Here is a 71,580-nt window from a genome sequence, read left to right on the forward strand (position 1 = left end):
CTGGGATTTGTCACTCCGTGTGACGGAGAGGTATCTCGGGGCCCACTCGGTAATACAACATCACACACAAGCCTTGCAAGCAATGTGACTTAGTGTAAGTTGCGGGATCTTGTATTACGGAACGAGTAAAGAGACTTGCCGGTAAACGAGATTGAAATAGGTATGCGGATACTGACGATCGAATCTCGGGCAAGTAACATACCGAAGGACAAAGGGAATGACATACGGGATTATATGAATCCTTGGCACTGAGGTTCAAATGATAAGATCTTCGTAGAATATGTAGGATCCAATATGGGCATCCAGGTCCCGCTATTGGATATTGACCGAGGAGTCTCTCGGGTCATGTCTACATAGTTCTCGAACCCGCAGGGTCTGCACACTTAAGGTTCGACGTTGTTTTATGCGTATTTGAGTTATATGGTTGGTTACCGAATGTTGTTCGGAGTCCCGGATGAGATCACGGACATCACGAGGGTTTCCGGAATGGACCGGAAACGAGGATTGATATATAGGATGACCTCATTTGATTACCGGAAGGTTTTCGGAGTTACCGGGAATGTACCGGGAATGACGAATGGGTTCCGGGAGTTCACCGGGGGGAAACCCACCCCGGGGAAGCCGATAGGCCTTGGGGGTGGCACACCAGCCCTTAGTGGGCTGGTGGGATAGCCCAAGAAGGCCCTATGCACCATAGGAAGAAAATCAAAGAGAAAAGAAAAAAAGGAGGAGGTGGGAAAGGAAAGAAGGACTCCACCCACCAAACCAAGTAGGACTCGGTTTGGGGGGGAAACCTTCCCCCCTTGGCTCGGCCGACCCCCTTGGGGCTCCTTGAGCCCCAAGGCAAGGCCCCCCTCTCCCACCTATATATACGGACGTTTTAGGGCTGATTTGAGACGACTTTTCCACGGCAGCCCGACCACATACCTCCACGGTTTTTCCTCTAGATCGCGTTTCTGCGGAGCTCGGGCGGAGCCCTGCTGAGACAAGATCATCACCAACCTCCGGAGCACTGTCGCGCTGCCGGAGAACTCTTCTACCTCTCCGTCTCTCTTGCTGGATCAAGAAGGCCGAGATCATCGTCGAGTTGTACGTGTGCTGAACGCGGAGGTGCCGTCCGTTCGGTACTAGATCGTGGGACTGATCGCGGGATTGTTCGCGGGGCGGATCGAGGGACGTGAGGACGTTCCACTACATCAACCGCGTTCACTAACGCTTCTGCTGTACGGTCTACAAGGGTACGTAGATCACTCATCCCCTCTCGTAGATGGACATCACCATGATAGGTCTTCGTGCGCGTAGGAAAATTTTTGTTTCCCATGCGACGTTCCCCAACAGCTACCGCCTGTGTCGTAGGTGTCCTCTCTGCCTTTTTGGTGTCCTCATGCCGAAGGGGGAGAGAGTGTAGGGATTTGTTGTTGGTTTATCGCTGTTTTCTGTGTCTTTCTTTGCTAAACTTGGCTGGTTTTATCTTGTTGGATGGTTTATTATGTGTGTGAGACTTTTAGTCATATGGTGTGAGACATATGCTATCCCTATATTATCTTTATTGTCTCTCTATATGTTAGCCTATGAGTTCATTTATCTTGTGCCCTTATCTTTATGCTCACATGCTATACCTTGCTTCCTTACTTAGTGTTGTACCACGTCGTTGCAAGGAGTATCCGTCTATGATTTCTAGGGGGAGTACTTTTCCTTGGATTGTGTGCTTTGCTGTTCATAGCACTACTCTAAACATGCACATATTCAGGGGGGGGGGGGGCAGTCTCTAGTTTATAGACTTTGGGTTTGCATATGTCTTCATTATATTCTCTTTTGTGCAAATCTGGTATTGTCATCAATTCACCAAAAAGGGGGAGATTGTTAGGGCATATTTCTTCCTAAGTGATTTTGGTGATTGATGACAGTACCTCTGTGGACTAATTGTGTGCATTGAGCATTTCAGATAATACATGGCAAGGCACAAGACGATTCGACGCTCCTCTGTGTTTTTTAAGCACGGTGGCTTCTAAGGTTCTCTTTGGTGGTTTTGAGTCGTAGGAAAGCCGTACTATTAAGAGGGGGTCCGCGTTGGAAAGGTTTGGGTGGAATCAACACACACACGCACACACTTTTTCTTTCCACTACATTTCCCTTGCAACAATGGAGCTCCAACCTGTTGTCTCCCTGCCTGTGCAGAAAGTCCAGCGGTAGTACCGCTTGCTGAGCGGTAGTACCGCTCCAGGGGGCGGTAGTACCGCTTCACGGGCGATAGTACCTCTCTCTGGGTGGCTGTAATCTGCTGTCGCTTCGTCAGACTTTTTGCGAATACTTTCTCAGCGGTGGTAGGCCCGGTAGTAATATCTTTACTACCGTGGCTATGTTCCTACCAAGCGGTAGTACCACTCCTCACCTAGCGGCAGTACCGCTAGGTCAAGCGGTAGTACCGCTCCTCGCCAGCGGTAGTACCGCTCCTCGCGAGCGGTAGTATCGCTAGGGGCAGCGGTAGTACCACTACTCTCTAGCGGTAGTACCGCGCCGCGGGTGCTGTAAGTGGGGGGTAACTGTTGGATTTGTTCCCCCACTATATAAAGGGTTCTTCCACTCCAATAACCCTACATTTGACCAATTGACACTCCATTGTTGCTCCTAAGCTCATTCGTGCCCGATCTCTCTCCCTAGCCAATCAAACTTGTTGATTTCCTAGGGATTGGTTGAGAAGGCAAGATCTACACTTCCATCAAGAGATATTTGATTCCCCCACTGATCCCTTGCGGATCTTATTACTCTTGCGTTTTTAGCACCATAGACGATTGAGGTCACCCCGGAGCCACATTCCATTGCGGTGAAGCTTTGTGTGGAGATAGTCCCAACCTTGTTTGTAAAAGGTTCGGTCGCCGCCTTCAAAGGCACCAATAGTGGAATCATGGCACCTCGCATTGTGTGAGGGCGTGAGGAGAATATGGTGGCCCTAGTGGCTTATTGGATAGCATTGTGCCTCCACACTGCTCGAACGGAGACATACTTCCTATCAAAGGGAAGGAACTTCAGTAACACATCCTCGCCTTCACCGGTTCCACTTTGCGGTTATCTGTTGCCTTTACTTTGTGTATATTATTGTTGTAGTGTATTTCTTGCTTGCACTAGTTGTCATGGTACTTAGCATCATATAGGTTGTTCACCTAGTTGTTAATTTAGAGAACCTTTATGTTGCTATCTCTAACTTGTTAAGAAAAGCTAAAAATTGATAGTTGCCTATTGACCCCCCCCTCTAGTCAACCATATCGATCCTTTCGCGCGTGATCGTGTGTGGTTTTGTTGGTGGTGGTGCGACGTTGGGTGCAGATTCTCCGAACGAAAGTCTTCGATGCAGGTGATGACATCTGTGGATGTTGTTTTCCTTCTTGAAGGCATCACCGAGGAGATTTGTCACCCTTTTGCCATCTCGGATCCATTCTCCGGGTGAAAACCTTGATCCACTTCGTTGGATTGGCAATGGGGCGGCCGTGTCGGCCTTACTTGGTTGGAAGCATTGTTTTGGAGAGGTTCTCGGTCGATTGGTGGTGGTGATGGAGTCTACATTGTCGCGTCCATTCATGGTTTGTCGTTGCACGGTGGTGGTGGGTAGCAAAAGCCCGATGACATGCGGGGAGCGTCAGACAAGTCGTGTTTGTCCTTCTCTTGGGGTCGGAGTGGCACATCTCCACTTCTCTTTGAAAATGTATTCTCTCTCTAATGTCGATGAGGTTGATGGACATGGTTGTGGCGGGCATGCTCGATGAAGGTGTGCTACCGTTTTGTTCCAGCAAAGTCGAAGTCGGTAGGTCGTGTGTGCGATGGATGAAGTACGATGACACTGTAATGGAGCTACAATGTGCTCGAGTCATGTTTAGTTTTCCCGTCATCTTCGTATGTCTCGTGGTGTTGTTAACCTTAGTATAGCTAGGCAGGGTTGCCTGATGTACATGTTTTCGCCTGATTTTTCTTTAATAAACCGAGCGGTTCTCGCCATCAGCTTCTGAATGAAATTTTAGGAGTTCTCCTGCTAACTTTTTCTTTTAAATTAGTTTTGGTTTCATAGCTGTACGATGGATTCTTTCTACCAAGTACTCCCGCCGTCCCAAAATAAGTGACTCAAAAATGACTCAACTTTACACTAAAGTTAGTACAAAGTTAAGTCATTTTTGAGTCACTTATTTTGGGACGGAGGGAGTAGTATATATGGAATTTAGAAGTAGAAAGAAAATGAGGGGAGCAAAGTTACTTATGACTGCCTAATGGCAACTCCTGAGCAGCTCAGCCATAAGCAAATCCAATTTAAGTATTCGTATGATGTTAATCTTGGATATTTAATGCACTAATCACGACGGATGGTCTGTGTCGGTGGATCACGAGCATGGCCTACATCGTCAACCATGGTGAAGTTGAAAGCGTAGGAAGAAATAAATAAATCAACTATAATTATTTAGAAACGGAGGGAGTATAACAAAGCATACTAGTGTCAAGGGCGATCACGACTCACGAGCATGGTGAAAGCATGGTGAAAGCAAAGAGGGATAGTTCCTTGGAAAAAGTCTATTCTAAACCCTGAACTGGTAGCGCTCCGGCTAAATGGACCCTCATGTCCAAATCCCTGTCGATTGTACCCTAAACTTCTTAATCCTGGTCTAAATCGAACCTTGAAGTGGTTTGAGGCTAACACGCGCTGATGTGGCAAAAGTCAACCGGTATTCTGACTTGTGGGGCCGTTGCGCTGACCGTTGTCGTCTTTTAACCGCACCGCACGCAGGCTCTAACGGGCAGATCGAGCAATTGGGGAACGAAATTAGGGTTCATCCCGCCGGTGAGAAAAGCAGAGCAGGGCGGGAGGACAAATCAGAGTGGGGCGGCGATGGCTGACGCTAGCGGCAGAGAGGGAGATGTCGTGGTCGTCGAGTACGTACTTCTGTCGCGCCCGGCTTCCGTCGAGCTTCAGGAAGGAGTGGGCGGATGTGCGCTCGCCGATCCGCTACCGCGAAGACGCCATGGCGTATGAGCCTGCTAAGTACTACAGGTGCGACCCTCATAGGAAGGCGCTGTGTTGGATCTCGTGGAGCCGTCAGAATCCATGCAGGCGATACTACGCTTGCGTGGATGCACTGGTGAGATTCCATCCGATTTCTCCCCTTTTGATTGTTGGACCGTTTCTTTCTTCTCTGATTGCCTCTCTTCTCATTGCTCTCCTCAAACAACATGGTGGTTGCGGTTATGTTGAGTGGCACGATGGTGAGTTGCCCAAGTTTGTCAGTGACCTCATCGGTGATCTGCGTGATGAGGTGTGGAGGCTTAAAGGGCAAGGCAATGTGGGTCAGGATCATCAGCAAGATGCAATGGTGGCTCTGAATGAAGATGCTACATCACTGATGCTTGTTGTTGATGTCAAGATCCTTGATGAGTAAACCAATAAACCATTTCCAAGTTTCATTTGTTTCCTGCTCAACTGCAGCCCAAGCAACTGGATACATCTGATTGTTAGCATCCCTACCTATGGCACACTATAGCTCACCCTTCACTGCCCCTTTGAAAAAGCATCCATCAAGTCCTATCACTTTCCTGCATCCAGCCTTGAACCCTTGCTTCAATGCATTGAAGCAAACATAGAAGCTCTGAAATATACTTTGGTGAGTTGTTGTTGGATCAAGACACACAGCAACAGTGCTTCCTGGATTGCTCCTAAGCAGCTCCAATTGGTAGTCAAACACCCTAGTGTACTCATTTTGCATACCACTCATCAGCCTATCCATCACAATTGCCTTTGCATGTTTGCACTTGGAGGTTGAAACATCAGCAAACATGTCTTGCAGTACGGTTGCTTTCATGCTCTCTATTTTCCACATAGGATTAGCTAGTATGAAATGCCCATACCTGTGTGCAACCAACTTTGTAGTCACAAGCTTGTTGACTCTGTTTTGTGCACATTCATGATGATCATTGAAAGTGATAACTTGAAATCTTGATGTTCTTGACCTTTTTGCTGCATATATGAGCCCGAGGCAACCATCCCATCCACACTTGGCCCTCACTCTATCACTCTCTGATTTAATGAATCTGATACTCCTCTTAGTAACCAGGCCATATCTTCTCAAAGCTTTGCAGAATTGGTTCTTGCTTCTAAAAACCATGCTCAATGCAAAATGTGGTATCTCAGTGTCATTGTTATACCTGATGAATTGGCTCTTTCTCTTCACTAACTCCCCATCTGAATCTTCATCATAGCTACAGTCCTCATCAGAAGAATCATACTTCCAGTCATCTTGTTATGCTGCTATTTGTTGCTCCATGTTGGCAATAAGGTCAATTGGTACTGCACTTGTTGCATCACTTCCAATCCAGCTCTTGCTATCTCTCATTCTTTTCTTGAACTTTCTGACATGTCTCCTTAGCTCCACAACCTCTGAATCTTCTCCATTGTCATCACTTTGTGGAATGTACACAAAGTCACTGTCTGAATCAGAAGCAGAATCATGCTCTGCTGCAGCAACATTATGCCCTGTAGCAACTATGTGTTGAGTTGGATCAAGCACTTGAGAAAGAGGTCCTTGACTGACATTGTCATGCCCTGCTGCAGCAACATCATGCCCTGCAGCAACATTGTCATGTCGTGCAGCAACTGTATGCTTATGTGGCTTTCCACTTCTTGTTCTATGCTTCTGTGGGCTGCTAATAACTTCTCTGACCACACCTGTTTCATCAGTGATAAGCAAATAAGTGTCAGATTCAGCAGGCTCTCTAGCTGTGACCACAACATCAGGTTCACAATCTGTCAATGAAACTATCTCATCCTCAAAGTCACTGCCACTGCTACTGTCAGCACTATCTTCTTCTCCATGTTACTCTACATATACATCTGCAACAACACCAACATCCACATAATCTGCCATCTGAACACATTTGCTGTCATCATTCAGAAAAATCAAGCCATTCACAAGTTCTTCACCAGGAATCAAGAAATAAAACTTCATAGACTCCTTCAGTGCAATGTGATCCTTCAAAAATCCCTTCACTTCCTGCAGAGATAGTTTGTCCATTTCTATGTCTGACATAACATCATCTCCTCCAACATATTGCAGATTAGGGCCAATACGAAGGAAATCCCCACCCAGATGGAAGCAGACATGCAAAATCTCACTCGGATCCATCATATCACTGTAGTAAACAAAAAAAAGCAAACAAAATTAACCTATATGTGCGTTTGAACATCTAAATCTACGGCTAAATCAAAGAAAAATCGCAAATTTTTGCTCGCAAAAAGCCTCCCCCTAAATCTTGACAAACCCTAACAATTCTGCCGCAATCAGACCCTAAACTACGAGCATCGGAGGAGGAGGGCATCGAGATGTTTACCTCGAGTTGTTTGCGCCGCCCCGCCGTCACGATCATCGTCGTGGAGCTGGTCACCTGCCGGTCGCCATTGCTGCCGCGCAAGAGAGAGAGGTGGAAGCCGGGAAGACATGGAGCGGTCGAGGTCATAAATGCCTCCTCTGCCTCACGGGCCTGTCCACCCGCAGATGTGAAACATTGGGCCGGCCCAGTCCATCTGCGCAAATTAGGGTCCAATACGTCCGCAACGCAAGCATTTTCGGGCATAAGTTGCCACATCACCAATCCCTGTTTGACAGTGCACTCCAAGGTTCGATTTAGACCGAGATTTGGAAGTTTAGGGTGCAATCGACAAGGATTTAGACATCAGGGTCCATTTCGCCGGAGCGCTACCAGTTCAGGATTTAAAATAGACTTTTTTCTAGTTCCTTTGTACGAGTACATCTCATACTGTAACGGTTCAATCAAGAAGGGAAAGTGCCACCTAATAGAAAAAAATGAGAGTCTTTGACGAGTTTATAAGCTCGAAGAAAGTGAAGCGTCGTCCAACAAATGCACCTAAAACTTTCTTCCTGCCTTTCTGGTGACTCCAAAATGATGAAAGTGATTTGAGCCCGGTCCAGCGTAGCAGATCTGAACAAGACGGCTCCTCTGTCGGTCGGTGGGGTTTCCTTTCCATTTTGAAATTTTGCTACACACGACACACGCACACGTAATCCTCCTCCCCATCTCATCGCGTCGACGAATCACGGCCGTTCGCTGGCCTGTTGCACTTGCACCCTCCCTCCCCGCAGGCCGCCGTAGCTCGGGCCTCCCCACCACCAGCACCAAGGCAGGCACCACCTCCGTATTTCTTTCTCTTCTCGGCACGCGCACACTACTCCCCCACTTCTCCCCCGCCTCGCCTCCCCCGACATGGCGATCACCGGCGGCCCGCGCGGCCGCCTCCTCCTCCCCCTCTTCCTCGCCGCCGCCTGCCTCGTCTGCACCCCCGCCCGCGCCTTCTACCTCCCCGGCGTCGCCCCACGCGACTTCCAGAAGGTGAGCAATCCACACCCCACTCGCCATCTCCTCGTCGGATCTAAGCTCTAGGTGGCCTCCCGGCCGTCCGCGCCGGTGGATCTAGCCGTGCCGGGACGCGCGGCCTCAGATCTGGCTCGCCAGGCCTCGTTTCCCTGTGTTCGGAACGGAAGGTCTCCGCGCATTTGGAAGATTGTTAGTAGTAGGGGCGCGTCTGTGGTTCAGGGTTTAGTGACCTGAGCAATGGAGGTGGAGAGCGGAATGTCGGTCTGGATTTTATGCTGGCTTGCGTGTGCGTTTTCGGCGTACCTGCGGATAGGGTGAAAGCTGTACGTGGCAGCGCCCGCTTGTCCTTGATTGCGTGTGATTAATTTTGTCGACCATGGTGCATTGGGGTCAGGCTCCTCGTTCCATTGGCCGACTCCTGATGTTGTTTTTAGCTGTCGTTAGCATGAATCGCCATGGTATTGGCCGACTCCAGTATAGGTATTAGTTTGTAATGGGTGGGGGTCACTCATTAGAAAGTGTTGATAAGCAGCGGATTTTGGTTTCTGCTTGTTTGAGCCCATCTAGAGGTGTAGAGTGTAGACACATCATCACTTCCTCTCTTGTTTTGGTTGCTGTTTAATTTACTCTCCTTTGTACTGTTGGAGAACATGTACTTACTGGGTGGTAAACTATTTGCGTGTTTTGGGTAGAAAATTCAGTTAGGTACCTATTCTTGTGTATGTTGGCGGGTTTCATGGAGATTGCAACACTGCAATCAAAAACCTTGTGGAAGTGGCATGAACGGAAGTGTTGTCTTCGTCTAACTTGCTAGGGCCTAATGTCTTCATATGATGGCTGCAAACCACAACAAACTGACCATTCTTCAATTAAAATGTTCGAAACGTCAACATACCTTTTATGTGGTATGCTTGTAGTTGTAGATAAAAAACACCATGCATATCCAGAGGTTCCTTTCCGTTAGACCATCATAAAATAGTTTGATATAGACAAATAGTCTCTTTACCTTGGTTGAATGGTATCCTGGTAAGAATCAAACGTGTAGAAGTATATTCTGCAACAGTAACGTTTATGCCGAAGCCTACATGTGTTGCCTATGTGTTTGGCGGTCTACTTGAAGAGGCCCCACCTTTAGTCAAGTGCATGGTTGTTGTTTCTTGTTGCCTCCTAACACAATTGCAATTTCAGGAGAACAGGATACATTCTGTATAACTTAATTAACACCTGTTAGCACTTGCATGTTGTTCTCCAATGCCATTAAATTGATGTGTTATTGATTTCATCATTTACAAGTTGTTGCTCTTGTTTATGGAGCTCCAGTTGTTGTGTTGCATTGGTGACTATCATTTATTCGGAGAATCAGTTACCAACTTACCATACAATTATTAAGGCAGTTACAGTTGAATAACCAAACTTCTAACATTAATTGTTTGGAAGTTTCATCCATTGATTCCTGTCTATATTCTTTGTTTGCTCATTGGTTTTCAAAGGTTGACTAACCGCTCATATTGCAGGATGATGATCTCCAGGTGAAGGTCAACAAGCTGTCATCTATAAAGACACAACTTCCATATGACTATTATTTCCTGGACTACTGCAAACCTGAGGCGATTAAGAACAGTGCTGAGAACTTAGGGGAAGTCCTTCGTGGGGACCGCATTGAAAATTCTGTCTATAATGTAAGTATACTGCCCATGTATTTTAATACTGTACAAATGATTTTGCCTTTTTTTCAAGGGTGCAGAGAGCACGACAACATAATATGATAAATTGTGCACTCTCTAACTTAAGTTTACTTCTCCAACTCTTACAGTTCAAGATGAGGAGGGACGAGAGCTGCAAAGTTGTTTGTCGAACAAAACTTTCTGCAGAAGCTGCAAAGAATTTCAGAGAGAAGATCGATGATGAATATCGAGTCAACATGTATGTTATGATTTTGAAGTTCTTGTTGTGTTGCCAGTTGATTAACATGACCGTTCCCAGCAAAAAAAAAGAGCTTAACATGACTGTCTGGCTATCTTACATATGATACTGGTCCAAGTTGTAGACTTGTGGTGTATGTTCAGCATATCCTATATATAATACGGTGCCTGACAATTTACATTTTTTCGATCAGGATTTTGGATAATCTCCCAGTTGTGGTCCCTAGACAGGCACGGGAAGGAAGCCCAACACCGAACTTTGACCATGGTTACCGCGTTGGCTATAAGGTGAGTATCTCACCAAGTCGATTGCTACTCATTCAAACATGAAACATTTATCAAGGAGCTTGTTTAATTTAAGCACAATTCTGGCAGCTCAAGGATGACAAGTACTATATTAATAATCACTTGAGCTTTAAAGTCTTGTACCATGAAGACCTGAACTCCCCAGAGGCTCGTATTGTTGGCTTCCATGTGATTCCTAGCAGGTATGTGTACTTAGTCATGTCTAACTTAGCATGCCTCATGGTTGAACTGATCTTGTTTTGTTATGGGTGTGCATAGCTGACTAGTCTGAAACCAATTGCAATTCATGCTCATCAAATGTTTTTATCATTTTATAAATAGTTTAATCTCCGTAGTAAGTGTTCAATGTAGCCAATATTTAGTAGAAATTATTGATTGGCTTTTTATAAATTTATATCTTATGTGAAGGTATATGTGCCTATCATAACTTGCCTATTCACTGTCTACCTGTATACAGCATTAAGCATGAATATGGTGCCTGGGATGACAAGAATCCTACAGTACAAACTTGCAATGCTAACACTAAGATAACTCCTGGTAGTCACACACCTCAAGAGGTGGCCCCTGATGCCTATGTTGTATTCTCTTACGACGTTACCTTTGAGGTATATTTCCTTTTTCAGTATCCTCTGTTGCTGGTATTCATGTTCCTGCCTTGCCGATTAATTTACAATTGATCTACCGCAGGCTAGTGAGATCATATGGGCATCTCGCTGGGACGTCTACCTTCTCTCTAGCGACAGCCAAATCCACTGGTTTTCTATCATTAACTCCTTGATGATTGTCCTTTTCCTTTCTGGCATGATAGCCATGATTATGATGAGGACCCTTTACAAGGACATAGCAAACTATAATCAGCTTGACAATCAGGAGGAAGCCCAAGAAGAAACTGGATGGAAGTTAGTGCATGGTGATGCCTTCAGGCCTCCTGTTCATTCAGGCCTTCTTTGCGTTTATGTTGGAACTGGTGTGCAGTTCTTTGGCATGACAGTGGTAACCATGATGTTTGCGCTACTTGGATTCTTATCCCCCGCGAACCGTGGAGGACTCATGACGGCTATGGTCCTTCTGTGGGTTTTCATGGGTGTATTGGCGGGTTACACGTCGTCTCGCCTCTACAAGATGTTCAAGGGCACTGAATGGAAGAAGATTACCCTCAAAACTGCCTTCATGTTTCCTGGTATAATCTTTGGGGTCTTTTTCGTCCTGAATGCCCTTATCTGGGGTGAGAAATCATCTGGTGCAGTTCCTTTTGGGACAATGTTTGCTCTGGTCCTTCTCTGGTTTGGCATCTCCGTGCCACTGGTCTTTGTTGGAAGTTTCTTGGGATTCAAGCAGCCAGCCATTGAGGACCCAGTCAAGACAAACAAGATTCCCAGGCAAATTCCCGAGCAAGCATGGTACCTGCAGCCAGCTTTCTCGATACTTGCGGGTGGCATATTGCCATTTGGTGCTGTCTTTATTGAGCTCTTCTTCATCCTCACATCTATCTGGCTGAACCAGTTCTACTACATCTTCGGGTTCCTCTTCATAGTCTTCGTCATTCTGCTGGTAACCTGTGCTGAGATCACAATTGTGCTCTGCTACTTCCAGCTGTGCAGTGAGGACTACCACTGGTGGTGGAGGGCATACCTGACCGCAGGCTCCTCAGCTCTATATCTATTCGCTTATGCTATCTTCTACTTCTTCAACAAGCTGGAGATCACAAAGCTTGTTTCAGGCATTCTCTACTTTGGTTACATGCTGATCATTTCTTATGCCTTCTTCGTCCTGACTGGCACCATTGGCTTCTATGCTTGCTTCTGGTTTGTGAGGAAGATCTATGCTTCTGTGAAGATCGACTGATATAGCAACTTTCAAGATAAGTTTCCCGTCTGCTTCTAGAGCATATCCCGTACAAGGTTTTCTTGCGATATCATACATGGTGCTGAGAACTGGGATTTGAGATGGGATTCCATGGTTTTGGTAGAATATGTGTAGCCTGGTAGGAGTAAGAATCACCGGATGTTCACGGATGTTGAAGAGAGAATTTGATACTCGTCGCAGATTAGCATGTCTTGTGTAATTCTAAAAGTATCGAGTGCTCCTGTACTGTTTGGGATCTTGATTGACCATGTCTGTTCCATTTGTTTTATGTCTTACACGCAATACGCTGGACATGGCACTGTTTCTTGCTGCATAACTTTCTCGTTGTTGGAATTAGTTCATGCGATAGTACCTTGATGCTGAACTAAAAGGCTTACTGTCTGTTACTCCGTGAGTGGGTTTTTTAAAACTTAGGCCAACTCCACCGCGCGATCCCATCCTGTCCGTGCGTGTCCGTTTGGGGCAAAATAGACGTTTGGGGCAAAATAGACGAAACAGACAGCCCAACGCGCGGGACGAAACAGATGGCCTAGCGCGCGGGAGCAAATAGACATTTGCCCGTTTTGAGTCTGCTTTCGACCCATCCCGGGCCCAACTTTGCATCGATTTTGGGGTGAAACGGACAGTGTGTAGACGGGCGGGGCGCGCGCTCATCCGCCCCTGGCCTGCCTGTCGGTGGCACAAAGCAAAACACACACCCGCCCCTTTTGGCGCCATTTCCCCCCAAACCCTCCCACTTCCCGCCGTCTCCCTCTCTCTCCCCCGTCCATGGCCGACGTCCACCCGAATTCTGGCGGCCCGACCGTCGATCAGCCCAGAACGACCAAGAAGAAGAAGAAGGCCAAGGCGCCAAGGAAGCCGCAGGCGGAGTGCACGTCGGAGGATATCGCCAAGTTGGACGCGGAATCAGCGAAGAGGAGGAACCGGAGTGCGGTCGTGAAGGACAACGCCGCCGCGCGCAAGTTCGCTGCCGAGCGCGATGCGATGGAGGCCGCGCGGCGCAAGGCCGAGGTCGAGGAGAAGGAGGCCATCGTCAACAAAGCGCACGCCCTCCTCATGCTTGGCATTTGTCGTCCGCCGGTTTCTCTGCAGCGGCCGTCGGCCCGACGAGCACAGGCTCGTCGGTCGCCCGGTCTCCGCACTGCCAGTCGCCGACGTCGCGAACCACGGCTGTGTCGCCCGGCTTCCCCCTGCCAAGGCACGACACCCACACCCGTTTCTCGGGGTCGCCGGACGTGAGCGTGATCGCGCCTTCCACCCCACGCCCCTCGGTCTGCATCGACCTCAACGTCACACCTGGGTCCAGCAGCGGCGACCGTCCGTCCATCGAGATGCAAAGAAAGCAAGCACGGCCGCCGTTTGCGGGCACCATGCCGCCCCCCCTCCCGCGTCCTGTTCGACGAAATGGCAGCACCAGTGACATCGGTCAACGACACCTACTGCGCCCAGTTCATGGAGGATGTGATCTACAACGGTGGGCATGCCCCTGCCTACGATCCCGACGAGACCCAAAGTCAAGATGGCTGCTACTTCTCAAACAACAGCGCCAGAAATTGGCACGTTGATGGAGACTTGGCTTGCGTTGGTTTTTCCCTTGAAGAGGAAAGGGTGATGCAGCACAGGAGCAGTAAGTATTTCCCTCAGTTTGAGAACCAAGGTATCAATCGAGTAGGAGAATCTCGTCAAGTCCAGAGTACCTACGCAAACACAAAAGAGCTTGCACCCAACGCTATAAAGGGGTTGTCAATCCCTTCAAGATTGATTGCAAAGTGATATCTGAAGGCGGAAAATGCAACGAAGTAAAGGTGTAAGGCTGAAAATATGATGTGAAGTAGACCCGGAGGCCATAGTGTTCACTAGAGGCTTCTCTCAAAATAGCAAATATTACGGTGGGTGAACAAATTACCGTCGAGCAATTGATAGAACCGCGCAAAGTCATGACGATATCTAAGGCAATGATCATACATATAGGCATCACATCCAAGACAAGTAGACCGATACTTTCTTCATCTATTGTTATTACTCCACACATCGACCGCTATCCAGCATGTATCTAGTGTATTGAGTTCATGACGAACAGAGTAACGCCTTAAGCAAGATGACATGATGTCGAGGGATAAACTCAAAACAATGATGAAAACCCCATCTTTTTACCCTTGATGGCAACAACACGATGCGTGCCTCGCTACCCCTTCTGTCACTGGGTGAGGTCACCGCACGGTATGAACCCAAAACCAAACACTTCTTCCATTGCAAGAATCATAGATCAAGTTGGCCAAACAAAACCCACAACTCGAAGAGAATTACAAGGATATGAAATGATGCATATAAGAGATTAGAAGAAACTCAAATAAGATTCATAGATAATCTGATCATAAATCCACAATTCATCGAATCTCGACAAACACACCACAAAAGAAGATTAAATCGGATAGATCTCCATGAAGATCATGGAGAACTTTGTATTGAAGATCCAAGAGAGAGAAGAAGCCATCTAGCTACTAGCTATGGACCCGTAGGTCTATGGTGAACTATTCACGCATCATCGAGAGGTCATGGTGTTGATGAAGAAGCCCTCCGTATCCGAATCCCCCCTCCGGCAGGGCACCAGAACGTGCCCCAGATGGGATCTTGCGGAGGCAGAAGCTTGCGGCGGCGGAGAAGTGTTTTCGTGGCTCTCCTTATTTTTTCTGGGATTTTAGGGAATATATAGGCGAAAGACCTAGGGCAGAGGAGGCCCAGGGAGCCCACAAGCCTGGGAGGCGCGGCCCCCCTGGCCGCGGCTAGGGGGCTTGTGGGGTCCCTGGTGACCCTCTGCCTTGGTTCTCAAGTCTCCCGATCGTCTTTTGTTTCGGAAAAAATATTTTCGAAAGTTTTATTCCGTTTGGACTCCGTTTAAAATCCTTCCGTGAAAAAGGTCAAAAACACGGAAAAACAGGAACTGGCAATTGGCACTGAGTTAATAAGTTAGTCCCAAAAAAGATATAAAAGACATACAAAACATCCAAAGTTTGACAAGATAATAGCATGAAACCATAAAAAATTATAGATACGTTGGAGACGTATCAATGGCCACGCCCAGTTCGTTGCCGATGAAGAGGCCGACGACCGTGGTGACTACGACCATGGTGACTCGTGGCATGGAGACGATGACATCTTTAGCGAAGGTGATGGCGATGAAGATGAATCCAATGACATTGATATTAGTGGTGAGCCATTGTTCATCGACGAGCTCACCCAAAGAGCGGAAGCACAAAAGAAAAAGAAGAGCATTCACACGAGTTCATACACCCAAGATGAGGACAAGCTGATTTGCAACACTTGGATGGAGATTAGCCAAGATCCGAGGACGGGCGCGCAACAAAAGGGCCTAGTTTTTTGTTGGGGAACGTCGCATGGGAAACAAAAATTTTCCTACGCGCACGAAGACCTATCATGGTGATGTCCATCTACGAGAGGGGATGAGTGATCTACGTACCCTTGTAGACCGTACAGCAGAAGCGTTAGTGAACGTGGTTGATGTAGTGGAACATCCTCACGTCCCTCGATCCGCCCCGCGAAAATCCCGCGATCAGTCCCACGATCTAGTACCGAACGGACGGCACCTCCGCGTTCAGCACACGTACAGCTCGACGATGATCTCGGCCTTCTTGATCCAGCAAGAGAGACGGAGAGGTAGAAGAGTTCTCCGGCAGCGTGACGACGCTCCGGAGGTTGGTGATGACCTTGTCTCAGCAGGGCTCCGCCCGAGCTCCGCAGAAACGCGATCTAGAGGAAAAACCGTGGAGGTATGTGGTCGGGCTGCCGTGGAAAAGTCGTCTCAAATCAGCCCTAAAACCTCCGTATATATAGGTGGGAGGGAGGGGACCTTGCCTTGGGGCTCAAGGAGCCCCAAGGGGGTCGGCCGAGTCCAAGGGGGAAGGCTCCCCCCCCCCCCCAAACCGAGTTGGACTTGGTTTGGTGGGTGGGAGTCCTTCCTTCCCTTCCCACCTCCTCTTTTTTTCTCTTTGATTTTCTTTCCTAGGCGCATAGGGCCCTTTTAGGCTGCCCCACCAGCCCACTAAGGGCTGGTGCGCCACCCTCATGGCCTATGGGCTTCCCCGGGGTGGGTTGCCCCCCCGGTGAACTCCCGGAACCCATTCGTCATTCCCGGTACATTCCCGGTAACTCCGAAAACCTTCCGGTAATCAAATGAGGTTATCCTATATATCAATCTTCGTTTCCAGACCATTCCGGAAACCCTCGTGACGTCCGTGATCTCATCCGGGACTCCGAACAACATTCGGTAACCAACCATATAACTCAAATACGCATAAAACAACGTCGAACCTTAAGTGTGCAGACCCTGCGGGTTCGAGAACTATGTAGACATGACCCGAGAGACTCCTCGGTCAATATCCAATAGCGGGACCTGGATGCCCATATTGGATCCTACATATTCTATGAAGATCTTATCGTTTGAACCTCAGTGCCAAGGATTCATATAATCCCGTATGTCATTCCCTTTGTCCTTCGGTATGTTACTTGCCCGAGATTCAATCGTCAGTATCCGTATACCTATTTCAATCTCGTTTACCGGTAAGTCTCTTTACTCGTTCCGTAATACAAGATCCCGCAACTTACACTAAGTTACATTGCTTGCAAGGCTTGTGTGTGATGTTGTATTACCGAGTGGGCCCCGAGATACCTCTCCGTCACACGGAGTGACAAATCCCAGTCTTGATCCATACTAACTCAACTAACACCTTCGGAGATACCTGTAGAGCATCTTTATAGTCACCCAGTTACGTTGCAACGTTTGATAAACACAAAGCATTCCTCCGGTGTCAGTGAGTTATATGATTTCATGGTCATAGGAATAAATACTTGACACGCAGAGAACAGTAGCAACAAAATGACACGATCAACATGCTACGTCTATTAGTTTGGGTCTAGTCCATCACGTGATTCTCATAATGACGTGATCCAGTTATCAAGCAACAACACTTTGTTCATAATTAGAAGACACTGACTATCTTTGATCAACTGTCTAGCCAACTAGAGGCTTGCTAGGGACGGTGTTTTGTCTATGTATCCACACATGTAAATGAGTCTTCATTCTATACAATTATAGCATGGATAATAAACGTTTATTATCTTGATACAGGAATTATAATAATAACTATATTTATTATTGCCTCTAGGCATAATTCCAACAGTCTCCCACTTGCACTAGAGTCAATAATCTAGCCCTCACATCATCATGCGAATTACATTGTAATAAATCTAACACCCATACAGTTCTGGTGTTGATCATGCTTTGGCGGTGGAAGAGGTTTAGTCAGCGGGTCTGCTACATTCAGATCCGTGTGCACTTTGCATATATTTACGTCCTCTCCCTCGACGTAGTCGCGGATGAGGTTGAAGCGTCGTTTGATGTGTCCGGTCTTCTTGTGAAACCGTGGTTCCTTTGCTAAGGCAATGGCACCCGTGTTGTCACAGAACAAGGTTATTGGATTCAGTGCGCTTGGTACCACTCCAAGATCCGTCATGAACTGCTTCATCCAGACACCCTCCTTAGCCGCCTCCGAGGCAGCCATGTATTCCGCTTCACATGTAGAATCTGCTACGACGCTTTGCTTGGAACTGCACCAGCTTACCGCACCCCCATTAAGAATAAATACGTATCCGGTTTGCGACTTAGAGTCGTCCGGATCTGTGTCAAAGCTTGCATCGACGTAACCTTTTACGGCGAGCTCTTCGTCACCTCCATACACGAGAAACATCTCCTTAGTCCTTTTCAGGTACTTCAGGATAGTCTTGACCGCTGTCGAGTGATCCACTCCTGGATTACTCTGGAACCTACCCGCCATACTTATGGCCACGCTAACATCCGGTCTAGTGCACAGCATTGCATACATGATAGAACCTATGGCTGAAGCATAGGGGACGGACCGCATATGCTCTCTATCTTCATCAGTTGCTGGGCACTGAGTCTTACTCAATTTCGTACCTTGTAAAACTGGCAAGAACCCTTTCTTGGACTGTTCCATTTTGAACCTCTTCAAAACTTTATCAAGGTATGTGCTTTGTGAAAGTCCTATCAGGCGTTTTGATCTATCCCTATAGATCTTAATGCCTAGAATGTAAGCAGCTTCTCCTAGGTCCTTCATAGAGAAACTTTTATTCAAGTAATCCTTTATGCTCTCCAAAAACTCCACGTTGTTTCCAATCAGCAATATGTCATCCACATATAATATTAGAAACGCCACAAAGCTCCCACTCACTTTCTTGTAAATACAAGATTCTCCTGTTGGGGAACGTCGCATGGGAAACAAAAATTTTCCTACGCGCACGAAGACCTATCATGGTGATGTCCATCTACGAGAGGGGATGAGTGATCTACGTACCCTTGTAGATCACACAGCAGAAGCGTTAGAGAACGCGGTTGATGTAGTGGAACGTCCTCACGTCCCTCGATCCGCCCCGCGAACAATCCCGCGATCAGTCCCACGATCTAGTACCGAACGGACGGCACCTCCGCGTTCAGCACACGTACAGCTCGACGATGATCTCGGCCTTCTTGATCCAGCAAGAGAGACGGAGAGGTAGAAGAGTTCTCCGGCAGCGTGACGGCGCTCCGGAGGTTGGTGATGATCTTGTCTCAGCAGGGCTTCGCCCGAGCTCCGCAGAAACACGATCTAGAGGAAAAACTATGGAGGTATGTGGTCGGGCAGCCGTGAGAAAGTCGTATCAAATCTGCCCTAAAAGCCCCATATATATAGGAGGAGGGAGGGGGACCTTGCCTTGGGGTCCAAGGGATCCCCAAGGGGTCGGCCGAGCCAGGGGGGAGGACTCTCCCCCCCCAAACCGAGTCCTACTTGGTTTGGTGGGAGGGAGTCCTTCCCCCTTCCCACTTCTTCCTTTTTTTCCTTTCCTTTGATTTTTTATCTCTTGGCGCATAGGGGATTGGTGGGCTGTCCCACCAGCCCACTAAGGGCTGGTCTGACCCCCCCAAATGCCTATGGGCTTCCCCGGAGTGGGTTGCCCCCCTCCGGTGAACTCCCGGAACCCATTCGTCATTCCCGGTACATTCCCGGTAACTCCGAAAACCTTCCGGTAATCAAATGAGGTCATCCTATATATCAATCTTCGTTTCCGGACTATTCCGGAAACCCTCGTGACGTCCGTGATCTCATCCGGGACTTCGAACAACATTCGGTAACCAACCATATAACTCAAATACGCATAAAACAACGTCGAACCTTAAGTGTGCAGACCCTGCGGGTTCGAGAACTATGTAGACATGACCCGAGAGACTCCTCGGTCAATATCCAATAGCGGGACCTGGATGCCCATATTGGATCCTACATATTCTACGAAGATCTTATCGTTTGAACCTCAGTGCCAAGGATTCGTATAATCCCGTATGTCATTCCCTTTGTCCTTCGGTATGTTACTTGCCCGAGATTCGATCGTCAGTATCCGTATACCTATTTCAACCTCGTTTACCGGCAAGTCTCTTTACTCGTTCCGTAATACAAGATCCCGCAACTTACACTAAGTTACATTGCTTGCAAGGCTTGTGTGTGATGTTGTATTACCGAGTGGGCCCCGAGATACCTCTCCGTCACACGGAGTGACAAATCCTAGTCTTGATCCATACTAACTCAACTAACACCTTCGGAGATACCTGTAGAGCATCTTCATAGTCACCCAGTTACGTTGCGACGTTTGATACACACAAAGCATTCCTCCGGTGTCAGTGAGTTATATGATCTCATGGTCATAGGAATAAATACTTGACACGCAGAAAACAGTAGCAACAAAATGACACGATCAACATGCTACGTCTATTAGTTTGGGTCTAGTCCATCACGTGATTCTCCCAATGACGTGATCCAGTCATCAAGCAACAACACCTTGTTCATAATCAGAAGACACCGACTATCATCGATCAACTGGCTAGCCAACTAGAGGCATGCTAGGGACGGTGTTTTGTCTATGTATCCACACATGTAAATGAGTCTTCATTCAATACAATTATAGCATGGATAATAAACTTTTATCTTGATACAGGAATTATAATAATAACTATACATTTATTATTGCCTCTAGGGCATAATTCCAACATCTCCAACCACTTGTATAAACCCAAATGCTTTGATCACCTCATCAAAACGTTTGTTCCAACTCCGAGATGCTTGCACCAGTCCATAAATGGATCCTGGAGCTTGCACACCTTGTTAGCATTCTTACGATCGACAAAACCTTCAGGTTGTATCATATACAACTCTTCCTTAAGGAAACCGTTTAAGGAACGCCGTTTTGACATCCATCTGCCAGATTTCATAATCGAAAAATGCAGCTATTGCTAACGTGATTCTGACGGACTTAAGCATCGCTACGGGTGAGAATGTCTCATCGTAGTCAACTCCTTGAACTTGTGAAAAACCCTTTGCCACAAGTCGAGCTTTATAAACGGTCACATTGCCGTCAGCGTCTGTCTTCCTCTTAAAGATCCATTTGTTCTAAATAGCCTTGCGGCCCTCAGGTAGTACTTCCAAAGTCCACACTTTGTTCTCATACATGGATCCTATCTCGGACTTCATGGCTTCTAGCCATTTGTTGGAATCTGGGCCCACCATTGCTTCTTCATAATTTGCAGGTTCATTGTTGTCTAACAACATGATTGATAAGACGGGATTACCGTACCACTCTGGAGCAGTACGTGGTCTCGTCGACCTGCGTGGTTCGATAGAAACTTGAACCGGAGTTTCATGATCATCATCATTAACTTCCTCCTCAACCGGCGTCGCAATGACAGAGGTTTCCCCTTGCCCTGCGCCACCATCCAGAGGGATGAGAGGTTCGACAACCTCGTCAAGTTCTATCTTCCTCCCACTCAATTCTCTCGAGAGAAACTCCTTCTCGAGAAAAGCTCCGTTTTTAGCAACAAACATTTTGCCCTCGGATTTGAGATAGAAGGTGTACCCAACTGTCTTTTTTGGGTAACCTATGAAGACGCACCTTTCCGCTTTGGGTTCCAGCTTTTCAGGCTGAAACTTTTTGACATAAGCATCACATCCCCAAACTTTAAGAAACGACAACTTTGGCCCTTTGCCATACCATAGTTCGTATGGTGTCGTCTCAACGGATTTTGATGGTGCCCTATTTAAAGTGAATGCAGCTGTTTCTAATGCATAACCCCAAAATGATAACGGCAAATCGGTAAGAGACATCATAGATCGCACCATCTCTAATAAAGTACGATTACGACGTTCGAACACACCATTACGCTGTGGTGTTCCAGGCGGTGTTAACTGTGAAACAATTCCACATTGTCTTAAGTGAGCACCAAACTCGAAACTCAGATATTCACCCCCACGATCAGACCGTAGGAACTTGATCTTCTTGTTACGATGATTTTCCACTTCACTCTGAAATTGCTTGAACTTTTCAAATGTTTCAGACTTGTGCTTCATCAAGTAGACATAACCATATCTACTCAAATTGTCAGTGAAGTTGAGAAAATAACGATATCCGCCACGCGCCTCTACGCTCATCGGACCACACACATCGGTATGTATGATTTCCAACAAGTCACTTGCACACTCCATAGTTCCGGAGAACGGAGTCTTAGTCATTTTGCCCCCGAGGCATGGTTCGCACGTGTCAAGTGAATCAAAGTCAAGTGACTCCAAAAGTCCATCAGCATGGAGTTTCTTCATGCGCTTTACACCAATATGACCTAATCGGCAGTGCCACAAAAATATGGCGCTATCATTGTTAACTCTAACTCTTTTGGTCTCAATGTTATGTATATGCGTATCGCTATCAAGATTCAATATGAACAATCCTCTCACATTAGGTGCATGACCATAAAAGATGTTACTCATAGAAATAGAACAACCATTATTCTCTGACTTAAAAGAGTAACCGTCTCGCAATAAACAAGATCCAGATATAATGTTCATGCTCAACGCAGGCACTAAATAACAATGATTTAAGTTCATCACTAATCCTGATGGTAACTGAAGTGAAACTGTGCCGACGGCGATTGCATCAACCTTGGAACCATTTCCTACGTGCATCGTCATTTCATCTTTCGCCAGCCTTCGTCTATTTCGCAGTTCCTGTTTCGAGTTGCAAATATGAGCAACAGAACCGGTATCGAATACCCAGGCACTACTACGAGAGCCGGTTAAGTACACATCAATAACATGTATATCAAATATACCTGATTTTTCTTTGGCCGCCTTCTTATCTGCCAGATACTTGGGACAATTGCGCTTCCAGTGACCCATACCCTTGCAATAGTAACACTCCGTTTCAGGCTTAGGTCCAGCTTTGGGTTTCTTCGTCGGATTGGCAACAGGCTTGCCGCTCTTCTTCGAATTACCCTTCTTGCCTTTGCCGTTTCTCTTGAAACTAGTGGTCTTATTCACCATCAACACTTGATGTTCTTTACGGAGTTCAGACTCTGCGACTTTCAGCATCGCAAACAACTCGCCGGGTGACTTGTTCATCCCTTGCATGTTGTAGTTCAACACAAAGCCTTTATAGCTTGGCGGCAGTGATTGAAGGATTTTGTCAGTGATAGCCTCTTGCGGGAGTTTAATCCCCAGCTCAGCTAGACGGTTTGAGTACCCAGACATTTTGAGCACATGTTCACTGACAGACGAGTTCTCCTCCATCTTGCAAGCATAGAATTTATCGGAGGTCTCATACCTCTCGATCCGGGCGTTCTTCTGAAAGATAAACTTCAACTCCTGGAACATCTCAAATGCTCCATGACGCTCAAAGCGACGTTGAAGTCCCGGTTCTAAGCCATACAATACTGCACATTGAACTACTGAGTAGTCCTCCTTACGTGCTAACCAAGCGTTCTTAACATCCTGATCAGCCGTAGCGGGTGGTTCATCTCCTAGCGCAGCATTAAGGACATAATCCTTCTTCCCAGCTTATAAGATTAGCTTAAGATTACGAGCCCAGTCTACAAAGTTGCTTCCATCATCTTTCAACTTAGCTTTCTCTAGGAACGTATTAAAATTCAGGGTGACTGTCGCATGAGCCATGATCTACAACACAAATATATTCAAAGTGGACTTAGACTATGTTCAAGATAATTAGAGTTTAAATTAATCAAATTATTTGCTAAACTCCCACTCAAAAAGTACATCTCTCTAGTCATTTGAGTGGTTCATGATCCACTTACACTAGCTCAAGTCCGATCATCACGTGAGTTGAGTATAGTTTCAGTGGTAAGCATCCCTATGCTAATCATATCATCTATATGATTCATGATCGACATTTCGGTCTCATGTGTTCCGAGGCCATGTCTGCACATGCTAGGCTCGTCAAGCTTAACCCGAGTGTTCCGCGTGCGCAACTGTTTTGCACCCGTTGTATGTGAACGTTGAGTCTATCACACCCGATCATCACGTGGTGTCTCGAAACGACGAACTGTAGCAACGGTGCACAGTCGGGGAGAACACAATTTCGTCTTGAAATTTTAGTGAGAGATCACCTCATAATGCTACCGTCGTTCTAAGAAAAATAAGGTGCATAAAAGGATTAACATCACATGCAATTCATAAGTGACATGATATGGCCATCATCACGTGCTTCTTGATCTCCATCACCAAAGCACCGGCACGATCTTCTTGTCACCGGCGCCACACCATGATCTCCATCAACGTGTTGCCATCGGGGTTGTCGTGCTACTCATGCTATTACTACTAAAGCTACATCCTAGAAAAATAGTAAACGCATCTGCAAGCACAAACGTTAGTATAAAGACAACCCTATGGCTCGTGCCGGTTGCCGTACCATCGACGTGCAAGTCGATATTTTCTATTACAAGATGATCATCTCATACATCCAATATATCACATCACATCGTTGGCCATATCACATCACAAGCATACCCTGCAAAAACAAGTTAGACGTCCTCTAATTTTGTTGTTGCATGTTTTACGTGGTGACCATGGGTATCTAGTAGGATCGCATCTTACTTACGCAAACACCACAACGGAGATATATGAGTTGCTATTTAACCTCATCCAAGGACCTCCTCGGTCAAATTCGATTCAACTAAAGTTGGAGAAACCGACACTTGCCAGTCATCTTTGAGCAACGGGGTTACTCGTAGCGATGAAACCAGTCTCTCGTAAGCGTACGAGTAATGTCGGTCCAAGCCGCTTCAATCCAACAATGCCGCGGAATCAAGAAAAGACTATGGAGGGCAGCAAAACGCACATCACCGCCCACAAAAACTTTTGTGTTCTACTCGAGAAGACATCTACGCATGAACCTAGCTCATGATGCCACTGTTGGGGAACGTCGCATGGGAAACAAAATTTTTCCTACGCGCACGAAGACCTATCATGGTGATGTCCATCTACGAGAGGGGATGAGTGATCTACGTACCCTTGTAGACCGTACAGCAGAAGCGTTAGTGAACGCGGTTGATGTAGTGGAACGTCCTCACGTCCCTCGATCCGCCCCGCGAACAATCCCGCGATCAGTCCCATGATTTAGTACCGAACGGACGGCACCTCCGCGTTCAGCACACGTACAGCTCGACGATGATCTCGGCCTTCTTGATCCAGCAAGAGAGACGGAGAGGTAGAAGAGTTCTCCGGCAGCGTGATGGCGCTCCGGAGGTTGGTGATGACCTTGTCTCAGCAGGGCTCCGCCCGAGCTCCGCAGAAACGCGATCTAGAGGAAAAACCGTGGAGGTATGTGGTCGGGCTGCCGTGGAAAAGTCTTCTCAAATCAGCCCTAAAACCTCCGTATATATAGGTGGGAGGGAGAGGACCTTGCCTTGGGGCTCAAGGAGCCCCAAGGGGGTCGGCCGAGTCCAAGGGGGAAGGCTCCCCCCCCAAACCGAGTTGGACTTGGTTTGGTGGGTGGGAGTCCTTCCTTCCCTTCCCACCTCCTCTTTTTTTTTCTCTTTGATTTTCTTTCCTAGGCGCATAGGGCCCTTTTGGGCTGCCCCACCAGCCCACTAAGGGCTGGTGCGCCACCCTCATGGCCTATGGGCTTCCCCGGGGTGGGTTGCCCCCCCGGTGAACTCCCGGAACCCATTCGTCATTCCCGGTACATTCCCGGTAACTCCGAAAACCTTCCGGTAATCAAATGAGGTCATCCTATATATCAATCTTCGTTTCCGGACCATTCCGGAAACCCTCGTGACGTCCGTGATCTCATCCGGGACTCCGAACAACATTCGGTAACCAACCATATAACTCAAATACGCATAAAACTGTTGGAAATATGCCCTAGAGGCAATAATAAATTAGTTATTATTATATTTCTTTGTTCATGATAATCGTTTATTATCCATGCTATAATTGTATTGATTGGAAACACAATACTTGTGTGGATACATAGACAAAACACTGTCCCTAGTAAGCCTCTAGTTGACTAGCTCGTTGATCAAAGATGGCCAAGGTTTCCTGGCCATAGGCAAGTGTTGTTACTTGATAACGGGATCACATCATTAGGAGAATCATGTGATGGACTAGACCCAAACTAATAGACGTAGCATGTTGATCGTGTCATTTTGTTGCTACTGTTTTCTGCGTGTCAAGTATTTGTTCCTATGACCATGAGATCATATAACTCACTGACACCGGAGGAATGCTTTGTGTGTATCAAACGTCGCAACGTAACTGGGTGACTATAAAGATGCTCTACAGGTATCTCCGAAGGTGTTAGTTGAGTTAGTATGGATCGAGACTGGGATTTGTCACTCCGTGTGACGGAGAGGTATCTCGGGGCCCACTCGGTAATACAACATCACACACAAGCCTTGCAAGCAATGTGACTTAGTGTAAGTTGCGGGATCTTGTATTACGGAACGAGTAAAGAGACTTGCCGGTAAACGAGATTGAAATAGGTATGCGGATACTGACGATCGAATCTCGGGCAAGTAACATACCGAAGGACAAAGGGAATGACATACGGGATTATACGAATCCTTGGCACTGAGGTTCAAACGATAAGATCTTCGTAGAATATGTAGGATCCAATATGGGCATCCAGGTCCCGCTATTGGATATTGACCGAGGAGTCTCTCGGGTCATGTCTACATAGTTCTCGAACCCGCAGGGTCTGCACACTTAAGGTTCGACGTTGTTTTATGCGTATTTGAGTTATATGGTTGGTTACCGAATGTTGTTCGGAGTCCCGGATGAGATCACGGACGTCACGAGGGTTTCCGGAATGGTCCGGAAACGAAGATTGATATATAGGATGAGCTCATTTGGTTACCGGAAGGTTTTCGTGCATTACCGGAAAAGTTTCGGGCTCATCGGTAGTGTACCGGGAGTGCCGGGAGGGGTGCCGGGGACCATCGGGAGGGGTGTCACGCCCCAAGGGGTCTCATGGGCTATGGGAAGAGATAAACCAGCCCCTAGTGGGCTGGAATAAGTTCCCACTAAGGCCCATAAGGTTTGAGAAGAAAAAAACACAAGGTGGAAAGAGTTTCCAAGTGGGAAGGTGGAATCCTACTCCAACTAGGATTGGAGTAGGACTCCTCCACCTCCAATTTCGGCCAAACCTTTAGGTTTTGAGGCTGCCTCCTCCCCTCCCTCCCACCTATATATACGGAGGTTTTAGGGCTGATTTGAGACGACTTTCTCACGGCTGCCCGACCACATACCTCCATAGTTTTTCCTCTAGATCGCGTTTCTGCGGAGCTCGGGCGGAGCCCTGCTGAGACGAGATCATCACCAACCTCCGGAGCGTCGTCACGCTGCCGGAGAACTCTTCTACCTCTCCGTCTCTCTTGCTGGATCAAGAAGGCCGAGATCATCGTCGAGCTGTACGTGTGCTGAACGCGGAGGTGCCGTCCGTTCGGTACTAGATCGTGGGACTGATCGCGGGATTGTTCGCGGGGCGGATCGAGGGACGTGAGGACGTTCCACTACATCAACCGCGTTCTCTAACGCTTCTGCTGTACGATCTACAAGGGTACGTAGATCACTCATCCCTTCTCGTAGATGGACATCACCATGATAGGTCTTCGTGCGCGTAGGAAAATTTTTGTTTCCCATGCGACGTTCCCCAACAGTGGCATCATGAGCTAGGTTCATGCGTAGATGTCTTCTCGAGTAGAACACAAAAGGTTTTGTGGGCGGTGATGTGCGTTTTGCTGCCCTCCTTAGTCTTTTCTTGATTCCGCGGTATTGTTGGATTGAAGCGGCTTGGACCGACATTACTCGTACGCTTACGAGAGACTGGTTTCATCGTTACGAGTAACCCCCTTTGCTCAAAGATGACTGGCAAGTGTCGGTTTCTCCAACTTTAGTTGAATCGGATTTGACCGAGGAGGTCCTTGGATGAGGTTAAATAGCAACTCATATATCTCCGTTGTGGTGTTTGCGTAAGTAAGATGCGATCCTACTAGATACCCTTGGTCACCACGTAAAACATGCAACAACAAAATTAGAGGACGTCTAACTTGTTTTTGCAGGGTATGATTGTGATGTGATATGGCCAACGATGTGATGTGATATATTGGATGTATGAGATGATCATGTTGTAATAGAAATATCGACTTGCACGTCGATGGTACGGCAACCGGCAGGAGCCATAGGGTTGTCTTTATACTAACATATGTGCTTGCAGATGCGTTTACTATTTTGCTAGGCTGTAGCTTTAGTAGTGATAGCATAAGTAGCACGACAACCACGATGGCAACACGTTGATGGATGATCATGGTGTGGCGCCGGTGACAAGAAGATCGTGCCGGTGCTTTGGCGATGGAGATCAAGAAGCACGTGATGATGGCCATATCATGTCACTTATGAATTGCATGTGATGTTAACCCTTTTATGCACCTTATTTTGCTTAGTACGACGGTAGCATTATGAGGTGATCTCTCACTAAAATTTCAAGACGAAATTGTGTTCTCCCCGACTGTGCACCGTTGCGACAGTTCTTCGTTTCGAGACACCACGTGATGATCGGGTGTGATAGACTCAACGTTCACATACAACGGGTGCAAAACAGTTGCGCACGTGGAACACTCGGGTTAAGCTTGACGAGCCTAGCATGTGCAGACATGGCCTCGGAACACATGAGACCGAAAGGTCGAGCATGAATCGTATAGTTGATATGATTAGCATAGAGATGCTTACCACTGAAACTATTCTCGACTCTCGTGATGATCGGACTTGAGATAGCGGATTTGGATCATGTACCACTCAAATGACTAGAGAGATGTACTTTTTGAGTGGGAGTTCTTAAGTAATATGATTAATTGAACTAATTGTCATGAACATAGTCTAATGGTCTTTGCGAATTACGATGTAGCTTGCGCTATAGCTCTACTGTTTTTATATGTTCCTAGAGTAAATTTAGTTGAAAGTTCATAGTAGCAAACTTTGCAGACTGAGTCTGTAAAACCGAGGATTGTCCTCATTGCTGCGCAGAAGGCTTATGTCCTTAATGCACCACTCGGTGTGCTGCACCTCGAGCGTCGTCTGTGGATGCAGTGAACATCCGACATACACGTTTCTGATGACTACACGATAGTTCAGTGCAAAGTACTTAATGGCTTAGAAGCAAGGCACCGAAAACGTTTTAAAACGTCACGGAACATAAGTGATGTTCTAAAGAGATGAAATTGTGATTTCATGCATGTGCCCTTGTTAAAGAGGTACGAGACCTCCAACAAGATTCTTTGACCACAAAGTAAAGGAGAAAAGCTCAATCGTTGAGCGTATGCTCAGATTGTCTGAGTGCGACAATCACTTGAATCAAGTGGGAGCTAATCTTCCAAATGAGATAGTGATGGTTCTCCAAAAGTCACTACCACCAAGCTTTGAGAGCTTCGTGATGAACTATGACATATCAAGGATAGATACAATGATCCTTGAGCGATTCGCGACGTTTGACACTGCGAAAGTAGAAATCAAGAAGGAGCATCAATAATTGATGGTTTGAAAAACCACTAAGTTTCAAGAAAGGCGAGGGCTAGAAGGGATACTTCGTGAAACGGCAAAACAGTTGCTGCGCTAATGAAGAGACCCAAGATTAAACCCAAACCCGAGACTAAGTGCTTCTGTAATAAGGGGAACAGTCACTGAGGCGGAGCAACTCTAGATACTTGGTAGATAAGAAGGCTGGCAAAAGTCGAGAGAAGTATATTTGATATACATAATGTTGATGTGTACTTTACTAGTACTCCTAGTAGCATGAGGGTATTGGATACCGGTTCGGTTGCTAAGTGATTAGTAACGCGAAATGAAAGCTACGACATAAACGGAGACTAGCTAAAGGCGAGGTGACGATACGTGTTGGAAGTGTTTCCAAGGTTGATATGATCAAACGTCGCACGCTCCCTCTACCATCGGGATTGGTGTTGAACCTAAATAATTGTTATTTGGTGCTTGCGTTAGGCATGAACATGATTGGATCGTGTTTATTGCAATACGATTATTCATTCAAAGAGAATAATGGTTACTCTATTTGCTTGAATAATCACCTTCAATGGTTTATTGAATCTCGATTGTAGTGTTACACATTGGTGCCAAAAGATACGAGTTAAATGATGATAGTACCACTTACTTGTGGCACTGCCGCTTGAGTCATGTTAGTATAAATTGCATGAAGAGGCTCCATGCTGATGGATCTTTACTCACCTGATTTCGAATCACTAGTGACATGCAAATCATACCACATGAGCAAGGCCTTGTTTTCGTTGAGATGAAACAAGATAGTAACTTGTTGGAAAGTGATACATTTTGATGTATGCAGTCCAGTGAGTGCTGAGGCACGTAGTGGATATCATTATGTTCTTACTTCACTGACGACTTGAGTAGATACAGAAGTATTTACTTAATGAATCACAAGTCTGAAATATTGAAAAGTTCAATTCTGTTTCAGAGTGAAGTTCGTCGTAACAAGAAGATGAACTGTCTACGATGTGATCATAGAAATGAATATCTGAGTTACGAGTTTTTGGTACACAGTTAAGACAATGTGGAAATTGTTTCACAGTTCATGCCACCTGGAACATCATAGTGTGATGATGTGTCTGAACATCATAGCCACGCACTATTTAGTATGGTGCATACTGTGATGTCTCTTATCGAATTACCACTATCGTTTATGGGTTATGCATTAGAGACAACCGCACTCACTTTAAATAGGGCACCGCGTATTTCCGTTGAGATGACACAGTATAGACTGAGGTTTAGAGAAATCTAAACTGTCGTTTCTTGAAAGTTTGGGGTTTCGACACTTATGTGAAAAAGTTTTAGTCTGATAAGCTCGAACCCAAAGCGGATAAATGCATCTTCATAGGATATCCAAAACAGTTGGGTACATCTCCTATCTCAGATCCGAAAGCAAAGTGTTTGTTTCTAGAAACGGATCCTTTCTCGAGGAAAGGTTTCTCTCGAAAGAATTGAGTGGGAGGGTAGTAGAACTTGATGAGGTTATTGAACCATCACTTCAACCAGTGTGTAGCAGGGCGTAGGAAGTTGTTCCTGTGGCGCCTACACCAATTGAAGTGGAAGCTAACGATGGTGATCATTGAGCTTCGAATCAAGTTACTACAAACCTCGTAGGTCGACAAGGTCGCATACTGCTGCAGAGTAGTACGGTAACCCTGTCTTGGAGGTCATATTGTTGAGCAACAGTGAACCTACGAGTTATGGAGAAAGCGATGGTGGGCCCAGATTCCGACAAATGGCTGGAAGCCATGAAATCCGAGAGAGGATCCATGTGTGAAAACAAAGTGAAGACTTTGGTAGAACTACTTGATGGTCATAGGACTATTGAGTAAAAATGGATCTTTAAAGGAAGACAGACGATGATGGTGATAAGTCACTATTGAGAAAAGCTCGACTTGTCGCAAAGATGTTTTCGACAAGATCAAACAGTTGACTATGATGAGACTTTCTCACTCGTAGCGATGCTAAAGGTCTGTTAGAATTATGTTAGTTGTTGATGCATTATTTATGAAATATTGCACGTAGGATATCAAAACATTGTTTTCTCGACGGTTTCCTTGAGCAAACATTGTATGTGATACAACCAGAAGGTTTTGTCGATCCTAAAGATACTAGCAAGTATGCAAGCTCCAGCGATCCTTCAATGGACTGGTGCAAGCATCTCGGAGTTGGAATGTATATACTTTGATGAGATGATCAAAGATTTTGGGTTTGTACAAGGTTTATGAGAAACTTGTATTTCTAAAGAAGTGAGTGGGAGCACTATAGAATTTCTAATAAGTATATGTGGTTGACATATTGTGGATCAGAAGTAATGTAGAATTTCTGTAAAGCATACAAGGTTGTTTGAAAGGAGTTTTTCAAAGGAAATACCTAGATTGCGCTACTTGAACGTTGAGCATCAAAGATCTATGGAGATAGATTGAAAGCGCTTAATAGAAGTTTCAACAAGATGCATGCCTTGACAAGTTTTTGAAGGAGTTCAAAATAGATCAACAAAGAAGGAGTTCTTGGTTGCGTTGTAAGGTGTGAATTTGAGTAAGACTCAAAACCCGACCACGGCAGAATAAAGAGAATAGACGAAGGTCGTCTTCTATGCCTTAGCCGTAGAATCTAAAGTATGCCATGCTGTGTACCGCACCTGAAGTGTGCCTTGGCTCAAAGTATGTTGAGAGGTACAAAGAGTGATCCATGATTGAATCACTAGCAGCGGTCGAAATTCATCCTCAGTAACTAATGGACTAAGGAATTTTTCTCGATTATGGAGGTGGTTAAAGAGTTTGTCGTAAAGGGTTACGTCAATGCAAGCTTTGACACTAATCCGGATAACTATGAGTAGTGAAACGGATTCGTATAGTAGAGTAGATATTTGGAGCATTTCTGAATAGCACGTAGTAGCAACATCTATAAGATGACATAAAGATTTGTAAAGAACGCACGGATCTGAAAGTTTCAGAACTGTTGACTAAAACCTCTCTGATGAGCAAGACGTGATCAGACCCCATAACTATATGGGTGTTGGATTCGTTGGAGTCACATGGTGATGTGAACTAGATTATTGACTCTAGTGCAAGTGGGAGACTGTTGGAAATATGCCCTAGAGGCAATAATAAATTAGTTATTATTATATTTCTTTGTTCATGATAATCGTTTATTATCCATGCTATAATTGTATTGATTGGAAACACAATACTTGTGTGGATACATAGACAAAACACTGTCCCTAGTAAGCCTCTAGTTGACTAGCTCGTTGATCAAAGATGGCCAAGGTTTCCTGGCCATAGGCAAGTGTTGTTACTTGATAACGGGATCACATCATTAGGAGAATCATGTGATGGACTAGACCCAAACTAATAGACGTAGCATGTTGATCGTGTCATTTTGTTGCTACTGTTTTCTGCGTGTCAAGTATTTGTTCCTATGACCATGAGATCATATAACTCACTGACACCGGAGGAATGCTTTGTGTGTATCAAACGTCGCAACGTAACTGGGTGACTATAAAGATGCTCTACAGGTATCTCCGAAGGTGTTAGTTGAGTTAGTATGGATCGAGACTGGGATTTGTCACTCCGTGTGACGGAGAGGTATCTCGGGGCCCACTCGGTAATACAACATCACACACAAGCCTTGCAAGCAATGTGACTTAGTGTAAGTTGCGGGATCTTGTATTACGGAACGAGTAAAGAGACTTGCCGGTAAACGAGATTGAAATAGGTATGCGGATACTGACGATCGAATCTCGGGCAAGTAACATACCGAAGGACAAAGGGAATGACATACGGGATTATACGAATCCTTGGCACTGAGGTTCAAACGATAAGATCTTCGTAGAATATGTAGGATCCAATATGGGCATCCAGGTCCCGCTATTGGATATTGACCGAGAAGTCTCTCGGGTCATGTCTACATAGTTCTCGAACCCGCAGGGTCTGCACACTTAAGGTTCGACGTTGTTTTATGCGTATTTGAGTTATATGGTTGGTTACCGAATGTTGTTCGGAGTCCCGGATGAGATCACGGACGTCACGAGGGTTTCCGGAATGGTCCGGAAACGAAGATTGATATATAGGATGAGCTCATTTGGTTACCGGAAGGTTTTCGTGCATTACCGGAAAAGTTTCGGGCTCATCGGTAGTGTACCGGGAGTGCCGGGAGGGGTGCCGGGGACCATCGGGATGGGTGTCACGCCCCAAGGGGTCTCATGGGCTATGGGAAGAGATAAACCAGCCCCTAGTGGGCTGGAATAAGTTCCCACTAAGGCCCATAAGGTTTGAGAAGAAAAAAACACAAGGTGGAAAGAGTTTCCAAGTGGGAAGGTGGAATCCTACTCCAACTAGGATTGGAGTAGGACTCCTCCACCTCCAATTTCGGCCAAACCTTTAGGTTTTGAGGCTGCCTCCTCCCCTCCCTCCCACCTATATATACGGAGGTTTTAGGGCTGATTTGAGACGACTTTCTCACGGCTGCCCGACCACATACCTCCATAGTTTTTCATCTAGATCGCGTTTCTGCGGAGCTCGGGCGGAGCCCTGCTGAGACGAGATCATCACCAACCTCCGGAGCGCCGTCACGCTGCCGGAGAACTCTTCTACCTCTCCGTCTCTCTTGCTGGATCAAGAAGGCCGAGATCATCGTCGAGCTGTACGTGTGCTGTACGCGGAGGTGCCGTCCGTTCGGTACTAGATCGTGGGACTGATCGCGGGATTGTTCGCGGGGCGGATCGAGGGACGTGAGGACGTTCCACTACATCAACCGCGTTCTCTAACGCTTCTGCTGTACGATCTACAAGGGTACGTAGATCACTCATCCCCTCTCGTAGATGGACATCACCATGATAGGTCTTCGTGCGCGTAGGAAAATTTTTGTTTCCCATGCGACGTTCCCCAACAAAAACAACGTCGAACCTTAAGTGTGCAGACCCTGCGGGTTCGAGAACTATGTAGACATGACCCGAGAGACTCCTCGGTCAATATCCAATAGCGGGACCTGGATGCCCATATTGGATCCTACATATTCTACGAAGATCTTATCGTTTGAACCTCAGTGCCAAGGATTCATATAATCCCGCATGTCATTCCCTTTGTCCTTCGGTATGTTACTTGCCCGAGATTCGATCGTCAGTATCCGTATACCTATTTCAATCTCGTTTACCGGCAAGTCTCTTTACTCGTTCCGTAATACAAGATCCTGCAACTTACACTAAGTTACATTGCTTGCAAGGCTTGTGTGTGATGTTGTATTACCGAGTGGGCCCCGAGATACCTCTCCGTCACACGGAGTGACAAATCCCAGTCTTGATCCATACTAACTCAACTAACACCTTCGGAGATACCTGTAGAGCATCTTTATAGTCACCCAGTTACGTTGCGACGTTTGATACACACAAAGCATTCCTCCGGTGTCAGTGAGTTATATGATTTCATGGTCATAGGAATAAATACTTGACACGCAGAAAACAGTAGCAACAAAATGACACGATCAACATGCTACGTCTATTAGTTTGGGTCTAGTCCATCACGTGATTCTCCTAATGACGTGATCCAGTTATCAAGCAACAACACTTTGTTCATAATCAGAAGACACTGACTATCTTTGATCAACTGGCTAGCCAACTAGAGGCTTGCTAGGGACGGTGTTTTGTCTATGTATCCACACATGTAAATGAGTCTTCATTCAATACAATTATAGCATGGATAATAAACGATTATCTTGGTACATGAATTATAATAATAACTATATTTATTATTGCCTCTAGGGCATAATTCCAACATTTTTTGGACGAGAGTCCACAAAACTTTCCATGAAAGAAATATGTTTGAGCCCTATCAAATCACAAGCGACCGTGGCATCACCTCGATTCAAAAGAGGTGGTTGTTCATCCAACAAGAGTGTAACAAGTATTGCGCCGCATTGGAGAGCATTGAAGCACGACCCGTGAGTGGTCTCGGCATTGGGGACATGGTATATTCTCCTCATCCTAGTCCTTTCCTTGCTTCGGCCTTGTATATGTTTGCATATCCAAATCTTGTTGATCATGTGGTGTAGGCATTTCAATCTATGAAAGCATTGAAGGCCCGACACAATGACAAGCCATTCACGCTTACGCATTGTTGGACGATCATCAACGACTGCCCTAAGTTCAAGGATCAATATCGTGAACTTCAAAGGAAGAGAGGCAAGAAGACGGCCAAGTTCGCCGGAGGTGGGGATGGCGAGGCGTTGAAGAGGCCGAGGGGCAAGGCCAACTCCAAGGTGGACGACATACGTGATGCCGCATCCATGGCCTTGCATGAGACTTTGCATGGCATGATGTCTCAAAAGGACATGAGGGACGAGAAGAAGCGACAAAGCTAGGACGAGCAAATGAAGCAGTACCTGGAGCTTCAAAGGAAGAAGCTAGAGATGGAGGAGGCGGCCAAGAAGAGGAAGATCGACGTGGAGGAGGCGGCCTGGCAAAGGCAGCTCGACGTCGAGGCCGCCAATGTCGAGGCCACGAAGAGGGAGCTCGACATCGAGGCCACCAATGTAGCAACCAAAGCCAAGGAGGTGGCCCTTGCGATCATGAGCGTGGACTTGACCAAGATGAACGAGAAGACGAGGAGCTGGTTCGAGGCCAGGCAGAAGGAGATGTTCGACGCCGACGGCCTGAACTAGGTCGTCCGATCAGACGTAGCCGTTCTTTTTTGGAGGCTGGCATGGGTGCCGCCTGCTAGGCCGCTGGCTGTGTGCCGGCGAGAAACAGATTCATTTTGGAGGCTGGCTGTGTTGCCGGCGAACAAAACTATTCATTTTGGAGGCTGGCTGTGTTGCCGGCGAGGACGTGTAGCCCGCTGGCTGTGTTGCCGGCGTGAACTAGGACCGGTGGCGTGAACTAGGCCGCTGGTATTTGAAGCGTTGTTCTTTTGAAGACGGACAAGATAGGTCAAACGGATGCGGTCGCGCGCTGGGCGCGCGGCAAGCGCATCCCAGGACAGGGCCGGACACGACCCATCTCCCCACCCAAACGGACAGAATCCGGGCAAAGCGACGTCCGTTTGGTGTCGCGCGGTGGAGTTGACCAGATTCCTTCCAATCAATGAAAATCTCAAAACAATTGTCTTTTGATTATAAGCCGACGTTAATCAGAAAGCAAACTTGTTTCTTTGTCAAGAAAACTTTATTCAACGGGCATGTAGTGAAAAACATTTCACGTTTGACAACTACTCATATCTCAAGTTCTGACTGAAGGCACAAATGACCAGCTGGGACAGGCATGCGAGGAGCTTATCCATGAGTCGATCAGACTGTCACGGTGCCGGTGCCGGTGCCGGAGCCGGTGAGCGCGGCTTAGAGGGAGTCAGGACTGCGGCCGATGTCTTGATCACCCCACACATCATGGCCTCCCTGGGCACGTCAAGCTCCCGCATCTTGTCTACCCCTTCGACGAAGACGGCGCCCATCCCCATGTGGAGGTGCGGCTCGATGTGGCAGTGGAACGCCCACGCTCCGACGTTGTCGGCGACGAACCGGATCGCCGTCCACCCGTGCGGGAACACGACCACCGTGTTCCTCAGCGGCGGGTCCTCCGTGTTGAGGCGCTCGCTGCGGTACCGCCCCTCGCCGTACCCCAGCACCCAGAAGTCGTGGCCGTGCAGGTGCCACGGGTGCGTCTCGCTTTCGTTGTGCCTGAGCATGTCCGCGTTCTGGAGCACCACGTCCACGACGGCGCCGTGCGGCAGCTCGTACACCCGGTCGCTGAGCCTAGTCTTGTAGCTGTTGTTCGCCGGCGGCAGGTCGATGTCGTAGCCGTCGGGGAACCCGTCGGGCGCCTCGCCGGAGGCGTCGAAGGCGCTGCCCTGCACGCCGTAGAAGTAGGCGCCGAGGTACGGGGTGGCCGGGAGCGTCAGGGACACGTTGTTGACGGCCCACTTGACGTGCCCGTCCACCAGGGTCTGCGTGTTGAGCATCACGATCGTCCGGTTCACCTGCTCCGTCGGCGGCGGCCGCGGCGCCTCGGCGGCGTTCCTCCTGGCCTTGATCCTGTGCGTGAAGCCCTTGCTGCGCTGCAGGTCGTCCCACGCCGGAGTCTCCGGGGGCGGGCTGCCTGGCCACGGGTGTCTGCTGTTGGTGTACCGTAGGACGGCGGTCGCCGGCAGCGTCTTGGGGCACCGTCCTCTCACCCCGACGGAGACCCAGAAGGACCCCGGCGTGTGGTTGGTCGTGAGGAGCACGGAGTAGCTCTCGCCGGAGTAGATGTCGATGTCGGTGACGGTGAACGGCTCCACCGGGTTGCCGTCGGCCTCCACCACCGTCAGCTCGTGCTACAATATTACCACCACCGTGTCAACTGACGTTACTACTACTGTACTACCTACTGAAGAGTGGAGGAGGAAAATGTGTCTTTTGTTCTTTCTTACCCCTTGGACCTGCACGTTGAGAGCGGAGAGCGAGGTGGTGCTGGCGATCCTGAGCCGGTACGTCCTGCCAGGCTCCACGTCGAACACCACGGGGGCGCACTGGCTCTCCGGGCAGTAGGGCCCGCACTCGCTCCGCCGGAGGCACCTCTCCTCGTCCCTGCACAGCTGGGCCTCCTTGCCCCTCACGCAGGTCCTGGCGCGCCTGTCGATGCCCCGGTGGTACCCGGTGACCGCGCCCAGCATGCAGTCGTGCTGCCCTCGCCCGTTGATCAGGATCGTCTGCGGCTCGCCGACCCACTCGAAGTGCTTGTCCTTGCGCTCCAGCCCGGCCGCCTGCGCGTACACGCTCTCGTGGTACCAGTCGCTGAGCAGCATGCGGAGCTCGCCGCCGTCGTAGTCGCTCCGGTACGGCTCGCCCTGCTCCGCCGTGGCGTCCACCACGAGCCACCCGTACAGCCCCGCCGCCCGCTGCATCCCGAAGTGCCCGTGGTAGAAGTAGGTCCCCGGCTGCGTCCACAAGCAAACAGATTTGGTTCGGTTCCTTGGATCTTGCTCACGTTCCCAGCCATGCATGCCAGGCGTGGGCTTTTGTTGGGTTGCGACGGGACGTTGCGTTGCGTACCTTGTCGGCGACGAACTCGTAGGTGAACGACTCCCCCGGGCTGACGGCGCACTGGGAGATGGACGCCGTCCCGTCCGCCCACGGCGTGCCCACCTGCCGCATCCCGTGCCAGTGGATGACCAGACCCTCCGTGTGCAGCTTGTTGTTGACGGTGATGCTGACGGTCTCGCCGGCGCGGGCGGTGATGTTGGGGCCGGGGAACTTGCCGTTGATGCCGATCATCACCCGCTGCTGGCAGTCCGGCGCCCACAGGATGTACTCCACGTCCCACGTCATGTTCAGCGTCGTCGGGGTCGGAGCTGGGGCTGGGGCGGAGGCTGCGGTGGTCGCCGGAGCACGGAAGGCCAGGAGAAAGGTGCAACAGAGCAGCAGATGCACCACCAGTGGTGACTCACTGCGAGTGTGAGGCCTGGCCATCGTGGATTTTCCGCCTTTGGGAGGGTGTTGTTGCCGTGGAGGTTTTGCTCTGGGTTGCTGAGCTTTTTATAGGCGGGAGAACGATCGACTTTTTTTTTTTTTTGGAGATGGAACACCTTGCATTCCATTAACATGTGGTCGTGGCAATATCGCCAGCCACTGCACGTGTTACATCAGCGGGAAAATTCGTGATCCATAGTGATCATTATAAATTTCCCTCGCTCCGAGCCGGCACATGCGCCGGAGTATTACAACTACGGGTTGAGAATTCTACTCGGTACTCGATGAAACCCAAACGGAGACGGTATTTTGTTTGTCTAAACAAGGTTCCAAGGGCCGCTTTGGTACTCGACTTTTGTTTTTTGACGTGGGAGAAATGGTGGAGTTGAGGAGTGTTGGAAACGATTGTTTGGTAATGCTTCACGATGTATTGACCGATGCATAGCACACGTATATATAGAGTATAAAGTGAGCCTCAACCTCAACTATACAAAGGCTAGGAGGTGGGTCGGGCCATACAATATACATGCATAAAATATATATTCAACACCCCCCGCAGTCGAAGCGTCAACGGAGACGCAAAGACTGAACCTAAACTCCTCAAAGACAGAAGTAGGCAGTCCTTTTGTCATTGACATCGGCGAACTGTTGCGTTGTCGGAACATGGAGAACACGGATGCGCCCAAGAGCCACCTGCTCGCGAACAAAGTGTATGTTGAGCTCAGTATGCTTTATTCGACGATGGTGAACCGGGTTGGCGGAGAGGTACACAACAACGATGTTGCCGCAGTAGACCAGCGTCGCCTTGTGAACATCACAAAGCAACTTCTGAATCAGCTGACGAAGCCAAGAGCATTCAGCAACGGCGTTAGCCACTGCCCGATACTCTGCCTCGGCACTCGAGCGGGAGACGGTGGGCTGTCGCTTGAAAGACCAAGAGATCAGAGACGGCCCAAGGTAGACACAGTACCCCGAAGTGGAGCGCCGTGTGTCCAGGCATCCATCCCAGTCCGCATCAGAGTAGGCGACGAGGTCGGTGGATGTGGAGGCTGTCAGCGTCAATCCCATGGACCGGGTGCCGCGTATGTAACGAAGATACGCTTCACCAGGGTCCAGTGAGAATCACGCGGAGCATGCATGTGAAGACAAACATGGTGAACAACATAGTGCAAGTCAGGGCGCGTCAGAGTCAGGTACTGCAAGGCACCTACAATGGAGCGATAGAAGGCCGCATCGGATGCGAGAGAACCCTCCATAGAGGAAACCTTGGCCTTGGTGTCGACGGGCGTGGGAGTAGTCTTGCAGTTAAGCATGCCTCCTCGATCGAGAAGCTCATGGGCGTAACGCTGCTGGTGCAGGAAAAACCCATCGGACCGTCAAGCCACCTCAATGCCAAGGAAGTATTGGAGGTGCCCCAAGTCCTTCAGGGCAAACTCAGCGTGAAGCCGAGTAGTGAGCCGCTGGAGGAGCGCGACAGTGGATGCCATCAGGATGATGTCGTCGACGTACAGGAGCAAGTAGGCCGTGTCAACCCCGTGATGATACACGAAGAGGGACGCATCGGAGCGAGTCGATGTAAATCCGAGCGTCTGCAGGAATGCAGCGATGCGTTGGTACCAGGCCCGAGACGCCTGCTTCAACCCGTAGAGGGAACAGGATAGCAGGCACACATGGTCTGGATGCGTGGCGTCGACGAAGCCGGTGGGCTGCTCACAGAACACCTGCTCAGCGAGATGACCGTGCAAGAAGGCGTTAGAAACGTCCAACTGATGCACAAGCCAGGCTCGGAAGACGGCAAGCTGAAGCACGGTGCGGATCGTGCCCGGTTTCACAACCGGGGCAAAGGTGTCGGTGAAGTCCATGCCCGCACGCTGCCGAAAACCTCGAACCACCCAGCGAGCTTTATAGCGCTCGAGAGTGCCATCCGGACGAGTCTTGTGCCGAAAGACCCACTTGCCCGTGATGATGTTAGCACGAGGCGGCCGAGGTACAAGCTGCCAGGTGAGGTTCCGCTGGAGTGTGTCGAACTCGTCCTGCAACGCAACGAGCCAATGAGGATCCCGAAGGGTGGCTCGAGCTGACGACGGGAGAGGGGACGGCGTAGAGGCGGAAGCAGCGAGAAGATACTCGTCGCTGGTGTACCGCATGCTCGGACGGAAGGTGCCAGCCCGAGAGCGAGTCATCGGGCGGGGCAGCGAGTCCGGGCTGACGGCAGGTGACGAGGACGTGGAGCCCGTGGTAGACGACGGGTGGGGCGTCGTCGCCTCCGCTGAGGCCGACGGTGACGCGGCCGCCGAGGTGGCCGACGGTGTGGTCGGGTCCGAGGACACCGATGGCGGTGTGGCCCCCGGAGGTACCGGCGGCGTAGTCGGAGCCGGGGACGTCGAAGACGTCGCGGGCGCCGGGTGAGGTGCAGCCCCTAAGGCAGCTAAGCGGGAAGGAACTCAACCCGTGGCGTGGGGGGCACTCTCAACGGCGGGAGGCGGCCCAAGAGAAGCACGTGGGCGGGCGTCACTCGGAGCGGGCAAGGCCGCAACATCCGAAGGTACTTGCTGAAAAGGAAAAACCATCTCATCAAAGTAAACGTGTCGGGAAGTGATGACCCGATGTGAGAGGGGATCGTAGGAGCGGTAGCCTTTGGTGTTGGCAGGATAGCCAAGAAAGATGCAGGCCACGGATGGCGGTGCGAGCTTATGAGGAGTAGTGGAAGCGGTGCTAGGGTAGCACAGGCAACCGAAGATGCGGAGCTCAGCATAGGAAGGTGGCGTGCCGAATAAAAGGTGATGATGTGTAAAGTTGTCGCGAGGTCGACATGGGCGAATGTTGATGAGAAGTGATGCAGTGGCAAGCGCGCCAGGCCAGAAACGTGGTGGCACGTTGGAGCGAAAGAGGAGGGTGCGGACGCAGTCATTAAGAGTGTGAAGCAAGCGCTCAGCGTGGCCATTTTGTTGCGAAGTGTACGGGCAAGTGAGACGAAAAATCGTGCCGTGGGTGGCGAGAACGTTGCGAATCCCAAGGTTATCAAACTCCTTCCCGTTATCTGTTTGCAACGCATGAATGGGGCGTCCAAACTACGTGGAGACATATGAGTAGAATGCGGTGAGAGTGGTAACAACATCCGACTTTTGCCGCAACGGGAAGGTCCCCACATAGTGCGAAAAATCATCAAGGATGACAAGATAATAAAGATAGCCCGTGTTACTTGCAACAGGAGAGGTCCAGACATCACTATGAATTAACTCAAACGGGTATGAGGCAACATGCGAGGAAGTGCTAAAAGGAAGAGGAACATGTTTACCGAGACGACAAGCATGACAAGTGTGATCGTCGATCTTATCACGCGTGAATGAAAAACTCCAAAGAATGTGACGAAGGGTGGTGGTATTGGGATGACCGAGACGCGCGTGCCAAAGGTCCACTCCGACGGAAAGGGCCATGGGAGCGGCGGAGGAGGAAGTGGGCGAGTGGACCGGGTAGAGCTCGTCGGGGCTGTCACAACGGTAGAGCACCATCCGAGTACGGGCATCCTTAACAGAAAAACCAAACATGTCAAATTCAATGGTGACATGATTGTGACGTGTAAGACAACGAACGGAAACAAGGTTTTTAATGATGTCAGGAGAAACTAGGACATTAGAAAGGTGTAATGGTGTGGAGTTAGAGGGAAAAGCAGCATGACCGACACGAGTAATAGGCATGGAGGAAACGTCACCAACAGTAATGCGAGCGGTTGTATGAACTAGGTGAGCAGTAAGAAGGTTACCGGGGTTGGCGGCCATGTGAGCCGTGGCTCCGGTATTCATGTACCAGTCGCCACCGCCAGGGTACTGATGCGGCGTTGGAGCGGTGTGGAGTGCCGCTAGAAGTGCGGGATCCCACGGTGCCGGCGGGAGAGCCGGGGCCGACGGCAGTGGCTGAGGTGGTGGCGCCACGAACCCGTCGACGCCGTAGTGTGGCGCGGGCGGGTATGGCTGAGGGGCCGCATGGAACGCCTGATGAGGGGCCGAACGAGCACCGAAGAAACCGGGGATAGGGGCGCGCAGAACAGGCATGGAGTACGCGTGAACGACCCCCGTACAGGGGTTCGGGTCAGCCTGCCAGGGCGTCGCCTGGAGCAACGGCTGTTGGTGACGTGGCGGCACGCCTTGGGTGGCCGGTTGCTGCTGCTGATGTTTGCGGCCACCGCGACGCTGTGGCTGCTCGGCGGTAGGCTGCGGGGGGCCGACGGCAGCGGCGGGTGGGGGAACTCGGGAGGCGGCTGCGCCTGGAAGGGCCCCGAGTCGGGCCGCAACGGTGGGGCCGGGGCGGCGGGTGGCGCGACGCCGCGGGTACCGGCGGTGAGGGCCGTGTGGGTGGCCCGGGTGCGCGACATCCCCATCCGCCTCTCCTCCAGCTTGAGGTACGCGACGTTCTTCGGGAGGGTCGGGTTGGTGATGAGAGGGATGTTGGAGGCGGCGTTCCCGAAGTCGTCGTTCAGCCCGACGATGAGGGTGCTGAGAAGAAGCTCATCGGAGACCGTCTCACCGAGGTCACGGAGCTCGTCGACAAGTTTCTTTAGGCGCATGCAAAAATCGTCAACAGACGAGTCGAGGTGCTGGCACCCAAAGAACTCATCGTGCAGGAAAACCTCGCGTTGGAGCGCGTTGTCGGTGAAGAGGCCGTTGAGCTTGGTCCAAACGGCGTGAGCGTCATCGTCGGCGGAGACCACCGTGTGGAAGAGATCCTTCGAGATGGTGGTGTAGAACCAACGGATGAGACTGGCGTCGATGGACATCCACTCCTCATCGTCCTCCATGAAGCGGGAATCCACGGAGCCATCGATGTGATCCCGGAGTGTGTACTCGCGGAACACAAGGGAGAAGTACGTCTTCCAGGCATAGTAGGTGGAGGAGAGATGATCGAGACCAACGGGAACCCGAGCGAGGATGTTGAGATCACGGATGACGACGGGGTCGGGGCCGTCGAACGGGTTGGTGTGGCGGCTGCGGGTGGTGCCGGAGGTGGCGGGGGAGTCCATGGGACTAGAGGAGGGACGACAGCGCACATGTGGGGTGGTGCGGCTGAGAGCGGTGCGGCGGGAGGTGGGCGGAAGCGTGGGCGGCGGCGGCGGCGGGTGGGCGGCGACGATGGGATCGCGGCAGCGGCGGCGGCGGCTAGGGTTAGGTTAGGATCGTAGGCATGATACCATGTTGGAAACAATTGTTTGGCAATGGTTCACAATGTATTGATCGGTGCATAGCACACGTATATATAGAGTACAAAGTAGGCCTCAACCTCAACTATACAAAGGCTAGGAGATGGATCGGGCCATACAATATATATGCACAAGACATATATTCAACAAGGAGGAAATATAAATTGCTAAATTATTCGAAATATGGCTTGAGCCGTTCCACATGTTCCAAATTAATTGTAGTTTTGGGTTTGTCTCAAGTCAAATTTAATATTTTTATTTAGTTCATCATGTCTATGAAAAATATACACTATTCTTTTCGTTCTAAATCCACGACAAATACTTTGGAACGAGGGAGTAACACCTAAAACATAAGTTAGTCTCTTGATTATTTACAAAATATATTTTCATTAATGTGTAGAGTAGCTCATTTCTCTATAGAACTGATCAAAATTAAGCAAGTTTGACTTGAGACCAATTGCTTGAGACAGGCCTAAAACTAAAAGGGAAACGTTTCTGGCCGGTGCGCCGGTCGAACCATTCGGCCAGCCGCACGCGACCCCGCGCGACCCGCTGACTGGGCATGTAATATTTTTCGTCTAAATTTGTTGCAATCAACGTCATATTTGTTGCAAGCGTTTTTTTTGTTGGAATTATGCCCTAGAGGCAATAATAAATGTATAGTTATTATTATAATTCCTGTATCAAGATAATAGTTTATTATCCATGCTATAATTGTATTGAATGAAGACTCATTTACATGTGTGGATACATAGACAAAACACCGTCCCTAGCATGCCTCTAGTTGGCTAGCCAGTTGATCGATGATAGTCAGTGTCTTCTGATTATGAACAAGGTGTTGTTGCTTGATAACTGGATCACGTCATTGGGAGAATCACGTGATGGACTAGACCCAAACTAATAGACGTAGCATGTTGATCGTGTCATTTTGTTGCTACTGTTTTCTGCGTGTCAAGTATTTATTCCTATGACCATGAGATCATATAACTCACTGACACCGGAGGAATGCTTTGTGTGTATCAAACGTCGCAACGTAACTGGGTGACTATAAAGATGCTCTACAGGTATCTCCGAAGGTGTCAGTTGAGTTAGTATGGATCAAGACTGGGATTTGTCACTCCGTGTGACGGAGAGGTATCTCGGGGCCCACTCGGTAATACAACATCACACATAAGCCTTGCAAGCAATGTAACTTAGTGTAAGTTGCGGGATCTTGTATTACGGAACGAGTAAAGAGACTTGCCGGTAAACGAGATTGAAATAGGTATGCGGATACTGACGATCGAATCTCGGGCAAGTAACATACCGAAGGACAAAGGGAATGACATACGGGATTATACGAATCCTTGGCACTGTGGTTCAAACGATAAGATCTTCGTAGAATATGTAGGATCCAATATGGGCATCCAGGTCCCGCTATTGGATATTGACCGAGGAGTCTCTCGGGTCATGTCTACATAGTTCTCGAACCCGCAGGGTCTGCACACTTAAGGTTCGACATTGTTTTATGCGTATTTGAGTTATATGGTTGGTTACCGAATGTTGTTCGGAGTCCCGGATGAGATCACGGACGTCACGAGGGTTTCCGGAATGGTCCGGAAACGAAGATTGATATATAGGATGACCTCATTTGATTACCGGAAGGTTTTCGGAGTTGCCGGGAATGTACCGGGAATGACGAATGGGTTCCGGGAGTTCACCGGAGGGGGGCAACCCACTCCGGGGAAGCCCATAGGTATTTGTGGGGGTCACACCAGCCCTTAGTGGGCTGGTGGGACAGCCCACCAAATCCTATGCGCCAAGGAAGAAAAATCAAAGGAAGAAAAAAAAAAGAGAGGAAGAAGTGGGAAAGGGGAAGGACTCCCTCCCACCAAACCAAGTAGGACTCGGTTTGGGGGGGGAGAGTCCTCCCCCCTGGCTCGGCCGACCCCTTGGGGTTCCCTTGGACCCCAAGGCAAGGTCCCCCTCCCTCCTCCTATATATATGGGGCTTTTAGGGCAGATTTGAGACGACTTTCTCACGGCTGCCCGACCACATACCTCCATAGTTTTTCCTCTAGATCGCGTTTCTGCGGAGCTCGGGCGGAGCCCTGCTGAGACAAGATCATCACCAACCTCCGGAGCGCCGTCACGCTGCCGGAGAACTCTTCTACCTCTCCGTCTCTCTTGCTGGATCAAGAAGGCCGAGATCATCGTCGAGCTGTACGTGTGCTGAACGCGGAGGTGCCGTCCGTTCGGTACTAGATCGTGGGACTGATCGCGGGATTGTTCGCGGGGCGGATCGAGGGACGTGAGGACGTTCCACTACATCAACCGCGTTCTCTAACGCTTCTGCTGTACGATCTACAAGGGTACGTAGATCACTCATCCCCTCTCGTAGATGGACATCACCATGATAGGTCTTCGTGCGCGTAGGAAAATTTTTGTTTCCCATGCGACGTTCCCCAACATTTTTGCTATAGTTGTCGAGTAAAAAAGTTGCATATACATTTGGTTGCAACTCCACTTTGTCAGATTTTTCGTTACAATCGATGTTTTTTTACTTTTGCTACAACCGTGTTAATTTTTGCTACAACCGGCATCATTTTTGTTGCAACCGTTCACTAAAAAAGTTGCATACACGTTCACATAATTATTTGTTATAACCGGCGTTTGAGTTTTGCTACCACGCATCATAGCTTCGTTTTTTTATATGATCACGTAGATTTTTTTTTATTACAAATTTTATTTTTTGTTGCAATCATTGAAAAAATTGATGCATCGCGTTGAAATTTTGCTACATCGGTAGGAAAAATGTTGCATGAAAATCCAACGATGCGAACGTACGGAGTTGGTGGATCGCGGAGCCGGGCGCGGCCGGCCAAAAATTTCGACCGGTGCGCCAGCGCAAGCAGTGGCCAAACTAAAATTACGGAAGGAGTAGTATCTCTATGTGCGGCACCTGTTCCACGAGAGTGCTTGCTCGATTTCTCATGACTCCGGTCATCCGCCTATCGAGGTAAGAGCAACTCTAGCACTCTATAACTCGGGAGACCATAAAATAATCGTTATTTTATAATTTCGTGTTGAAAAAATATCCCGAACAAACCACGTAAACGCGACATACCTTTAAAACTTGTTAAGGGACACGGTGCCCCTTCGACCCACGAATACATAATTTTCGCCCCCGCCCGTCGGCGTCCTGTATTGCACGAAAGCAGTCGGCGGAAGAAACATTTCAGCCGCGCACCGGATCCTTTTCCCCACCCCGCAGCGTCGCCATCCGCCCGCCGCGTGCTATTTTGTCCATACCCCGCGTCGGAATCACGTCGTCAGACTGCCCATGAGCCGGCTCCACCGCCCCGCCTTGCCGCCTCATCGGATCCGCCGAGCCGCACTGCCCCTGGGCCGGACCGGATCAACCCCCACCAAGCCGCCACCAGCTCCGGCCCGCCTCCGCCTTGCCGCCCCATTGGATCCGCCGAGCCGTGCCGCCCCTGGGCTGCCGTACCGGATCGACCCCCACCAAGCCACCACCAGCTCCGGCCGGCCTCCGCCTCGCCGCCCCATCGGATCCGTCGAGCCGCGCCGCCCCTGGGCCGTCGGACCGGATCGACCCTCACCAAGCCACCATCAGCTCCGGCCCGCCTCCGCCTTGGATTTGCAAGTTTGCGGCCGTCCCCGATGAGTCCTTTCGTGCCCTTGTCTAGTTTGAAGTAGCCGTCGATTTCACGAAAATAATCTGTTTATGCGAGCTTGGTGCATCATTTTTTAGATGGATTTGAGCCCTTGCGAGGAGTTTTTGCTCGAAGATTTGCCCTCGTTGGACGACTCAGACATAGAGTCGTTGTTCGAGACACATCGGCAGCAAATGGTGGTGGTCGTGTTCGCCGTGAAGGAGTACGAGGATATGAACCGGAACAGACGGCGAGGATCTATCATCGACCGCCTATGCATCCCTTGCAACCGCTAACTTGGAAACGAGACGCTCATGCAAGACTACTTCGCGAAGAATCCAACATATCCGCCGCACCTCTTCCGAAGAAGGCATCGAATGCGTCGATCCCTCTTCATAAAATTAGTGCAAGCTTACGAGACAAATTCTCTTTTTTTACTCAAAGGAGAAACGCCGTTGACTTGAAGGGTTTTACCGCATATAAAAATCTCGACAGCTATGCGAGGCAAATCATCATTGTTGTATTCAGAACAGTTTTGTATTAAATATTTAATTTATTTCGGAGATTTGAATAATTATTGTAATCCGAATGATTGTTGTATAATGATTTGAATATTTGATTTTATATTTTTTAGTCAATTTCAACAAAAAAAACTCGTATTTTACGGACTGATGAAGACCACGGTAGAACAGAACCCGCATCGCGGAACTGTAAAATGAAATATTACGAATGTACCGTTTTACAGTTCCGCAATACAGGCTCTGTTTTGCCGCGGTCCTCGTCAGCCCGTAAAAAGTGTTTCACGAACTGTAAATGCACGATACGAATCCGCTATGTACGGGTGTGCTAGAATTGCTCTAAAGGTGCACCTTTCGTGTGTACTTTCTAGACTCCAAAAACACATCATGTTTCTCGAGTGAAACGTGTAAAATCACTGTAACTATGTCGTCATTAGTAGGGGGAGAAGGAAGAAGACAAAGTCCATGTGCCCGTGCCCGTGCCGCACTGGTTTTGCCATGTCAGTCCGACGGATGGGCCCAAGCTGTCATAATATTGGTGAAACGAGCGATCAGTGCACTCGGTAAAAAATATTTAGCGTGGCGGTCGATGGTTTTCGTCTGAAAAAGACATAAGTGATGGCTTTCTGTTAGTGACGACATAGTAATCGTGACGGTTTACGCATTTCACTCTCGTTTCTCTGGGCAGAGAAGTACCTCCGTCGTTTCGTCACCTACCAAGTGTTTTTGTTTGTTGCCACAGTGCAGCAACGTACGGCCATCACGGGGCGTCGGCCTCTTCTTGGACGCCGGTGAGCCGCTGCGCCCTCTGCGCGCTCTCTCGTAGCCAGAAACGAGCACGATACTTTCGCGAGGAAAACGTGCGACGGGCATCTGAGAGCATGCGTACCGTTCCATACGCCCAAAACCTAGTAACGCATGCGCGACCCAAACATAGGTTGGTTTTATTCGTTTGGATCAGAATTTGAGTCTACGCGTGTATATTGGTCAGATGTACTTCCTCCGTTCTAAAATAGTGCTAATTTATAACTAAATTAATATAAATTTTGATACTAAGTCAACGACATTTATTTTAAGATGGAGGGATATCTTTTAAACATGGAATAAAGAAAGGCGATCACATTTCAACCTAACATAATTAAATATTTCCCAAAAAAACATAATTAAATATTAAGACCTTCGGTTAAAATCAACATAAAATTTTAATTAAACATAAACTAAAAAAAGTTGTGCCTTCACACGCGTTGCCCTAGGCATCCTCGTCGTCCGACCTTCCGGGACCAGTGAGGTCAATCAGCTCCGACGTCGGGCCAACCCAGGAGAATGCTGCCTCCTAGGCCTGGGGTGCGTCCTGCACCGGCAGCACCGTGAGCTGGATTGTTTCGCTGTCGCGGGCACGACACTCCTCCTTTTCACGATGCTTCTTCTCCTCCTCGTGCTCGATCCACATGAGGCACAAGCCCTCGATCGCGAGCGCACGATGCCTCCAGTGCTGGAGGTACGCCGATGTTGTGTCGAGCAATACAGGGGGGGGGGGGGGCTCACCCACTCGGAGAGCCCGCCAGTCCACTTGTAGCTCTTCACCACGGGCTCCGTGACAATGCCTTGGGTGCGGGGAGCCTCGGTGGCATCGGCAGGAGCACGCAGTCCCCGACCACAGAGAGGGCGAGGGCATCCGCCAGCCTTGCATGATAGGCCTCCTCCCCCTCCTCCGTCGCTCCTCCTCGATGGAGATCTGCATGACCGTTGCCAACGCTGCCTAGTAGGCAGCCCCCTCCTCTGGCTTGACGACTCGGGGCGGCGGGGGGTTGGTGTGGTGGTGCTGGACGCAGCGACAACATTGCACCTCGTGCTCGAGGGCAAACGAGACCTTCCAATCGGAAGAGTCCGGCGCGTAGGTAGGAAGCAGAAGCCGGCTTTGTTCCGGTTGAGGAGCTCCTGCCGCCTTCGCACCTCCTGCGCGTGAGCTCACCTCGACTGCGGCACCGGGATGCGTTGCGGATCGAGGTGCGAGTCGCGCGACAACATCACATCTGGGTACGACAGCGACTGCCTGTACTGCCAGTGCCTCCGCGCCTGGTGCATCGGGACGTGCACGCGCTCCTTCACGTGGCGTGCAGGCGCCGACTGCGGATGAGAAGCGCGGAAGGAGCTGGCGCCAGGGGTGAGCTTACCCTTACCGCTGCTGCTGAAAAACTTGTCACACTAGGGTTTGATATCGCTGACGAGGGAGCACACGCGTAGATATGTACGACAGTGGAAGTGAAAGTGAATGAGGCCGCCCCTCACACGCGTGGATTAAAAATGACTGCTCCCCATAGCTTTCACACACTGATTGTGCCCGCGTTAGTTGGTAACAATTAATATGACCGCGTGATGCCATTGACCGGCTACGGCGGACATCAAGGAGATGTCCGGCGTGTCCGTCTCGTATCCGTGCCGATGCAAACTCCGACGCAAACTTTGTTTAAATTTGGGTCTGAAATACGTTTAACGGATATGTTTTTGTTTTGGATATGAGACCGATGTTTTTGTTCACTATAAAAAAGGACATGCGCGGACTAAATGGATTGGAGGTTAACATATATGTTTCGGATATGAGACCGATGTCTTTGTTCGCTTTTAAAAAAAAAAAGACATGTGCGGACTAAATGGATTGGAGTTGATCAACACGGAAGGCGAGGGTACACGAACCAGCCCTGCGGCTATGGAGAGAGAGAGAGAGAGCATGAAAGGTGGCAGCGCCTTTGTCAACGTGTACGTACCCCTACCCCTCAAAAAGGAAAAGAAAAAGACGTGTACGTACCTCGTCGCGTCTGTCCGTTTCATCGTCCGTGAAAGGAAAGAAAAGCGACTGCGCCGTGCGTGGCGGTCATTTTCCGAAGGCCGCCTTGCCTCATCCGTCCCGGTCGGTCGCGGGAGCGGCCGTAGTTTCGCGTCCGCGCCGTGAGAATCCGACCGGCCGGCCGAGGTCGTTTTGCACGAGCACGACGGCCTCGACGGCGTCGCGGCGCGCCTGTTTGGTTCCGGTCTGCGTGATTCGGTTTCTTGGCCCGAGGCCGGGGACCGTCTTACGCGTATCGTCCGCCTTTCGGGGTCCGTGGTGGCGCGGTCCCGCCTGTTCTCGGCCTGGAGCTGGAGAAAGGTTTGCACACGATCATTCACGAGCGAGTCTCTTTCGGGCATGTTTCTGTGCGTGACATCGGCCCATCACGTTTACCTCCGCGGCGTCTCGTCGTTATTGGTTTTTTTTTGGGCTGGTCGTGGTCCCGTCGATGCTAACCCGTGGCCAAATTCTTTAAAATAAACACCCCTCAAATGGTTACTCACAAAAAAAAACCCTCAAATAAAATACTCTCTCCGTTCGGAAATATTTGTCCTAAAAATGAATGTATGTACACTTATTTAATTATATATACATTTAAGATAAGTATTTTCGTACGGAGGGAGTAATTCTTTATAGAGAAAATGTAAGTAAAAGCGTGTGCATGGCTGCTTTTCCGTGCGGCGGGCTCGTGGGCGGGGATTTTCACTTTCATTACTGTCCTGCTACGTATTTTGCTACAAACCACTGTAGAATAGATAACCGTGCTACGGTGAGCATGGACTATGTGTGATCCTGTGCATTACAATTGCTCAGCATGCGTAGTGATGCTTTTTTCATAGAAGCTTGTTGTGTACAACTAATACACATCTTCTATTTTTATAGAGCAATGTTGACTCCATATTATGTTATTAAAAATTCAATTGGATATAAACTACACGACAAGATTCATGAAAACTTAACATAATTAATCCTGTAGGCAAGCACAACATATAATTCTGGTAATTGCGTGTAATTTGTTTGGCGACTTACATAAAATAAAATTGGCCACTTGCACAATTAAAATTGACAACCGTGTGTAATTTTTTTGACAAGCTATATAGAACAAAAAGGCCAACTCGGCACAATTTAAATGACAATTAGTGTGTAATTTTTTGGTAAGCTGTATGAAATAAAAATGACAACTCCGGTGCAATTAGGAACTGATAACTGGAATGTAGCTTTTTCTGACAACTAAGTTAATTAAATGTGGCTATTAAGTGGATCATAATCTAACAACTAAATAATAGAAATCTGGCAACTATCGACAAATTTTTTTTTGTTGAAACATGTCAACATGGGATCTAGTTTCGAAGATCTCGTTTCGAGAAAACCAAAGGTGAAAGTGGATCGTCAATTAGATTTATAGTTTAAGAGATGAAACTTTTTAAAAATTTAATATTAAAAGAATCTTTGATGACGTCATGCTAGTACATTAGTTTGCATGCATGTAAGAAAGCCGTCGCACCGAAAGGCGCCGGTGCGGCGCCACTATGTAGTGGCGTCCTTCTTTATAATAGATGGTATATCTAGCGGGTGAACTTTCGCTAGGAGCCTAGGAGGGAGCTTCGAGCAAACCTTTGCGCGGAGGGAGCTTCAAGTGAGACACCATAAAGCTGTTGGGTCGTATTAAACTAGATGATGTCACGCGCGTTGCTGCGGGAAACATAATAAACATGTGCATAAATAGATGTTAAAAACTAAAACTATTGCAGAAATAAATTTAGGATTGCTCTTGGATTATATTTGAAAAAGAAAAAAACATGTGAAGGAGTTAACAAAATGTTGTATGAAAATAGAAACTATTGAATTAAAGTAAACGGAGTGCCATTTTAAGCAAAAATGTGTAACAAGATGTACATATATTTGCTTTAAGGGTCCAACTTATACACTGTTTATGCCCACACAAAAATTAGTAAAATAGTAGGTAGATTAGTGCACAAAGTGTAACTTATTACCACACACACGACTTGATGATGTGACATGGTTACATGAAAAGAAAAATAAATACTATGACACATGCATAACTCGATGATGTGGCATAGTTGCATGAGGAAGAAAAATAGATAATGAATTTCAATGCAACTATTTAAAAATAGAAGATACATGGCATTTTATTGTTTGGCACTATGAGAAAAACAGGTTGTTCTCGATTAAAAGTGCGTATAGGCTAGCACTGAACCTTAAGGCCCCCAATCCCGACATAGGAAGCTACATCGGTGCTGTAAATGGGCAAAGAAGGCTTTGGGAGATTATTTGGAAGATCTCGGGTCTTTTAGAATATTAGAATTTTGCATGACGTGCTGCTACGTATAGTCTGACGGTTCAAGTAAACAGAGTGAAACATCATCAACCTATCATTGGGTTGTGCTTGATTTCTAATGTCGAAGATGAAAATGTGTTTCATGTTCTAGCAACCTGTCCCAAGGCTCGCGCGCTCCGGATGTCAGGTTGCACGCGGGGCGGGATGCGGGTGCCCGGTGAACATCGAAACGGAAGGCTGCGTTTTTAGCAGCCATCGCGGGCAGCCCACCTCACGCCACTTCATTTTTTATGGACAATGCGGCAGCCCACATGAGCCTGCTAAATACCCACCAGACAGTCGATGCTTGTAGTACGCAGTGGCATAGCTGTTGCTCCTCGAGAACACTCGGGGCGGGGCCTGAGGGCGACAAGACCGAGAGCGACGAGGGCGCCGTGCCGCCGTTGTAGCCGCTGCTGCGCCCGGAGTTCTGGCACGAGAGCATGAAGGGCGAGTGCCCGGGCGACGCAACGGAGGTGGGGGTGCCCGACCCCGACAACGCGAGGAGCAAACCAAGGTCCTTGCACGCCTTGGCCATGACGGCAAACAACGGTGCCTCCGGGCCGAAGGCCAGGCATATCATCTCCTTCTAGCTGTGGTCCTAGATGAGCGGCAACGCCATGATCTTGGCCGCGTGGTCCGAGTCCAGCCCCTGCGTCGGCTGCGGGGCCTGCCCCGACACCGTGGACTCCCTGGAGAAGTCGCACCCCGCCCTTGTCTCATTCCCACGTGCAACATGGTGCCGCACTGGCCACCCTCGTCCCTAGCCCACGGCACGCATCCTGCGTCGGCATCGGAGAGCCTGCCTCCCGAATCATCCCATCCATTGTGCGTCACTGAGACATATGCGGGATACACGGGACGCCCAACGAACGAAGAAATCATGTCGCCTGATCCCGCTTGAGCTGATGTGGTCAGTCCAGCAGCGCCTGCTATTCCTTTTTTGCAGGGCGGCGTTGCGGCTTAGCGGACAGTCCCGCTCGCCCTGCACCCCTATCCGTGGCGGTAAGGGAGGTTTGAAATTTACCCGGTGAGAAGTTTTTCCAATTTTTTGGGGCGGATTAGTTACTCATTTCATTGGATCAAGTTACGTCACGAGTGTATGAGCAAATTATATTGATGTTTTGGAGGGCAGACACTTCATGAATGATTTGATCTTTGGCAAGGGAAAAGAAACCATCTCAGCCTGTGTGAGTTTTATTCAAAAATTAGGCGTCCTTCTCGTCGTGTCATTCAAAGGTGAAGATGGAGATTAGCAACAAAGGTAAGGAGAAAGCGGATGGTTCAACTTATACTAATGATGTACATGAGAATTTTGTGGTGCGGCAGCCTTCTTCTACGGAGTTCGTTAAGGTCAATGTTAACACAAGTTTTGTAAAGGCCATGAGTGCTGCAAGTGTGGGTGTCGTGGCTAGAAACCATGTTGGAGAGGTTATTATTTCGTCTGGGATTATATTAAGATGTGTTATATTGTGGATGAAGCGGAACTAAGAGCGACCCTCGCCGGGCTGTACATTGGTATTACTTTCCACAAGCCCATCATTTTAAAGATGGCTGCTCTTTTGTGACCCCTTTTCTTGGAAATGACTTTGGAGATATGCCTTTCCTAGTTGATCTAAATATGGAAACGTTGAGTATATTCAAGATGATGATAAATTGCAAGATAGCCAAGATTAACAGACGAGTCAACAGGATGACGCACGAAATTGTGAAGTTTAGTTTAGACAATAGGCCCGACGGTGTGCGTCTTAATAGTGTTACGCCCCGCGTGGCTAAATTTATAATGGATGATTGGATGAATGTTTTAAATTAATTCTGGTTTTGGCCCAACCATGTTTACATATGTACAACTTTCAGTTCTGGTTTTGGGGACCTTCAGAAGGTTTTCAGCCGGTTTTGGGAACCGTTTCTTATTTTTATTTCTTCTTATTTTTTAATTTTTTCAGATGTTGTTCATTTTTTTAAAATTTTCATGATTTCGAAGTGATTCAAAAAAAATATTAAAATTTTGTTCACATATTCAAAAAAATGTACGTGGTTTCAAAATGTATTTTGCATTTTTTAGGGTTGAAAAAAATCACATGTTAAAAAATTGTCCGCATTTCAATGTTTGGTCTGAAGTTTCAAAACGTATTGCTATTTAAAAAATCACATATTCATTTTTTTTAGTTTTTCGAAAACTGTTTGTGTTTGGCTTTTTCTAAGAGTTCTGAAAATTGTTTTCGTTTTCAAAGAATATTCACATACAAAAAATGTTCGCATTTTCAAATGTTTTGGGGGGTTTTCATTTTTTCTCCAAGAGTTCCAACAAATGTTCGCGTTCTCAATTTTTTTTGGAGCTTCAATATTTTCTGAGTATTATGAAAATCTTGAAAATTTTAAATATGTTGGTGATTTAAAATAATAATTTGTGTTTAAAAATTTAAAAACATGGTTTGGATCTGCCACTATCGTTTAGTTGTTTAATATTTCTTGCTGCTTTGTATTCATGAAACGGTCATAAGATCAAGTGGGTAGCTATGTACAAGCGCTGCTGCGCCGGCCCGCTCGAGCTCACCCTATGTGAATGCTCGACTGTTTTTTGCAGAACGCGACAAAGAGGAGCTCCCCAAAGGTCTGCTCTGCATTTTTTTCCTTTTGAGTGGGCCAAAGGAAAAATAAATAAATAAATGCTATCCGTGTGGGATTCAAACTCAGGATCTCTACATCAAAACGAAGACTCCTACCAACTTACCTAAGCATAGATTCATGTTATAAGAGAGGGTTCGTTAGCCAATTAGTAGCACTAGCTTGATTCTTTACACCGAATCTCATTGATTATATACGTTTGTAAATTACCTGAAATATCAGCAAACCTTCTCATGGTCCAAGAAACAAAGATAAAGACTTGATAAAGGAGGGAACATGCATGGCTCAATCAAATTAGTTCATGGTAATTATTTATGGTCTACAAACGAGAAAGGAATTCACTCCCAAAATTTTCGCGGGGGCTGCTATGAATATCAAAGTGGGGCGTTGCACCATCAAATGCATTAATCGTCGTAATCAAAGGCGGTATTGTGGGACACAAGGATTCACAGGGAAACAAGGAAAGACAAGGCCACCTAAACCTCTATCAATCTATGTTAGTGGGCTAATTGAACATGCATTTCATCTATGAGGATGCACCTAAGTTTAACCTGTTCATGATCGGGAAAGGGCAGAGACAAAACCAATGAGAAAAAAAATCCGCTTATGTGGCATGCCAAATCAACTTCAAATCGAGATGAATAGTAGAATTGTGGGTAATTTGTGTTGGAGGGGGGGGGGGGGGGGGGGTAAGGGATCTTTAAAGTAGGCGTAAAAATATGACTGATTGTCGATTTTGGGGTATTTTTTGTCACTAGGGTCAATCTTGGAGGTAAATAAAAACATAAATTAACTCTAGATGATTAAACCAACTTCATGTTTTTACAAAAAGGTATCCCTCTTGCCCAAGAAGCAGGGGCATTAGAACTAAAAGACTACCGACCGATGAGCCTAGTGCATGGCACCGTGAAGATTTTTGACAAAGTCTTGTCCACTTGTTTGGCGGTTGAATTGCCTTTCCTCGTGGGCAACCACCAAAGTGCCTTTGTAAATGGGACATCTTTGCATGATAACTTCATGCTTGTCGAGTGCACGACGCGGAGATTGCATGCACTCAAGGACCCAACAGTGTTGCTCAAACTCGATATATCCAAGGCTTTCGACTCGGTGAGATGGCCTTTCCTGTTGGAGGTTATGATGCGGATGGGTTTTGGGAGACGATGGATCTCGTGGATCTGTGGATTGCTGGCCACCTCATCCACGAAGATTGCGGTCAATGTAGTGCTAGGGGATACTATCTACAATGCTTGCGGATTCCGACAAGGGGACCCGATCTCCCCCATGCTCTTCACCCTATGCATGGAGCCCCTGCACGCCATGTTCAAACTCGCAACTGAACAAGGCATCTTCGAGCCCCTCGCTCAAATGAGGGTGCACCAGCGGCTCTCTATGTTCGCAGATGACGTCATGTTCTTCTTCAATCCCAAAGAACTGGAGATAAGGGCATGTCAAAAACTCCTGACACTCTTTGGGATAGCCTCGGACCTCCTAGTAAACCTTGCGAAGAGTGCAGCCCTTCCCATCCGATGTTCAATTGTGGAAATCGACACGGTTTGTGGGTTGCTTGTGTGTGCAAGCGCATCGTTCCCCTGCAAGTACCTAGGGTTACCGCTCATGGTCAAAAAGGCATTAATGGCACAATTCTAGTACCTGGTGGATCAGTTCTCTGGTCGCCTACCCAACTGGAAGGCGGCCACCCTGCCGAAGAGTGGCTCACTCTCATCCTCTCAGTTCTGTGCGCAATTCCAGTTCACGCCATGCTTCCGCTGAACATACCACCGAAAACACTCCCAGCCTTATCCAAGATCTCTAGAAATTTCCTATGGTGCGGGAAGATGGAGGCCCGAAGCGAAAACTGCGTCGTTGCTTGGGACATGGTATGCCGACCCAAATGGGCAGGAGGGCTCGGGATCCCAAACCTCCGATGGCTCAACACGGCCATGCTGGCAAGATGGCCATGGCTGCAGTGTACGGATCACTCGAGACCATGGGCGGAGTTCAAAATCTCAGCCCCGACAGATTCTTTAGCCCTAGTACGGGCGACATGTACGGTTAAGATGGGCGATGGCAAAGAGACGCTCTTTTGGGAAGATAAAAAAGCTTGGCGGCTATCGGGTGGAGGAGTTAGCACCCCTGTTCTATGCGAGGATTCCAACAAGGTCCCGATCCACACTCACGGTCTCGGATGCTTTATTGGACAACTCTTGGGCTGCGGGTATTGGGCCTGATCTCAGGCCCACTATGTTTGAGCACTTCCTTGACCGGTGGTAGCGTGTTGGCGAGGTCCACACACCGGGTGGTGCGTGCGACCTATTTCTGTTGGCTTGGGAGCGGGATGGGATGTTCTGTGCGAGATGAGACCATGAACCATATAATGATCGGATGCGTGTTTGCAAAAGAGATCTGGGAGAGGGTCTGCATGGCTTTGGGACAGTCAGGACACGCACCCATGGTGGAAGAGTCACTCCCCGATTGGTGTACAAGACAGGAGGCCCTCGGGCAACACCGGAAGATGGTCCGGGCGACATGCATCCTTGTCATGTGGGAGTTGTGGGCACACTGTAATGCAATCATCTTCGATGGTGCAACACCCTCTACATGGCACGTGCTACAGCACATACGAGGCAAGTCCCGAGATTGGAAGCATGCCGGACTGTTGGGAGGAGGTTTTGATGAGTTTGTAGCCGGGTTGATACCGCGGGGTAGTACCGAGTAGTCCAAAACACTAACCCAGATGGTGTGGCATTGAGCCACATGTAAATAATTTAGTACCGAACAATGTGAATGAAGTCTTTTCTATCATTCTTTAATATATGATACACTTGTGCGTATTCGAGAAAAAAAAGTAATAAAAAATTCGTACCATATTTTTTAAGGGAGTGGCTGGAACTAATCTAGATGAGATATAATTTGGTCTCATTCATTTTTTCCCTACATCGCTAATATGGGTTGTCATTATTTATTCCTTTGTGCTGCCTTTTCTTGTTGTTATTCCCTTGTGCTGCCTTTTCTTGTTGTTAGGCTGGGCTGGGCTTGTTTTGTACTAAGTAGCTATAAAAGCCTTGTCCATTGTTGCTTGTGTCTTGTTTTTTTTTTTACATTTTCATGGCTGGAATATATGAGATAAAAAGGAAGCAAGTGCTTGTACGCACATCTTCCACGTATGTCAAGTAGGATATACTCCCTCCGTTTCTAAATATAAGTCTTTCTAGAGGTTTAATTAATAGGCTACATATGGATGTACATAGACATATTTTAGAGTATAGATTCATTTATTTTGCTTCGTTTGTAGACACCTGATGAAATATCTTAAAAGACTTATATTTAGGTACAAAAGGAGTACGTTGCATCATGTTTAGTGTTGCTTGTGTCTTTTTTTTTTTGCATTGACATTTTCTTTTTGCATTGGCCTGGGTCATGTCGTTTCCTTTTTTGAGTGGACTGGATCATGTCCTTTTATTCCCATAGATAACATGGTGTCTCGTGCATCCTGTGCACACGAAGATGAGTGAGTAGAAAACAACGTTATTTTTAAGAAAAAAGAATTGAGTCGCACATGCTGCATAATTGTTGAAATTTTGCATGTGTGGGTCACATGTCACTTGTGCACATGCGACTAATAGAAAAATCAACCATATGCATCGACTTTGCACATGTACGAGAGACATGAGAGCATAAATATAAAAATAAAAATAAAAAAGCAAACATGCAATTGGCCTGTCTTCAATTGTAGTCGCTTTCTACACTTGCACTTGTAGTCAGGTTACAATACTTGTAGTTGCATGTAATGGACAACTCCCATCCGACCCAGTTATAGTCACATGCATGTCCCTGCAGTTGCATTCGGGTTATCATGCTTGCAATTGTATGTCTAGTGATGCCCATGCAACTTACTCAACAACCCACTTCTTAACCCTAATTGCAGTCACTTTGCGCAAATACATTGTACCCGAGTTACAACACTTGCATGTATAGTGGTCCACTTGGAACTAGACCTGGTAACTCCCCACCCGACCACAATTGCAGTCAAGTATGTGTCCCTGCAGTTGTAGTCGGGTTACAATGCTTGAAGTTGCATACCTGGTGATGGACATGCAAGTGGCCTGACAATCCCGTCGCGATCCTGTTGCATCCACTTTGTGACTGTGTAGCTGTAGTCGAGTTACAACGTTTGTAGTTGTATGTATAGTGATGGCATGTAACTAGCCCCAAAAACTCCCACTGACCCGAGTTGCATGCCCTTGTAGTTGCAGCCATTGCAGTTGCAGCCAGGTTACAATACTTGCAGTTCCCTGTCTATTGTTGGACATCCAAGTGGCCCGACACTCCTCGTCTCGACCCAGTTGCACCCAGGTTACAACGATTGCAATTGCATCTCTAGCGGTGGGCGTACAACTGGCCCCTAATAACTCCTCTTGACCTTAGCCATAGTCGCTTTGTACCCATGCAGTTGCAACAGTGAGGTTACAATGCCTGCAATTGCATGTCTAGTGGTAAGCATGCAACTTGCTCATACAACTCCCCTCCCGATCCTAGTTGCAGTCGTTTTGTGCACATGCAATTGTAGTCGGGTTAAAATGCTTGCAGTTGCATGTCTAACGGTCGACATGCAGCTGGCCCCAACAAATTCCCTTCCAACCATAGACACATATAGTTATAGCCGTGTTGCAATGTTTGGAGTTGCATGTCTAATAAGAGACATGCAACCCATACACTTGTGGGTATTTGCTTGATTAAATATGAAAAACAATGAATTCATATATTTGTGTTTTTGTGCAACTACATGGCCTCAACTTTTAGCTATTACATTTAAAAAATTCAAAACATGGAAATAAAGGAATAAGAGATAAATAAGAAAGGGACAAAATGAAAATAAACGAGGACGACAAATTAAAGTAAGAAAACTATGTAGGACATAGGGTGAAATGAAAATATAAAAAATCAAGAAAATTGAAATAAAAAATATGTATGAAAAAGGCAAACCCCAAACGGAGGCTGCATTCACCATTTGGGGCCATGCAGTTGTATGTCTAGCGGTGAACATGCAAAGGCCGACAACCCCCTATCAACCAAGTTACAGTTGTGTTAGAACCCATGCAATTGTAGCAGGGCCGACCCTATGTTTCAAAAAGCCCTAGGGCAAACTCAACGACATGGGCCCCTAAGTCCTAATAATATATGTGCGTGCGCGTGCTCTACATAAATTACACACCTTCATTTGCATAGTATTAAAAGTAAACTTTCATCTATACGTCTAGTTTTACAATGCCATACCACGAAAGAAAGATTAAAAAGATTGCAAAATAAAACTAACGTGATTACCTTAACCTGATATAATAACCAATTCAAGTGAAACAATCAACAACAATAATGCTTCTTAGGCAACATTGAATTTTCAAAATGCTTTGTTTTCCTTTTTAAATGATTGAATTTGTGGACCGTTTTGTTTTTCTCTCTCTTTTTAACACCAGACACATGCTTTTTAGGCAACATTGTATGGCAGAGTAATGTTCTAAAAATATGATGAAAAGAGAATTCATGAAATGAGAAGTTTGTACATCAAAATTCTAATCTTGTAGATATAGATTGAGACGAATATGCACTTATAAAAAACAAAGACTGGACGAAGCGGATGACCAAACGTGAGTGATTAAGTGGCCGCCTGCCCAAAGCAGGTGCGCAACATCGTCAGCTCGTAATTAGCTGCATACTCTAGTAATTAGTTGCACGTGATTGGCACATGCAATCGCTGCATGCGCATGCATGCAAGCATGTCGCACGAAGGGTGTCACCTGGGGAGTGGGGACTCGAATGATTGATCTACGAGAGCCGCTATTGCACGCTGGAAAAAAGAACGAATTATGCGTGCATATACCCGATCATGGCCCCTCCCAGACCGGGCCCCTAGGCGGCCGCCTCTTCGGCCATACGTCAGGGCCGACCCTGAATTGCAGTCAAGTTGCAACACATGAAGTTGCAACTCTAGTTGTGGACATGCAACTTGCTCACGACCCCTCCCCCTTTCGTCACGAGTTTTAGTCGTGTTAAGGGCCATGCAATTACGGTCTAGTCACAATGTTTTGTAGTTGGCCGACAACCACCTACCAGCCCTATTGCCATCGCATTGGGCCGCGAGCAATGTTAGAAACGAATCAGAAAAAAGGAAACGAAAAATGGGTCAAGATGGCCGCACATAATGTTCACTGGGCAACCTGCTCAAATCCTAACAAAATTTGATCCACGATTCATGGCGTGAATAAGGCATAATAACAACTCACGTTGTCACATAACAAAAAAACATAGACAAACAAAAGTAAATGTTAAAAGACACAAAGAATGAGGGAACAAACAATGTAAAATAAAATAAAAGGTTACAGAAAAAATATTAACAAGAAAAAAAAGTTTAAGGAGAAATGGAAACAACCAGATTTGAGAGAGTTATTGGGGAATGTGAGGAAAATGCTCACGAAGAGTATAGAAAGGCTTGGCTTGCACTGACTTGAAACGAGCCCATTCATTCAAACCAGCGACAAATACAAAACATACCCAACTCCCTCGCCCTTTAAATAAACTGGCCCAAGACTCTGGAGTATGTACCGTGCACACAAAAAATGATGGGTCGCTCCTTCGATATGTCAACAGCAGCACAAATCACATCGTGTTTTGATCGGACAGTTGTTGATATGAATGAGACCATATTCAAATCTCACCTAGATGAGTTTCAACCCGAGGTGAAAGCTTTGGCTATTTGAAGATTTTGGATAGAAAAACTCCTGGAAAAAAACATTTCCACCAAAAAGGGAGGCTTGACTTTTGATGTCATCAAATTTAAAAATAAATTAAAAAAAGAGAAAATGAAAATAATATAAACGCAAGAAATAAAATATAAATAATGCTTCCAATTTACAGTTGTCAATTACTTACCAAAAAACAGAAAATGAAATGGAATTTCTTAAGTAAAAAACGAAATAAATGATGACATAAGAAAAAAAAAGGAAACAAAGACAGCTTAATGAAAAGTTGGAGTACTATGTAGCAACTCGGACAGACGCTTTGTTTGGCTAATAAATGGACCTACGCACCCGTCTCATCACTTCAAAAATGGACAAAATGGAAACACGGCTCAATCAGAAACGAAAATCTGACATGCAGACTAAGGCCGTGTTCGGTATCGCTCCGCTCCATAACTCCGAGAGCGGAGTTGACGGAGCTGCTGTATAAAATGGTGGAGTTGCTGTTGCCCCACTCCGTAGATTCTGGGAGTGGGTGATTACCGAACATGGCCTAAAGCCAGACTAGAAAATGAAAAGGCCCATAAAAGCGCCACACAGGACCGTACCAACAACTCAGGTTGCAGGCGGGGCGGGATGCGGCTGTCCGCCGAACACTGAAGCGGGAGCCCGCGTTTTTAGCGGCCACCGCTGGCAGCCCGCCTCACGCCACTTCACTTTTGACGGACAACGCGGCAGCCTGCGTGAGCCCGTCAAAGACCCGCAGCGGTGTTGCTGTTGGCCGTCGAGAACATCAGGGGCGGGGCCCGAGGGCGACGAGATCAATAGTGGCGAGGGCGCCGTGTTGCCGCCGCAGACGCGTACATCAGCGCCTCCGGGCCGAAGGCAAGGGCGTATCATCTCCTTCTCGCCGTGGTCCTGGATAAGCAGCAGCCCCTGCGTCGTGGTTCTGGATGAGCAGTGTGGTCCGGGCCGTCTCCTGCACCAACCCCTGCGCCGTTACTTGGACGAGGGGGGGGGGGGGGTCGGGATCAGGGTCGGGGACGGCGGCGGATCTGGAGGGACGAGGGGGGTCGGGATCAGGGGCGGGGACGAGGGCGGATCTGGAGGCGGGAGGGGTTGCGCCGGGGTGCAACGGTGGTGGAGGGGGGATTTGGGCCGGCCGCATCGGGTCTGGGGCGGGACGGGTTGGGGTTAGCAGGAGATGGTGGACCGTTTCAGCGAGCCGCTTCACCTAATGCGGTTAGTCCGACGGCGTTTAGTGGGATAATTATGCGGGGCGGCGTTGCGGTTTAGCGGGTTGTCCCGCGCCGCTTGCTTCCCTACCAACAAGACAAAAAAGAAAAAGAAACAGGTTAGCCCAGCTCCGCTGCACAACTCGCCGGCGTTGTTTATAGCCATCATAAACGAATCCTCAAACACTTTGATCCAACGGTTGAAAAAATGAATATAAGATCAAAAAAAAAATCTCAGCTGAATGAGTTTTAGAAAAACTGTATTTTTAATAGACGAGCACGGTAACGCGCATCACTAATGATCTAGCGAACCTGTTTATAGACCGCATAGGTGGAGCTTGAATTCTAAGATTGAAACTTGGAGTGCATATTCAAGAAAAAACAAAGTAAAAGAAAATCCGTACCACATTTTTAACAGACGAGCACGGTAACGCACGTCATTAATAATCTAGTGAATTTGTTTGCAGATCGCATAGGCGGAGTTTGAATTCTAAGATTGAACCTTGAAGTGCACATTAATGCCGAGCAAACCGTTGTTTGCGTTCCAATCCATGATTCCAACAAATCATAAGCACTTAACAAATACAATCTCACTCCCTAATGATACATCAAAAAAGGGAAAATGGAGCCCTTTAGAGAAGGGAAAAATGGAAGAACCCTAGCTAATCATGAGTAACCAAACGCTTCTTGCACAAGATAGAGAGGCCCAAGCCAGGCTCTCATAAAGGGCTCAACGGCTGATTCACGATCAGGGGTGATCGCCGTTCATGAGCGCGGTGGCCGTGGCGCCGCAGGAGACGGCCTCCTTGGGCACCTTCCCGACGCGTTCGATGGCCTCGGCGAAGATGACCCCCATGCCCATGTGGAGGTGCGGCTCGATGTGGCAGTGGAACGCCCACACCCCGGGGTTGTCCGCCACGAACCGCAGCGCCGTCCACCCGTACGGGAAGATCACCGCCGTGTTCCGCAGCGGCGGGTTCACCAGGTTCAGCCTCGCCGCGTCGGCGGCGTCGCCCCTGTACGCCCCCTCGCCGTACCCCAGCACCCAGAAGTCGTGCCCGTGCAGGTGCCACGGGTGCACCTCGCTCACGTTGTGCTGCAGCGCGTTGGCGTTCTGGAGCACCACGTCCACCGTGGTGTTGTGGCGGAGCACGTACACGTTGTCCCCCGTCGTCGTGTTTGGGTTGTGCGGCGGCCGCGTCACGTCGTAGGCGCGCCCGAACGTGTCAGCCGGCCGCGCGGCGGCCAGCGCCGTCTTGAGCCCCAGCTTCAGGGACCCCAGGTAGGGCGTCGCCGGGAGCACCATGGACACGTTGTTGATGGACCACTTGATGTGCCCGTCCAGCTTGTTCTGCGTGTTGAGCAGCTCGATGCGCCGGTCCGACGTCGCCGGCGGCGGCGGCGTGCCGGCGCGGGCTTTGATCTGGGTCGTGAACGCCTTGCTGTGCGCGGTGTCGTTCCACGCCGGGGTCACCGGCGGCGCGATGGCCGGCAGCTTGAACCCGCGGTTGGGCCGGTAGTTGAGCAGGGCCAGCGCCGGCGCCGTCTTGGGCGCCCGGCCGCGCACGCCGATGCTCACCCAGTAGTTGGACGACGGGTCCTGGTCGGTGGTGAGCAGGACGGAGTAGCTGTCGCCGGAGTAGATGTCCATGTCGTCCACCACGAACGGCTCCACGTAGTTGCCGTCGGCCTCCACCACCGTCAGCTTGTGATTCTGAGCACACAAGAAATCAACTTACCCGATTAAACAATGTCGCAAGCATCCGACATAGCTTCAGGATTCTGCACATCGCACAGTTTATACTGTTTTATTATTATCGGGGAATCAGTCTGTGTCGGATTTGCTTACCCCGATCGCGAGGTTGAGGGAAGCCAGGGACGTGGTGCTGGCGATCCTGAGCCTGTAGGTCTTGTTGGGCTCGACGGGGAGGATCACCGGCGCGCAATGCCTGTTGCCGCCGGCGGTGCACTGCTTGGTGCCCGGCGTGTGCGCCGCCGCGAGCGAGCAGTTGAACTGCCCCCTGCCGTTGATCAGCAACGACTGCGGCAGAACAAGGACACACAGTGCGTGCCGTTAGCACAAACATTCAGGCAGAATCTCCAGTCATTTTCGACGATTAGACAGCTCCTCACATTGATCAGCAATGACTGCAAGAAGAAAACAACATCTACCGTGGCAATGTGTCTGCCTGAATTATTAGCAAGGTGACCAGAGATTCAGATCACAGTGCTGTGTCATTGCCCAATATATTAGTACTAGTGAACACTTCCACTTGCCTTTTGGTTGTGTTAAATCAAGAGAAGATGTCAATTTTCAAACACCACAGTAGATGCGCATTGTGTGTGAACCAGCAGTGACACATCACTGTTCTTGTTGGACTGCCTTCCCCAACACATGCATGCACACATGTGCTTTGTGCACACTACAAGAAAAAAGACGTACCACCACTGTGGATATGCACTCATGTTGGCTTGACCCATTCCCTGACCACCCAATGGCCAAGCAAAGCTCCCCACACAATAATGTAGGTACCACCTAGGGCCTGTAACTTTTTCAAAAAAAATAAAAATGCTGCATCACCTCTGCTCTGCATCATGGATCTCCACGGGCAGGCAGATGTTTCCAAGATCAAGAGAGAAAAGGTCCTTGCATGGATGCTTTTTGGTGACACATGACCACAAGTGTCCCCTCTGAAAATCATGTGGCCTTGTGACACCCCCCAATCTTTTCTTCAGAAAATTTGTAATGTGTGTGTGTGTGTGCATCCATGCCTGTGCTGTGCATAGGAACATGATCTGTTCTGACACTTTAGGTATCAGCACACACATAATACTGGTCTTGAGTCTACAAAAGTGTCCTATACATGGAGTGGGAGTGATTCTTTCTAGGAAGCCCAATAGGGTGGGTTCCATTTCTTGTGCCTTTCCCATCAGCACAGTTGGCCCTGGATGCATGTAAACTTTCTGGTCCTGACGAGAAAGCTGAGTGTGTGCATCATCAGTTTATCACCATCAGCTGGGATCTTTGAGGCGATGCTTTGCTTAGTTTTAGGGTCTTTTTGTTCCAAATAATAACTTGCCACACTTTGAACATCTTAATTTAGGCTGGTTTGATCAAGTTAGATGTGTGTTTGTTCTTGCCACAACTACGGCAAGAATCCTTTTTTTTAGTAATAAATCTCACATGTCATTGATAAAAAAAATATGGCAAGATTTTCAAGGCAAGTCAAAATGTGACTAAGAATTTAAGCACCTCAAGTAAGACGAGTGTGACAAAATAATGTGGGAATATGTGGCAAAGATAGTCACAGTCCAAACAGGCCCTTAGTGTTTTCATAACAAAGAAACTCTGGCAATGTTCTCTACTAACCTGCATATATGTATGTATCCCGCACCAACAATTGCATTTTAAATTTTAAATTGTTCTTTCCGTGATCATCTAAGTCACCCAAGTTCACCGGTTCTCTGAACTTTTCTGGTGCACTTGCATTTTAAATTTCTATAACAGGACAAAACAATTGCTCTTTCCGAGATCACCTAAATTAGATGCATGCGCCCCAAGTCCAATCTCACAGTGCCATTTGTCGTTTTTGCGTTTTAAATTTTACTTGAAAGAGTGCATTTTGGACTGTCCTGGTTGTAAATCCAACCAACCAAAATACCTTTTGTCTACCGTGAAAACTGCATCTTGCTGAAACATCATATATACTACCAGAGACATAGCAAAACATATGTAGCAAGAAGATCAGTGTGGTTTTGACGGTTACCTGGGGCTCGCCGATCCATCTCATGGGGCTGGAGGAGAGGCCAACCATCTGGTTGTAGATGCTCTCGTGGTACCAGTCGCTGAGGAGCAGGTTCAGCTCGCCGTCATACTTGAACGGCTCTTCCTCCCCATCTGCCACATCCACGATCAGAGAGCCGTACAGCCCTGCCGCCCTCTGCATGCCGTAGTGCCCATGGTAGAAATATGTCCCCGGCTGCAGCCATGAGCCAACCATGGGTCAGTCACAAGTCAAAACTGAAGAAAAAAGGATAACAAATGGTTTTGCAACGGCTTTGAAACTATTTTTTAAATTAATTTCAGTTTCTTGGTACCGGCTATGATGATTTGGTAAGTGGAAGTACCTTGTCGACGACAAATCGGTAAGTGAAGGTTTCCTCGGGGTTGATGGCGCATTGGGAGATCGCCGCCGTGCCATCCGCCCACGGTGTTCCAATCTGCCATGATTTTCGTTCACGCCATTGTTGGAGCGTTAGGGATGAAGACAAGACCAGTAGAAGAACAGCATCTCCTAGCTAGCTTAGCTCTGTATATGACCATGTAGCGAGGAAAGAGACAAAGCAGTGAGAGTGTGCTCTTGGGGTTACCTGTCTGACGCCGTGCCAGTGGATGACCACCCCCTCGGTGTGCAGCCCGTTCTTGAGCTCGACGACGATGGTGTCGCCGGCCTTGGCCCGGATGGTGGGGCCGGGGAACTGGCCGTTGATGCCGATGAGCACCTTCTCCTCGCAGTCCGGCGACCAGAACATGTGGCTCACCTCCCACTTGAGGTGCCTGGCCTTGGCCGCCTCCGCGCAATGCAGCAGGCCGCCACACGCCAAGAGGAGGGCGCACCATGCAAAGAACGCCACAGGCGCCCTCATGGCAGCAATGGGGAGGAAGAAAGACTAGTAAGTGGAGGAAAGGTTCAGACAATTTCCTCAAGGCAGAATGGATGGGAAGAGACTACTGAAGGCTGCTGTGCTGAAGCTGGTGATGGTGTGTGCCAGTTTTATACTGGCAAAAAGGCCTTCTCAAAAGCAACAACGCATGATGCTGTTTGGTGATAGCAGTATTATATATTTTTATTGCCATTATTCTCCTTGTTTTTTATGAGATAAAAAATGAACTACAGATTTCTTTTGAGCAAAAATAAAAATAAAAATAAAGGTGGATCTGCTCAGTGGGGTTAGGTTGGGCTTGGGGACAGTGGCATGTTTGTGGAGCTCCTCGGAAATAGGCCGTTTCCTAGAGGCTTGCAGTCCTGCCCAAGAGCTAGAAATGGCTCAAGTTTCTTAATTTTCCATTGCATCTTTCTGGCCAGCGAATAAAGAAGGTTCATACCAGCTTCATTTTGTGTTGCTTTTGCCAGTTCATATTACTAGAAATCTGGTCGCCTATTTCCGTGTGTCTACACAAGTGGTCTTATGCAATGGCCAGACAAAAGCGCGTCCACTGCTACCTCACATCCTCTGATGGTTGTTCACATGCCTACAGGCACATGTTTTGGTAGCTAGTGTGCATTTTCTTGCAAAGGATTTTCTCCTCTTTCTCTTGCTTAAACTTGTGGGAAAGATGCAAAGTTCATACACATGCCTTTGGGTTTTACAAAAAGAATCTACATGATATGTCTGCGTAGCTTTTGAATTGTTAATGTGTACACCGACGATTATTTTGCCTTTATTCACTATCCATGTGTTTGACACCGACGATTATTTGCCTTTTTGACCTTCTCCCATTCGCACAGTACCAACCATCTTTCTGTCGAATTATTTATCTGGACACAATACCTGATAAAAGATGTCAACTTCTGGTATATTGTTTGTGTGCAATGCACGTCTTAATATTGGGCAACATATAAATTGCACGTTAATATTAGGCAGGATATAGTTACTTCATTAACACCGAGGTTTATGTTAGGCCTGTGATTAATTAGGAAAGGATGGTAAGCATATTTTAGTGCTAAACATGTTTAATGCTAAATACGGGAGGGACGTAGAGCGTTGGGTAGATGCAGTTGGACGGGTAATATTTGTTGGATCTTCACAACTCACTTTTAAAAATATTAATACAGATATAGATATAGATACATATATTATTAATATAGATATAGATATAGATACATATATTATTAATATAGATACAAATGTAAATATAGGTATAAATACAGATATAGAAGTATAGATGACATCCTTTTCCACATTAACTATATGGATTTCATTTCATAGGAAAAAAGTACAGTTAAATAGGTGGTACTAAAAAAATTAATGCAAGTGCAAATTCATGCAATGATCAACTGTATTTTGACTCATACTACATATATATTAATCGGTATTCTAAATGGAAAATATGCAGGTGTCACATTGCTTAACAAGAAAAAGGCGTACCTTGGTCGACAACACAAACTTGCACCGGATAGATAGTGCTCATAGATCAATTGTTCTTCAACCTTAATTCATGGTGCTCTGTTTCTGAAGCTCAAATCATGTTTTCTTCATGCAGAATGTATACATAGTACTCTCTTGCTTTATCTCAAGTGAAAACCATCAATCCATCATTGTGATCTTGCCCATAATCACTGCCGCGTTCGGAGTAAATTACGATCCAAACAAAAGCAAAGGATCTCAGTTGCAGACAGTGCAAATCTACATGGCATGATTACGATGGCAGGGGCCCACTTTTTGTCTGGCTTTGACCATATTTTTGTCATGGAATCGAGTAGAGTGCACGCAAGGCATCGCCGGTATTATTTCTCCATTCGCTTCACACTCTGAGGATTACCGATGAATCCATTCATGGGGGGCTAGGTGATAGCCCGGTGCTGGAAGCATGGGTTAAAAAAACTCTCAGCGGACGCGCACCTTGAATATAACCAGATCCCGTAAAAGATCTCGAATTATAAAATAATTGTCGGTTTACGTTTTGAATAAAAAAAATTCATTCCATATCTCGCGAAATTAACGGTGCTGGATTTTTCTTGAAACCTTGTACCTTAGATTTCCTGTTTTGCACGGTGTTTTACGGTTTCTTTTATTGCACAAAACAGTTGGCGGGAGTGCAACTTCAGCAGAAACTGCTTCCGTCACTTTGACAGCGGCCACGCAGGGGCAACGGCCCACCACGACGTCAGCTTGGAGGTCGTGCGCCTTCCTTAGGCCTCATTTAACATGAAGGAATTGGATGGGTTTTGAGGTCATTATCCCTTGCGTGGGCCAAAAACCCCTACAATCCCTCTGAGCCCATTTGGTGGACACGGGTTCCCCGGCCCAGCAACCCTCGATCCATAAAAAATACTCCAACCCACGCGGTTCAAAGGCCTCCTAGGGGTAGGCGTGGATCTCGGAGGGACGACGCTGCCAGTCGTCGCGCCCGACTCCTCCTCAACCATGGCGTCGTATCCTCCTCATCACATTGCCTCTCAACGCCGGCGAACTCCTCCGGCCAACAGGAGCTCCGGTGGTAAATCGTCGCCGCCCCTCACCTCCCCCCTTCCCCATCCCCTCACTCTCCCATGGTTAGTCTTCGTTGTGGCTGCACGCCCTCCGTCCACCTCGTCCTCCGCCTCGCACGGAATTCGTCGAGTGCGAGCACCACCCTTTCTACCTCCACCGGCCACCACTTCTATTGAAGCAACAACGGCAGCTGGCTCGCGCCTATGACGGCTTGCGCCGCACCTGTTCACCAGATCTGAGGCACCAGCAGTGCACCTATCCAGGAAACGGTGGTTGGGCTCGGGCGGCGCCGTGATACATCTCCATCGTATATACTTTTCCTAATGCTTTTGCTCTTGTTTTGCACTCTAGTTCGCATGGTTTGAATGAAACTAACCCGATGTGACGCTGT

At 48.0% G+C, this 71,580-nt stretch overlaps 3 protein-coding genes and 1 pseudogene across 3 annotated transcripts; 2 read left to right on the forward strand and 2 right to left on the reverse strand.

Moving 5' to 3' along the window:
- The first annotated feature begins 8,086 nt into the window (after nt 1-8,086).
- Nucleotides 8,087-12,771, forward strand: LOC123413466 (transmembrane 9 superfamily member 7-like). The gene is made up of 7 exons (XM_045106404.1): nt 8,087-8,379; nt 9,879-10,043; nt 10,178-10,287; nt 10,481-10,574; nt 10,662-10,774; nt 11,050-11,197; nt 11,280-12,771. The coding sequence occupies exons 1-7, from the start codon at nt 8,254-8,256 to the stop codon at nt 12,435-12,437; spliced, it is 1,914 nt and encodes a 637-aa protein (XP_044962339.1). The 5' UTR covers nt 8,087-8,253; the 3' UTR covers nt 12,438-12,771.
- Nucleotides 12,772-13,226: 455 nt separating this feature from the next.
- On the forward strand, nt 13,227-36,067 carry LOC123409171 (annotated as a pseudogene).
- Nucleotides 36,068-36,550: 483 nt separating this feature from the next.
- Nucleotides 36,551-38,880, reverse strand: LOC123408654 (L-ascorbate oxidase-like). Its single transcript, XM_045101713.1, has 3 exons — nt 38,432-38,880; nt 37,810-38,316; nt 36,551-37,713 (listed from the first exon to the last, which is right to left on the reverse strand). The coding sequence occupies exons 1-3, from the start codon at nt 38,846-38,848 to the stop codon at nt 36,700-36,702; spliced, it is 1,938 nt and encodes a 645-aa protein (XP_044957648.1). The 5' UTR covers nt 38,849-38,880; the 3' UTR covers nt 36,551-36,699.
- Nucleotides 38,881-64,465: 25,585 nt separating this feature from the next.
- LOC123408655 (L-ascorbate oxidase-like) lies at nt 64,466-68,780 on the reverse strand. Its single transcript, XM_045101714.1, has 5 exons — nt 68,346-68,780; nt 68,103-68,195; nt 67,742-67,954; nt 65,824-66,015; nt 64,466-65,688 (listed from the first exon to the last, which is right to left on the reverse strand). The coding sequence occupies exons 1-5, from the start codon at nt 68,619-68,621 to the stop codon at nt 64,723-64,725; spliced, it is 1,740 nt and encodes a 579-aa protein (XP_044957649.1). The 5' UTR covers nt 68,622-68,780; the 3' UTR covers nt 64,466-64,722.
- Between the last annotated feature and the right edge of the window lie 2,800 nt (nt 68,781-71,580).

Source organism: Hordeum vulgare, chromosome 7H (genome assembly GCF_904849725.1).
Source record: "Hordeum vulgare subsp. vulgare chromosome 7H, MorexV3_pseudomolecules_assembly, whole genome shotgun sequence".
NCBI classification, from domain to species: Eukaryota; Viridiplantae; Streptophyta; class Magnoliopsida; order Poales; family Poaceae; genus Hordeum; species Hordeum vulgare.

Coding starts and splice junctions, on each gene's coding strand:
- LOC123413466 (XM_045106404.1), top strand. CDS start 8,254: ATGGCGATCACCGGCGGCCCGCGCGGCCGCCTCCTCCTCCCCCTCTTC. Junction 10,575..10,661: donor GTTACCGCGTTGGCTATAAG/GTGAGTATCTCA, acceptor CAATTCTGGCAG/CTCAAGGATGACAAGTACTA. Junction 10,775..11,049: donor TTCCATGTGATTCCTAGCAG/GTATGTGTACTT, acceptor ACCTGTATACAG/CATTAAGCATGAATATGGTG.
- LOC123408654 (XM_045101713.1), bottom strand. CDS start 38,848: ATGGCCAGGCCTCACACTCGCAGTGAGTCACCACTGGTGGTGCATCTG. Junction 38,317..38,431: donor ACGAGTTCGTCGCCGACAAG/GTACGCAACGCA, acceptor TTGTGGACGCAG/CCGGGGACCTACTTCTACCA. Junction 37,714..37,809: donor TCAACGTGCAGGTCCAAGGG/GTAAGAAAGAAC, acceptor GTAATATTGTAG/CACGAGCTGACGGTGGTGGA.
- LOC123408655 (XM_045101714.1), bottom strand. CDS start 68,621: ATGAGGGCGCCTGTGGCGTTCTTTGCATGGTGCGCCCTCCTCTTGGCG. Junction 67,955..68,102: donor ACCGATTTGTCGTCGACAAG/GTACTTCCACTT, acceptor TCATGGCTGCAG/CCGGGGACATATTTCTACCA. Junction 66,016..67,741: donor GATGGATCGGCGAGCCCCAG/GTAACCGTCAAA, acceptor GTTCTGCCGCAG/TCGTTGCTGATCAACGGCAG.